At 33.1% G+C, this 59,532-nt stretch overlaps 1 protein-coding gene, 1 long non-coding RNA gene, 5 other non-coding genes and 1 pseudogene across 7 annotated transcripts; 6 read left to right on the top strand and 2 right to left on the bottom strand.

Annotated features, from left to right (window-relative positions):
* Nucleotides 1-11,525: 11,525 nt before the first annotated feature.
* Nucleotides 11,526-12,620, bottom strand: LOC124921789 (transcription factor TCP20-like). Its single transcript, XM_047462492.1, has one exon. The coding sequence runs from the start codon at nucleotides 12,455-12,457 to the stop codon at nucleotides 11,660-11,662; it is 798 nt and encodes a 265-aa protein (XP_047318448.1). The 5' UTR covers nucleotides 12,458-12,620; the 3' UTR covers nucleotides 11,526-11,659.
* A 2,326-nt stretch (nucleotides 12,621-14,946) lies between these two features.
* Nucleotides 14,947-15,020, top strand: TRNAI-AAU. The gene has a single exon. It is a non-coding gene; the product is annotated as a tRNA-Ile (tRNA).
* A 585-nt stretch (nucleotides 15,021-15,605) lies between these two features.
* Nucleotides 15,606-15,679, top strand: TRNAI-AAU. The gene has a single exon. It is a non-coding gene; the product is annotated as a tRNA-Ile (tRNA).
* An 834-nt stretch (nucleotides 15,680-16,513) lies between these two features.
* On the top strand, nucleotides 16,514-16,587 carry TRNAI-AAU. Its single transcript has one exon. It is a non-coding gene; the product is annotated as a tRNA-Ile (tRNA).
* Nucleotides 16,588-17,728: 1,141 nt separating this feature from the next.
* TRNAI-AAU lies at nucleotides 17,729-17,802 on the top strand. The gene has a single exon. It is a non-coding gene; the product is annotated as a tRNA-Ile (tRNA).
* Nucleotides 17,803-18,821: 1,019 nt separating this feature from the next.
* On the top strand, nucleotides 18,822-18,895 carry TRNAI-AAU. Its single transcript has one exon. It is a non-coding gene; the product is annotated as a tRNA-Ile (tRNA).
* A 21,760-nt stretch (nucleotides 18,896-40,655) lies between these two features.
* LOC124929816 lies at nucleotides 40,656-42,229 on the bottom strand (annotated as a pseudogene).
* A 2,917-nt stretch (nucleotides 42,230-45,146) lies between these two features.
* LOC124921378 lies at nucleotides 45,147-47,096 on the top strand. The gene is made up of 5 exons (XR_007097660.1): nucleotides 45,147-45,281; nucleotides 45,359-45,553; nucleotides 45,708-45,784; nucleotides 46,283-46,355; nucleotides 47,046-47,096. It is a non-coding gene; the product is annotated as an uncharacterized LOC124921378 (long non-coding RNA).
* The last annotated feature ends 12,436 nt before the right edge of the window (nucleotides 47,097-59,532 follow it).

Below are 59,532 nucleotides of genomic sequence, written 5' to 3'. Positions count from 1 at the left end.
ATGTGAGAGTAAATTGATAATTGGGTCGGATTGTGGGTTGACCCGCTCATAAACTTAAAACGGTTAAAAATAAAATGATATAGGTATGGTTCAAACTTACAACCTAACAAGACAAGTACAACATTTAACTAACTAGGATAATAACACTTTATATTTTAAATTCAACACCAAATTTGATGAACGCGGTGGTTCATCAATAGTTTTAATCAACCATAATTATCTTTTGACTTTGCGCTATAGATTTCACTATTATTAGTGAACAATAATGAAAGAATTCTGTCATATTTATAAAGATATGGGACATAATTCATATGGATATAGTAAATCTCGCCTTGGCTACTTTAATGACAGTCTTTACATTTTCCTTTTCACTCGTAGCATGGGGAAGAGGTGGACTCTAAAGGTCAAACTAATTGAGTTGATGAATCAAACTATATCAATTGCTTTAGAGATCGTTCTGCAATGTGAGAGTGAATGGATACTTGAGTCGGATTATGGGTTGACTCGCCCATAAACTTAAAACGGTTAAAAATAAAATAAAAAATGCTATCACTCGTAATATTTTTTCACAATTTTTTTATATTATTCATCGTGCAGCAAATGCACGTTATACTATCATTAAAATCAGGTAGATACTGACATTGATCACTCGCTTCATTTTTTATTCCATATTTATCTTCTAACATTGATCCACTAGCTTCATTTTTTATTCCATATTTATCTTCTATAATTTTCATAATCAGAGATATATTTGTTTGGATAAGACTTGACTAATAGATTTCAGAGTTATATATTCTTTTTAAAGAGTTTTTTTTTTTCTAATTTTCATTTTTACACTCCAACTGGTCGATTAATTTTTTTTTGTTTTTTTTTTTTTCTGTTTTTTCCATCCATGCACTTTCTTTTCTCAATAAAATGCTTATTTAACTTTAGGAATAATCCAGACAAAAGGGAATAATCCAGACAAAAAGGAATTTTTCCGGGCAGGCTCCATAGATAATGGGATGTAATAGCGGTTGGATGGTTATGTTCCCAATGTTTCGGGTTTGCTTAGATAAGGTTATGTTATGAATCTTATGTGTTTCTATGAAAACGAATTTGTCCATTTTTTTTTGTGGACTTCTACCGCTTGTTGGAAGTACCCCTAATCCCACTGCAATAAAAATTCTTTAGGTTTGTTATTTTGGAATTTGTTCAGAAATATTGTAGTCCCCTAACGTCGGGAGAATGGGTGCTCACTACAAACTGCGAGTCACATGTCATAAAGGCCCTATACAAGATCCTAACAACCTGCTCAATTCTTTCGGGCAGAAAAGGGAGGAAATCTATCCGTTCCTCACCACAAGGATCCTGAGTTAGAATGATATTTCAAATCCTTTTTGTGATATTTTGAGAAACGATTTTGATCTTTGTCTCTAAGAAGTGTATATTAGAATTTCAGCTCCTACCAAAACACCCAATTATTACTCCTAATGAATATGGAATAAAAAGTTTTTAACTTCCCAATCTTTGATTCTTTCTGAATCTGTCTGACTTGTTCTACGGAATCAATGTCGATAATATTGAAAAAATCAGTTATTCATAACCACTAATAAAGAATTCATCGATATAAACGTCTCTCATCTTACATCTTAATAGTGAAGAATGAAAGTGAAAGAAATGAAATTTAATCTCCTTCTTACAAACAAATTGCTTAATCTCGCACGTGAAGGGTTATTTATTGTTTCGTCGAGTCATTATTAACTTGATTTGAGTTTATCTTAGAGGACAATATAAACATTGTTCGAAAACATTTAATTATTTGCCCAAATAACATTCAATAATAAATAATGTATAAGTATATAAAAAATATAACTTCAATTTGTTGGAAAAAAAACGAAAGACATTGATATCTTTAATCTTTAAAAATAGAGATTATCAAATTAGTGAAAATTCTCCAACCACGATCCCTACAATCTAAAATTAATTTATTGAAAGTCTTATAATTTTCTCTCATAACAATGAACATAATTCTTCATCTATTTATATTGAACGAGATCTGAAAAAATATGTGTATATGATGTTAATATACGAGATTAGATTATATATATATATAAATATATAAAAATGAGGCCTTATCAACCAGATAGGTTGGAATATCTCCGGGTACAAAATTTGGAAGTGAAAATCGTGGGCTTAATAAGAAATGGTTTGATAAATTTAAGTTAAGTTGATTATATTGATTCATCTTGATTTGATAATATTTGTGTTTATCGTTACTATTGATGACTATTTTTAGCAATGAAAACTATGAAGACGTAACTTCGCAACAAAATAAATGATAATTTTCTTGCCTTTTACTTGACACTATATATTAAACAAGATTTAACTAAGAATTTTAACATAGATAATATAATAAATGAGTTTATGTTTTAAAATTGAATTTATTTGAATATTATAATATTTGGTCTCCTTTTGATATATATAAATATATGATAAAATTCAAAATTTTGAAAGGTTACAAATATGTGTTTTTTTACACTGGGTTCCGCATCTCTTTCGGGTTAAACACATAGCTCGCAAACCACTTAACCAAATAACCTAGTGAGCGGAATTTCTGTCTGACGGACTCAAACCCAGGAACTACAAAGAGGCTGAGATATTCATATTTTTTTATCGTTAGGCTAGACGAGGGGATAAATATGAGTATTTATATTTAATTTATTTAAAATCTACCTAGGCTAAAAATATTTTCACAAAAATTAATATAACACAATATTTTTTAAATAGTCCTTGATATATTAAAAAATATGAATTAATTAAGTATAACTAAACAAAGAATGTCATCAGAAAAATAAAAATAAAGAGAAAAATAAATATCTTAGATCAAAGATACAAAAAAAACATGTTATTTACTATCGAAGTTGAGATTTACAATTTTCTGAAATATAATCTATTAAATACTAAGAAAGTTATCTTCGAATCATTAATAATGTAAAAACGATTCAAAGAGATACAAATTACTATAAAATTGAAATTATACAACCATGATGAGAGAATAAATTTCAATCTAAGCCCGCATAATACAGTCCTCCGTTTTAGCCTTACACACATTATAGAGACCTAAGGGCCAGTGAAAAAAAATTAATATTTAAATTACGACCGTGACTATTATTGTTATGGACATATTTTTTAATTAAGCTAAATAAATTATATAACTTAATGGTAAATAACTATATTTAATTAGGGATGACTAAGTTATAGACTCTTTAATTAGAAATAAATAAATTATATATTATTGAGTAAGTTATTTATTTAGGAATAAATAATTTAGGATGTTATTTATGAACAAAAATATTATATAATATATTAGTAGTGTCTTGTTAGACTTTAAAAAAAATTAATTTATGAACAATTAAATTAAATCTAGGTGGTTTAATAAAATAAATATATTATATAATATATTGATTATATCTATATCTATCTGTTCCTCACCACAAGGATCTTAGTTAGTTAGAATGATATTTCAAATTCTTTGTGTGATATTTTGAGAAACGATTTTGATCTTTGTCTCTAAGAAGTGTATATTAGAATTTCAGCTCCTACCAAAAACACCCAATTATTACTTCTAATGAATATGGAATAAAAAGTTTTAAACTTCCCAATCTTTGATTCTTTCCGAATCTGTCTGACTTGTTCTACGGAATTAATATCTTGAAAAAATCAGTTATTCATAATCACTAATAAAGAATTCATCGATATAAACGTCTCTCTTCTTACATCTTAATAGTGAAGAATGAAAGTGAAAGAAATGAAATTTAATCTCCTTCTTCTTACGAACAATTTGCTTAATCTCGCACGTGAAGGGTTATTTATTATTTTGTCGAGTCATTATTAACTTGATTTGAGTTTATCTTAGAGGACAATATAAACATTGTTCAAAAACATTTAATTATTTGCCCAAATAACATTCTATAATAAATAATGTATAGGTATATAAAAAATATAACTTCAATTTGTTAGAAAAAAATGAAAGACATTGATATCTTTAATCTTTAAAAATAGAGATTGTCAAATTAGTGAAAATTCTCCAACCACGATCCCTACAATCTAAAATTAATTTATTGAAAGTCTTATAATTTTCTCTCATAACAATGAACATAATTCTTCATTTATTTATATTGAACGAGATCTAAAAAAAAATATGTGAATATGATGTTAATATACGAGATTAGATCATATATATATATATAAATATATAAAAATGAGGCCTTATCAACCAGATAGGTTGGAATATCTCCGGGTACAAAATTTGGAAGTGAAAATTGTGGGCTTAATAAGAAATGGTTTGATCAATTTAAGTTAAGTTGATTATATTGATTCATCTTGATTTGATAATATTTGTTTCTATCGTTACTATTGACGACTATTTTTAGCAATGAAAAATATGAAGACGTAACTTCGCAACAAAATAAATGATAATTTTCTTGCCTTTTACTTGACACTATATATAAACAAGATTTAACTAAGAATTTAAACATAGATAATATAATAAATGAGTTTATGTTTTAAAATTGAATTTATTTGAATATTATAATATTTGGTCTCCTTTTGATATATATATATATATATATATATATATATATATATATATATATATATATATATATATATATATATATATATATATATATATATATATATATATATATATATATATATATATATATCAAAAGGAGACCAAATATTATAATATTCAAATAAATTCAATTTTAAAACATAAACTCATTTATTATATTATCTATGTTTAAATTCTTAGTTAAATCTTGTTTATATATATATATATATATATATATATATATATATATATATATATATATATATATATATATATATATATATATATATATATATATATATATATATATATATATATATATATATATATATGATAAATTTCAAAACTTTTGAAAGGTTACAAATATGTGTTTTTTTACACTGGGTTCCGCATCTCTTTCGGGTTAAACACTTAGCTCACAAACCATTTAACCAAATAACCTAGTGAGCGGAATTTTTCGTCTGACGGACTCAAACCCAGGAACTACAAAGAGGCTGAGATATTCATATTTTTTTTATCGTTAGGCTAGACGAGGGGATAAATATGAGTATTTATATTTAATTTATTTAAAAAAATATAAATGATAGGGATGAATTTTATTGTTTTTGGGATGAAGTATGCAAATTATTTTCTAGAGCATTAACCCAATATTACAGTATAATAATTTTGACACAAGGTTATATTCTTTTACCCTTGTGCTTGGAGTCTACACTACACTGTTATAATAAAAAATTCTTAGTGCAGCCCTTATTAACAAGTAGTGCCATTTTGAAATTCAAATTCCCTAAACCTCAATCACCCTTCTTCTTTATTTTGCCTAATTTGTCCTAAGACAACTTTTAAATTTATAGGAATCTGGAAATATGAAACATCTAATGATCTAAAAGTGTGACTGAATGAGATGTAGAAACAAATGTATGTCCCAATGTTATTTTATTGATAATATGAAGTTCATGTTCACAAGTCTTTAAAGAACATGGCAGGAATAAAAGAAAAACAAGTTAGTTAAAATATGTCCCATTTGTACTCAATCTCATGTTGTTAACTTAATTCTCTATCTATCTTATTAATGCTAGAAATTAAATCAGTGATCTTCTATCACTACTATTTGTGTATCATATTGAGGAGAAGAAAACCAACAAACCGTTATTTATTGGGTAAAAGATTGCTAAAAATGATAATATTATTAGTAAAGGCTATAGATTTAAATAATTTTCTTAGTTTAAAAGGCTCAAAATATAACTACCCACTAATCATCTAATACCACTAACATGCAAAAATGTGGACATTAAACTAAAACTAAGACTCAATCTAAATTTATTTAAAACATAATTAAATCCAACAAAATTCTGCCTTAAACTAGACTGTATTTTATCTAGTTTATCTTCAACAATTCCATAGTATTTCTCAGTTTTTCAAAACTTTCAATCTATAGGATTCTGGATTACAATCAATCAAACCAAACCAAAACACTTCAATTGCATACTTTCTCTCAGTGATAAAGAATCATTCTTTTTTCTGTTTTACTTCTAACTCCCAAAAAGAATTTAATGAGACCGAGATCACCTATCTCAAATTTAGTCTTTATAATTTTTTAAAATTGTTTAATCATTCTTTCATTTCATTGTTACCGGTAAGAATCAAGTTGTCTATGTACAAGCTAACAATTAAAATTTTACTTTCAGATTTATAACTAACTAACAATGTACATAGGCTCCATTGGATATTCGACTGTTTAAGGAATTAATTATCAATATAATTATATATATATATATATCCCTAGGAACATGTTTCAATCCATACAAGGCTTTCTCAAGGAAAAATTTGACGAATGACCCTACAAAGTGACTAAAATGAACCAGTGACTAGCGCATCGTAACCTCTTCATACTTTTTTGACGAAATTGTCCCGTTGTGAGACGCAATCGGATGACATGTGAAAAGTCCACAATCGCAATTTTTTTTATTTGTAAAAAAATAATTTGTGTCTCGCGATTGCCAGTTCCTTCTCGCAACCGGGGTTGCGTCTTGCGATTGTGGACTTTTCACATGACATTCGGTTGCGTCTCGCGACAATGACAATTTCGTAAAAAAAAATATGAAATGGTCACCAACGCATTTAAAATTATACGTTGGTCACCCGCTCATTTACCCCTCTTTTGAGGGTTTTGAGGGTCATTTCGTCAATTTTGCCTTCTCAAGTTTATAGACCTTACTTTCTTCTTATTTTTTTTACAAAAGCCTCTAGAATGTTCAACAAACACACCTTCATTCAACTTATCATGAAAAAATGCACATTTTACATTAATCTAAAATAGGTTTATTTCTTTTGAGCAGCCACTACAGTTACCTTCTAATTCTAATTGTATTCATCTCAAACTGGTGCATACAGATATACTTCATTATCATTAATATTATATTCTCGTATGCACCTTTGATAACTAACCTAACTTTATGTTTATCAACACTCCATTTTCATTGAGTTTTGTTTTATAAAATCAAATTGACTCTCATTTTAGCTCCTTAGGTAACTCCATTAAATTTCAGATTTCATTATTTTCTAGGGTAAATATTTCGTGTTTTTTTTGGAAAACAACTTAGCGCAATTTCATTTAAAAGTTCAAAAGTGGAAAAAATTGTCAAAATCAAAGCTAGACAGTCCCTAACTTTAATTAAAGGATGACAAACAACGACCCTATAATATCTGACCCTATAATATCTGATTGAAAACAAACAAAGATTACATTAACAAACAACAAAATTATACAAGACCTACAATTTTAAAATTATGATTCTATTGTGATTGGACTTCCTCTTTGACTACTCTTACTCTGATTTATAATCTCAATCTGCATTCCTCAAAACCCAATTTGCATTTTTCGAATCCTAATGATTATATTCACTTCGCATCCTCACTTGTTTGGCTATATATACTTTACTATTGGTGATTGAACTGTTGTATATGATGATGTCTGTTTGTGAGTTGTGTTTACATCAATCACTTGAGTTAGTTTTTCTTTAGTTGAACCGACACTTATTTGATAAAAAAAAGTTTGTATAAGTATTTCAGAAACTTCACATTTACCTGCGCATTCCTTGGCTTCAATCTTGCCTGAGTTGTTTCAATCTACTTTATAGTCTACTCTTCACTTTCCTCTATTATTTTCCTATCACTTTCATCTTCTAATTTTCCATTGTTTTCCTCCCTTGATTCTTCACTTTTTTCTTCTTCTAATTCTTCTTTCATTTTCATCCTAAAATTCATCTTCTTCTTTTCAAATTCTTCATCTTCTCATTCATTTGAATCTTTAACATTTTCATCATCTACTTCTCCATCTTTAGTTTCATCTACATGCCTTCTAATTTCCGATTCTTCAGTTTCATTTTCTTGGGCTTTCTCATTCCGCTTCTGAACTTTCAGACTTTTCTTCTACTCCTGAACTTTCAGACTTTTATGCTATTTTTCAATTACTTTTGCACATTTATTACTGTTATGTTCAAAAGTATTATAGAACACATCTGTTTATCATTCAATCATATTAAATATTCATGACTGTGGACTTACGTACCTTTTATCAATAACTGTCAATGACTGTTGATAGAGTACTTCTAGGATTCACTTCAATACTTATCCTAACACATATGATGTATTCACTTTCCTCCGTGATTGAGTCCATATACAATGCTTTTTCTAGAAGACTAGCAAATTGACTAGTGCTTCATTGTACATATGAGCCGAAATGTTTATTAGTTTGAACCAAATTTAAGATGTTTCTTTCGGTTTGCTAAGTAGATTCATCATTTAGACCATCTTTTCAGTTTCATGCAGTTTGACCCAACATAAGTATGCCCCAACTTCAGAATATTCTCTAGATTTGTTCTCTACTTAAACTTTAGAAAATAAAAATTATTGATATTTACAGATATTTTTTCCAATCTAATGTGCTCAATTGTTTTAGTAAGGCATCCTTAGTGACCGGTAAAGACACATAATTCTTTCCTATGTAGTTCCCAACAACTATATATTTCCACTCTTTAATGCATTTTTCTTCAACTTCCGAGGGTAATTTAAACTTAAAACGAGATTTGAGAATTTCAACCTTTGGTTTAAAATTCCCCAAGTAAATTTTGTCTTTGTATTGTACTTGAGTTTTAGTTTTTTGTTTAGTGTTTTTCTTCCGGACTTCATTTACTTTTCAATTGGAGTTACTTCTGATAGTGTAGGTCTTGGTTTAAGCATTTCATTAACTCTTGCATTATTTCTATGGACCAACTAACTATCTTATCATATTTTTCATTTTTGAGTTGACTATAGACTTTTGGGTTTTTTCCTTGCTAAGAACGATTTCTCACTTCTTCGCTTAAAAAACAATTTTGTAATTTGATTGTTTCATCTGTAAAGATTAGCCATTTCATTATATCAAACCCTCCATTTTCCATCATTGTTGACTTCTGCCTAAACATTTTATATCTTTTAAGTTTGATTCTGTGAATTTTCTCTGTTTCTTTCTGTTCTATTTCAACCTTCTAAGAACTCTGTTTCTACTATGTTTCAACCTTCACAAAACTCTGTTTTTGTTCTGTTTTAAGCATCGTTTTCTTGCTTGTATCAATTTCTCTAAAGTCTTTTACTTTTTTTTGTCTTATTTTTGTTTCTTTCTCTCTATCTATTGTAAATCTTAAAAATTTCCTTTTACTTCTAGCAAATCTGCAGTAACAGAATTACAGTTTTCCAGCAATACTGCAGCAACATATAAAATCTGACGAGTAGGTTCTGAATTTGCGGAGGTTCTGTATTTCCGAAGAAGAACGACGAACACACAGCGGAACGATAAACACGTGACACGACGAACACATAGGTGCACGACGAACACCCAACCACACGACGAACACATAGGTGCACGATGAACACACAGTGGCACGACAATACGACGAACACACAACGACACGAAGAACACATAATGGCACGACGAACACCAACCAAAGAGGCGGACCACAATGCGCACAGAGAACACAATTTGCACAGATCGCACTGTGATTTTCCACAGGGTTTAAGGTTTCCACAGGGTTTGAATTGTTTTAAAAATTTAAATATTTCATGTTTTATGGCCTCCTTCCAGGTTTCATTTAAGAAGCCTGCTCAAAATAAATCGGATCAACAGTGGCATATAGAGCTATATCACTTAATTCTTCTTATTCTTAAATTATTTCGTTTCCCATATGATAGTCTTTGTGCCAAATGACGGCTCTCCTAACTCTTTTTCCCATGTGAGTTGTAGTCAATTGTCTCTTTATTCCATTTTCATTACAAAAGACATCGAACTTTTGTGAGGTAAACTCCCCCCTCCTTTATCTATACCAAGACAAACTAGAGACTCTCAACTTTCTTTCTCAACAAACAGTTTAAAGTTTTTAAAATATCCAATTACTTCAGACTTTTCACGTAAAAAATACAACCAAAATTTCTACTAAAATCATCTATAAAAGTCAGAACGTACCTTTTTTTTCCAATAGAAGCTACTAGTGTGATTGTACCACATAGAACCGAATTAATGAGTAAACCCTTTTTGAAACTCTCAACTTTCTACGTTTGGACTGCCTCTGTCTGGTCTATTTGCCAATCAAATACTTTTGACACTCATCATCTGGAATATTTATTATTGGTAACCTATCCATCAACTTCTTTAATTGCATAGTTTAAAGGCTTTTGTAGTTGATATGTACCAACCTACAATACCACAATTGTGATTCTTCATCAGTAGAGGTTTGAAAATACTGATCAACAAAAGCTTTTTTTCTTATCAGATAACTTCACTACATTCACCTTGAATAATCTGTTATGACTCATTTTTGCAGTCATCAAAAGCCCTTCTACATAGTTTATCTTACTTTCTTAAATAGGAAATTCATAAGCATAGTGTCCCATTTTGTAACATTTATAACATTCAAATTTTGATTATCAATTACTCTTCCTCTTTTCATTGCTCTTCCTCTCCCTCTAACTTATGGAGTACTAAATACTTTGAGAACTTGATCTTCTTTTTTCTCAGTCCTTTTGAACTTTTGCTCATGTACATAAAGTGAGTTTTGAAGTTCATCTATAGACATCAACCTAGCATCCTTTGTTTTCTTATAGATACCACAGCATAGTGAACATCTCGGTTAAGATTTAAAAAATTTCTCTACTATGGTGGTGTCCAATTGGTTCTCATTTGATTTGCCACATCTGTCACTATAGCGAAATAGTCTTTGATGGTTTCACCATTTTTCATCTCTAACACTTCAAATTCCCTTATTAAAGTGTTTAGCATGCAACTTTTCACCTTTTCAATACAGCCATATTTACTTTTCAAAAAGTTCCACACAATTGTAGAAGTTTTTACCATTAAGAATCTGCTCGAATATATATAGTTCTATTGATGGCTAGATAGAAGTTGAATCTGTTGAACTCGGTTAGAATTTTTCCATCCATTGATTCTTCAAACCCTCTCTCAATTAGATCCCAAAGCCCTTTAGACCTCAACATATTTTCCATAAGTTCACTCTAGTGATCAACACAACAGATGGTTCTCGCCTTGATCTTCTGTTACTTTTATACTTCAAGGTTATGGCTTGATATTTCCCACTTTGCAATCTACTCTTCCACAGTCGAATTTAATGTTCAACTTTCGCTGCCTCACACTCGCGATCTCTCACAGTCGAATTTTAGGGTTCGACTTTTTTTCCTCTCACCAATTGTAAATAACTGGTAAAAGAATACTAAAAAACAGATAATGTTATTAGTAAAGGCTATAGACTTAGCTCAAAATATAATTACTCAACTAATACACTAACTAATAATTAGTCAAATAACAAACTAATAATTAAGAAGCACGTTAAAAACAAGTGTACAATAAACTAAGTCTAAATTTGTTTAAAACAAGTGTTCCTTCAAAATCAAGCAAAAAGATTCTCAAACTTCATAATAATGTTACAACAACAAAAAATGCATCATTCTATGGATAAAGACATGATTATCTGTAATATACCCTACTTTCTCCTAATTCAACATTATTATTGTTTCTCATCCTTGAGAATCATCTTCAGGAGATGATGATGATGGATGTAATATTCTGGACTGACCACCCATTTGCTGGTAAATCTGATTTAAGTTCGACTGAGGATGATGATTCAGAGCTTCCATATGATCATCATCTTGTGAGAGGCCAAGCTTCAAACCAGCTGGTAACTGCTGCTGCTGCTGCTGATGGACGTTGCTAACTCCACACATAATTGAGTTGAAATAATTCATTGGCAAATCAAATCCAGAAAACCCAATTTTCTGCAAATAATTATTCCCACTCTCATTTTCTATATTTGCTACTACTGCTTCTGAGGAAGAAGAAGATGATGATTGAAACCCATATTCAGTACTAGGCCATAACCCACCTGTGGTAAAATGGTTCTTCCTGCCCCAATCGCCCACTATCGGCCATAAAATCTCGTCCATTTTCTGATTTGCGATTGAAGTTGAGATCTCTTGATTTGAAACAGCACCGGCGACAGCTAAGGATGAAGCTGGAATCGTTCCTGTTCCGGTGGCGGCGATAATAGATGGCTCCGATTGACGGAGGAGCCACTGGATGGTCTCCCCGTCGGATTTGTGACCCAGTTCTCGGGTTAACTGGAATATTCTGGCTGCACAGAGGGCGGGCATCCTTATCCTTCTACCTCTACCTTCGACCTTGGTGTGTCGGTCCTTGTTGGTGCTTCTCTTTGGTGCTAACTTTTGTTCTTGCGGCTTACTGGCTGCCGCCTCCGCCGACTCACCTTGGTCGGCAACCGTAATCTGGAAACCCTTGATTTCTTTAGTCTTACCCATGATGTTGCTGTTGTTGTTTGGTGGCTGAGGGAGGTTATGGAAACTTGGGATTTGGATCCTTGAACGACAGGGACTGATCGAAGATGATGATGATGGTAATGAATTTGATGAGGCTCACCTCCTTCTCCTCTGTTTTACTCTTTTTTTGGAACTGTTTAAATCCAAATGCAATAAATTCTCACCCTCTCTATCTCTATGGGCTTGTTTGATTTGCATTAAATTCAATTATCATAAATGTATTTTATATTTGATCAAATTTTATTTTATTCTTTTATTTATTTTGGAACCCACATAGTCATCTTACTCGGACTTTAACTTTAACATATTTAAATTGGAAATAGTTGTCTAGTCTCTTATATATGACTTTCATTTTTAAGAAGTTTATTTTTGAAAAAACGATATAATGTCATTTTATTAATTTTTTTTTTAAAAGAAACGCATTACAACCACATAAAAAAACATTAAATTAAAATCAAATGGACATCAAACAAACGAAATGAAATTTATTGTGACTTGAACGAAGAAGCTTGTGTAAATTTATAATATGCAATACTCCACGACCAATTATATTCATTCAAGAGAATTCGCGTTCATGTGTAAGTGAGTGTGTTACTATCAAAGATGGTCTTTCTTCAAACCTGCTTCACTCCACTCCACTTCACTTCACACTCTCGTAAAACTTTGTAACTTTTGTATTTTTAAAAAGTTTTAATATCAATAAATTGTTTTATGGTAAATTTATTTTTTCAAATAATCTACAATCCAAACAAACCCTTGTTTTATTTATAATAATTTTAAATTTAAAAATTAAATATATTCTACAGATTTATTCAAATAACTTTAATAATCTATTTTTGCATAGTAAAACATGTATTAATAATAAAAGGCATATTTAATTGGTGATAGATTGGATAGCTTAAAAATAATTTGCTTATTTTGATGGAGTAACACAAATACTTTACAGAATATTTTAATATTTAATTCATAATTTAAATGTTGAATTCTTTAGGTTTAGTTCAATTATTTAAATAATTCACACAAACCAAACGAGAGACTATAGAGTTGTCTAGGTATTTTGACTCTTTTAAGTGACAGAGCATGTTGCAGTGCCTTTTACCCCTTTTAGGATCCAATTGTGAGAAGAGTTCTATCCCTTATTTGCCCAAACAAAAAAAGTGAATTTTAATTAGTCTTTTTTAAATTATTATTTTAGAACATTCATAATATTGATTATAGCTAGGTATATTTAATGGGAATGTTTTCTTTACTACTCTAACATTGGAGAATCTCTATATAAATCAGAATTCTATTATCAAAAAAATAAAAATATTTGTTTAAATATATTGTTTATTATGGTTCCAAATTCAAACCTTGAAATAATTTGAAAAAAATGTTAAAATAATATTAAACATCAAGTCTAAAATATGAAAAGTACTGTCGATCCAAAATTCCCGAAACAGAATTGGACAAAAATGGTAGCAGAACTTGTGAAATCCCTGTCACAAGCAAAGATTATTATTTGAAATAATCCTAAATCAAACAATCCACTCATGTGGGTTTTTGGTGCATGTTATTATTGCAACAGCAATGAGAGGGTATGATCCTAATCATGTCTTATATTATAAGGGACTCAAAACTGTCCACTTGGCAGACCACCAATCGTCAATTGTGCATGTGGGTGGTCGTTTAGTTCCTAGGTTAATTTAAATAAATCTTTGATGTTGGAGTGTTCAAATTTCAAGCATGGTCGATTAAAGTCATTCATTGGTTCCACTTATGGCCTGCATTTAGAAATAATTAATTATCTAGCTTATCAAAGTAATTTATGAGTAGTCAAATTTACTCTAATGCACATGAGGCATGGTTGATACAAAATATATATATAAATATATATATATTATGAAGGCAATAATTATGAAACTCTAATCATGTACTGATGAATAAAACTCTAATTTCATGAATTAACCCATTTGAGCATAGCAAACCGGAGACACTACTAAACCTACCATCACAAAGAGCACTGACTCATCACACTAATGTTATGCTTAGATTTCTTTAAAAAAAATAAGCACCACTCTTAAAAATAGAGAAAAACAAATTCTAACATATCATTTTGTACAAAGTAACATCATATAACTTATCATTACTACTTTTTTTAGATTAATTAGTTTCGACATCATTTCTAAATTCCTATTAAAAACGGAAGGATTATGTGGAGTAGTCTAAGGTTACCTTTGTCAATGTGTTGCACTCATTAATATCAAGAGAATTGTTAATCACATTAACCTACATAAAGTCAAGCTCATGTGAACCAAAACAAAAGTGAGTATCAAACCTCTCATCTTTAATAGCACATTGATTAAATTAAGGTTGTTTGTTTTGATTGTGAAATAATGGTTAACTTACTTCATGAAACATACAATCTCCAATCTTCTTTCACTTTTAAAAATTATAGATAATAATAAAATGATATAGAAAAATAATGTATAGGCCTATTAGCTCAGTTGGTTAGAGCGTCGTGCTAATAACGCGAAGGTCGCAGGTTTGAGACCTGCATAGGCCAAAATGAAATAAGTTGGTTTCTTTATTTTTTATCTCTAACAATGGGGCATGGGTTGCTTTTGTTTTTCTTTAACAATGATGTCTATTAACTTAGTTGGTTAGTGTGTCGTGTTAATAATGAGTTAGTTGTTTTCTTTATTTTTTCCCCTAACAATGGGGCATGGGTTGCTTTTGTTTTTCTTTAACAATGATGTCTATTAACTGAGTTGGTTAGTGTGTCGTGTTAATAATGCGAATGTCTCAAGTTTGTGACCTGCATAGGCTAAGAGGAAATGAGTTAATTGTTTTCTTTCTTTTTTTTCTCTCGCGTTACTTTTTTTTTCTCTAACAACGTGGCATAGGTTACTTGTTTTTTTTTCTCTAACAATGGGGTATGGGTTACATGTTTTTTTCTCTAACAGTAGGGCCTATTAGCTCAGTGGGGTCTATTAGCTCAGTTGGATAGAGCGTCGTGCTAATAACGTGAAGGTCGCAGGTTTGAAGCGTGCATAACCAAGAGGAAATAAGTTACTTGTATATTTTATTTTTTTCTATAACAATGGGGCATGTGTTACATGTTTATTTCTTTAACAATGGGGCCTGCATAGGCCTATTAGCTCAGTTGGTTAGAGCGTCGTGCTAATAACGCGAAGGTCGCAAGTTCGAGACCTGCATAGGCCAAAATGAAATAAGTTACTTGTTCTCTTTATTTTTTTCTCTAACAATGGGGCATATGTTGCTTTTGTTTTTCTTTAACAATGATGTCTATTAACTCAGTTGGTTAGAGCGTCGTGTTAATAATGCGAAGGTCTCAAGTTTGTGACTTGCATAGGCCAAGAGGAAATGAGTTAATTGTTTTCTTTCTTTTTTCTCTAACAATGGGGCATGAGTTACTTGTTTTTTTTTTCTTTTTTTCTCTAACAATGGGGCATGGGTTACTTATTTTCTTTTTTTCTCTAACAATAGGGCATGGGTTACTTGTTTTTTTTTTTCTTTTTTTTCTCTAACAATGGGTCATGGGCTACTTATTTTCTTTTTTTCTCTAACAATAGGGCATGAGTTACTTGTTTTTTCTCTAACAGTAAGGATTATTAGCTTAGTGGGGTCTATTAGCTAAGTTAGTTAGAGCGTCGTGCTAATAACTCGAAGGTCGCAGGTCCGAAACCTGCATAGGCCAAAATGAAATAAGTTACTTGTTTTCTTTATTTTTTTCTCCAACAATGGGGCATATGTTGCTTTTGTTTTTCTTTAACAATGATGTCTATTAACTCAGTTGGTTAGAGCGTCGTGTTAATAATGCGAAGGTCTCAAGTTTGTGACTTGCATAGGCCAAGAGGAAATGAGTTAATTGTTTTCTTTCTTTTCTTCTCTAACAATGGGGCATGGGTTACTTGTTTTTTTTTTCTTTTTTTTCCCTAACAATCGGGCATGGGTTACTTATTTTCTTTTTTCTCTAACAATAGGGCATGGATTACTTGTTTTTTTCTCTAACAGTAAGGCCTATTAGCTTTGTGGGGTCTATTAGCTAAGTTAGTTAGAGCGTCGTGCTAATAATGCGAAGGTCGCAGGTTCAAGACCTGCATAGGCCAAAATCAATTAAGTTACTTGTTTTCTTTATTTTTTTCTCTAACAATGGGGTATATGTTGCTTTTGTTTTTCTTTAACAATGATGTCTATTAACTCAGTTGGTTAGAGCGTCATGTTAATAATGCGAAGGTCTCAAGTTTGTGACTTACATAGGCCAAGAGGAAATGAGTTAATTGTTTTCTTTCTTTTTTTCTCTAACAATGGGGCATGGGTTACTTGTTTTTTTTTTCTCTAACAATGTGGCATGGGTTACTTGTTTTTTTCTTTTTTTTCTCTAACAATGGGGCATGAGTTACTTATTTTCTTTTTTTCTCTAACAATAGGGCAAGGGTTACTTGTTTTTTTCTCTAACACTAAGGCCTATTAGCTTAGTGGGGTCTATTAGCTAAGTTAGTTAGAGCCTCGTGCTAATAATGCAAATGTAGTAGGTTTGAAACGTGCATAGGCCAAGAGGAAATGAGTTACTTGTAAAAAAAAAAAATCTTTAATAATGCGGCATGTGTTACTTGATTTTTCTTTAACAGTGGGGCCTGTATAGGCCTATTAGCTCAGCTGGTTAGAGCGTCGTGCTAATAACGCAAAGGTCGGTTCGAGACCTGCATAGGCCAAAATGAAATAAGTTATTTATTTTCTTTATTTTTTCTCTAACAATGGGGCATAGGTTGCTTTTGTTTTTCTTAAACAATGATGTCTATTAACTCAGTTGGTTAGAGCATCGTATTAATAATGCAAGAAAATGAGTAAATTATTTTCTTTCTTTTTTTTCTCTAACAATGGGGCATGGGTTACTTGTTTTTTTCTCTTAGAATGGGGCATGAGTTACTTGTTTTTTCTCTAACAGTAGGGTCTATTAGCTTAGTGGGTCTATTAGTTAAGTTGGTTAGAGCGTCGTGCTAATAACGAAAATGTAGTAGGTTTGAAGCGTGCATAGGCCAAGAGGAAATGAGTTATTTGTATATTTTTTGTTCTCTAACAATGGGGCATGTGTTACATGTTTTTTTCTTTAACAGTGGGGCATATTATCTCAGTTGGTTAGAGCGTCGTGCTAATAACGCGAATGTCGGTAAAAAAGTTACTTGTTAGTTTTCTTTTTTTTTTCTAATAATTGGGCATGAGTTACTTGAATTTTTCCTCAAATAATGAGGCCTATTAGCTCAGTTGGTTAGAGCGTCGTGTTAATAGCGCGAAGATTGTAGGTTAGAGACCTGCATAGGCTAAGAAGAAATGAGTTAATTGTTTTCTTTTTTTTCTCTAACAATGGGGCATGTGTTACTTGTTTTTTTTACTTGTTTTTTTTACTTTAACAATGCAGCATGGGTTACTTGTTTTTTCTCTAACAATGATGCCTATTAGCTCAGTTGGTTAGAGCGTCGTGCCAAGAGAAAATGAGTTAATTGTTTTCTCTTTTTTCTCTAGCAATGGGGCATGGTTACTTGTTTTTTTCTTTTTTTCTCTAACAATGGGTCATGAGTTACTTGTTTTATTTTTTCTAACAGTGGGGTCTATTAGCTCAGTGAGGCCTATTAACTTAGTTGGTTACAGCGTCGTGCTAATAACGTGAATATCGCATGCTTAAAACGTGCATAGGCTAAGAGGAAATGAGTTACTTGTTTTTTTCTCTAACAATGGGACATGTGTTACTTTTTTTTTCTCTAACAATGGGGAATGGGTTAATTTTTTTTAATAGTGGGGCTTATTAGCTCACTTGGTTAGAGCATCATGCTAATAACTTGAAGGTCGTAGGTTTAAGACATGCATAGGCCAAGCGGAAAAGAGTTACTTGTTTTCTTTCTTTTTTTTCTTTAACAATGTGGCATGGGTTACTTAATTTCTTTCTTTTTTCTCTAACAATGGAGAATGGGTTACTTGTTTTTTTCTCTAACAGTGGGGCCTATTAGCTCGGTTGGTTAAAGCATTGTGCTAATAACACGAAGGTTACAAGTTTGAGACATGCATAGGCCAAGCAGAAAAGAGTTACTTGTTTCTTTCTTTTATTCTCTAACAATGGAGCATGGGTTACTTGTTTTCTTTATTTTTTTCTCTAACAATGGGGCATGGGTTATTTTTTTTCTTTCTTTTTTCTCTAACAATGGGGAATTGGTTACTTTTTTTTCTCCAACAACGGAGTTTATTAGCTCAGTTGGTTAGAGCGTCGTGCTAATAAAGCGGAAAAGAGTTACTTGTTTTTTTCTAACAATGGGGCTTGGGTTACTTGTTTTGTTTTCACTAACATTGGGGCCTACTAGCTCAGTTGGTTAGAGCGTCCTGCTAATAACGCGATGGTCGCAGGTTTGAGACCTGCATAGGCTAGGTGGAAAAGAGTTGCTTGTTTTTTTCTAACAATGGGGCATGAGTTTACTTGTTTTTTCTCTAACAGTGGAGATTATTATCTCTTTTGGTTAAAGCGTCGTGCTAATAATGCGAATGTCGTAGGTTTGAAACATGCATAGGCAAAGAGGAAATATGTTACTTTTCTTTCTTTCTTTTTTTTCACTAACAATGTGGCCTATTAGCTCAAGTGGTTAGAGTGTCCTGCTAATAACGCGAAGGTAGCAAGTGTTACCAGTTTTTTTTTCTTTTTTCTCTAACAATGGGGCATGAGTTACTTGTTTTATTTATTTTTTCTCTAACAATGGGTCATGGGTTACTTTTTTCTATAATAATGAGATAATTGGTTAGAGCATCGTGTTAATAATGCGAAGGTCACAGGCTTGAAACCTGCATAGGCCAAGAGAAATATGTTATTTGTTTTCTTTATTTTTTTCCGCTAACATCGAGGTCTATTAGTTTAGTTGGTTAGAATGTCCTATTGATAACGCGAAGGTATTAGGTTTGAGACAAACAATAAGGCCTATTAGCTTAGTTGGTTATACCGTCGTGTTAATAACCTGAAGATCTCAGGTTTGAGTCATTCATAAGCCTAGCGGAAATGAGTTACATGTTTTTTTCTTTTTTTTTTCTCTCTAACAATGGGGTATGTATTACTTATTTTCTTTCTTTTTTCCTCTAACAATGGGACATGGGATACTTGTTTTTTTTTTCTAACAATGGGGCATGGGTTACTTGTTTTTTTTTTCAATGGGGCCTATTATCTCAATTAGTTAGAGCATCATGCTAATAATGCGAAGGTTGCATTTTTGAAATCTATATATTCTAAGATGAAATATGTTACTTGTTTTTATTTTTTTGCTAAGATCAAAGCCTATTAGCTTATTTGGTTAAGGTGTCATACTAATATCACGGATGTAGTAGGTTTGAGACCTATATAACAATTGGAAATGAGTTACTTGTTTTCTTTTTTTTCTCTAACAACGGGACTTATTAGCTTAGTTGGTTAGAGCGTCGTGTTAATAATATGAAGGTTGCAGGTTTGAGACTTGCATAGGCCAAGAGGAAAATGTGTTACCTGATTTTTTTCTCTAACAATGGGGCATGCGTTACTTGTTTTCTTTTATTTTTTTTAACAATGTGTCCTATTAGCTCAGTTTGTTAGAGCGTTGCGCTAATAACGCGATAATCGCAGGTTTAAGACCTGCATAGGCCAGATGGAAAATAGTTACTTGTTTTTTTTCTAACAATGGGGCATGGGTTTACTTGTTTTATCTCTAATAGTGGGGCCTATTAGCTCTGTTGGTTAAAGCGTCGTGCTAATAATGCGAATGTCGTAGGTTTGAAACATGCATAGGAAAAAAGGAAATATGTTACTTTTTTCTTTCTTTTTTTCACTAACAATGTGGCCTACTAGCTCAATTGGTTAGAGTGTCCTACTAATAACGCAAAGGTAGCAAGTGTTACCAATTTTTTTTTCTTTTTTCTCTAACAATGGGGCATGAGTTACTTGTTTTATTTATTTTTTTCTCTAACAATGGGTCATGAGTTACTTTTTTTCTATAACAATGAGCTAATTGGTTAGAGCATCGTGTTAATAACGCGAAGATCACAGGCTTGAAACCTGCATAGGCCTAGAGAAATATGTTATTGTTTTCTTTATTTTTTCCCACTAACATCGAGGCCTATTAGCTTAGTTGGTTAGAGTGTTCTACTGATAACGCAAGTGTTACCAATTTTTTTTTCTTTTTTCTCTAACAATGGGGCATGAGTTACTTGTTTTATTTATTTTTTTCTCTAACAATGGGTCATGAGTTACTTTTTTTCTATAACAATGAGCTAATTGGTTAGAGCATCGTGTTAATAACGCGAAGATCACAGGCTTGAAACCTGCATAGGCCTAGAGAAATATGTTATTGTTTTCTTTATTTTTTCCCACTAACATCGAGGCCTATTAGCTTAGTTGGTTAGAGTGTTCTACTGATAACGCAAAGATATTAAGTTCGAGACTAACAATGAGGTCTATTAGCTCGGTTGATTATATCGTCGTGTTAATAACCTAAAGATCTCATGTTTGAGTCATTCATAAGCCTAGCATAAATGAGTTACATGTTTTTTCTTTTTTTCTCTCTCTAACAATGGGGTATATGTTACTTATTTTCTTTTTTTTCTCTAACAATGGGACATGTGATACTTGTTTTTTTTTTCTTTTTTTTTTCTTCTAACAATGGGGCATGGGTTACTTGTTTTTTTTTTATATAACAATGGGGCCTATTAGCTCAATTAGTTAGAGCATCATGCTAATAACGCGAAGGTCGCATGTTTGAAACCTGTATAGTCCAAGATGAAATATGTTACTTGTTTTTATTTTTTTGCTAAGATCAAAGTCTATTAGCTTATTTGGTTAAAGTGTCATACTAACATCGCAGATGTAGTAGGTTTGAGACCTATTTAACAATTGGAAATGAGTTACTTGTTTTCTTTCTTTTTTTCTTTAACAACGAGGCTTATTAGCTCAGTTGGTTAGAGCGTCGTGTTAATAATGTGAAAGTTGCAAGTTTGAGACTTGCATAGGCCAAGAGGAAATGTGTTACCTGGTTTTTTTTCTCTAACAATGGGGCATGAGTTACTTGTTTTCTTTTATTTTTCTTTAACAATGTGTCCTATTAGCTCAGTTTGTTATAGTATTGCGCTAATAACGCGAAAGTCGCAGGTTTGAGACTTGCATAGGCCAGATGGATAATAGTTACTTGTTTTTTTTCTAACAATGGGGCATGGGCTTACTTGTTTTTTCTCTAATAGTGGGGCTTATTAGCTCTGTTGGTTAAAACGTCGTGCTAATAATGCGAATGTCGTAGGCTTGAAACATGCATAGGAAAAAAAGGAAATATGTTACTTTTATTTCTTCTTTTTTTCACTAACAATGTGGCCTATTAGCTCAATTGGTTAGAGTGTCCTGCTAATAACGCGAAGGTAGCAAGTGTTACCAATTTTTTTTCTTTTTTCTCTAACAATGGGGCATGAGTTACTTGTTTTATTTATTTTTTTCTCTAACAATGAGTCATGGGTTACTTTTTTTTATAACAATGAGCTAATTGGTTAGAGCATCGTGTTAATAACCCGAAGGTCACAGGCTTGAAACCTGCATAGGCCAAGAGAAATATGTTATTGTTTTCTTTATTTTTTCCCGCTAACATCGAGGCCTATTATCTTAGTTGGTTAGAGTGTTCTACTGATAACGCGAATGTATTAAGTTCGAGACTAACAGTGAGGTCTATTAGCTCGGTTGGTTATATCGTCGTGTTAATAACCTGAAGATCTCATGTTTGAGTCATTCATAATCCTAGCATAAATGAGTTACATGTTTTTTCTTTTTTTCTCTCTCTAACAATGGGTATATATTACTTATTTTCTTTCTTTTTTCTCTAACAATGGGACATGGGATACTTGTTTTTTTTCTTTTTTTTTCTAACAATGGGGCATGGATCACTTGTTTTTTTATAACAATGGGGCCTATTAGCTCAATTAGTTAGAGCATCATGCTAATAACGCGAAGGTCGCATGTTTGAAACCTGTATATATAGTCCAAGATGAAATATGTTACTTGTTTTTATTTTTTTCCTAAGATCAAAGCCTATTAGCTTATTTGGTTAAAGTGTCATACTAATATCGCAGATGTAGTAGGTTTGAGACCTATTTAACAATTGGAAATGAGTTACTTGTTTTCTTTCTTTTTTTCTTTAACAACGAGGCTTATTAGCTCAGTTGGTTAGAGCGTCGTGTTAATAATGTGAAAGTTGCAAGTTTGAGACTTGCATAGGCCAAGAGGAAATGTGTTACCTGGTTTTTTTTCTCTAACAATGGGGCATGAGTTACTTGTTTTCTTTTCTTTTTCTTAAACAATGTGTCCTATTAGCTCAGTTTGTTATAGTATTGCGCTAATAACGCGAAAGTCGCAGGTTTGAGACTTGCATAGGCCAGATGGATAATAGTTACTTGTTTTTTTTTTCTAACAATGGGGCACGGGCTTACTTGTTTTTTCTCTAATAGTGGGGCTTATTAGCTCTGTTGGTTATATCGTCGTGCTAATAATGCGAATGTCGTAGGTTTGAGTCATTCATAATCCTAGCATAAATGAGTTACATGTTTTTTCTTTTTTCTCTCCTAACAATGGGTATATGTTACTTATTTTCTTTCTTTTTTCTCTAACAATGGGACATGGGATACTTGTTTTTTTTATTTTTTTTTCTAACAATGGGGCATGGATCACTTGTTTTTTTATAACAATGGGGCCTATTAGCTCAATTAGTTAGAGCATCATGCTAATAACGCGAAGGTCGCATGTTTGAAACCTGTATATATAGTCCAAGATGAAATATGTTACTTGTTTTTATTTTTTTCCTAAGATCAAAGCCTATTAGCTTATTTGGTTAAAGTGTCATACTAATATCGCAGATGTAGTAGGTTTGAGACCTATTTAACAATTGGAAATGAGTTACTTGTTTTCTTTCTTTTTTTCTTTAACAACGAGGCTTATTAGCTCAGTTGGTTAGAGCGTCGTGTTAATAATGTGAAAGTTGCAAGTTTGAGACTTGCATAGGCCAAGAGGAAATGTGTTACCTGGTTTTTTTTCTCTAACAATGGGGCATGAGTTACTTGTTTTCTTTTCTTTTTCTTTAACAATGTGTCCTATTAGCTCAGTTTGTTATAGTATTGCGCTAATAACGCGAAAGTCGCAGGTTTGAGACTTGCATAGGCCAGATGGATAATAGTTACTTGTTTTTTTTTCTAACAATGGGGCATGGGCTTACTTGTTTTTTCTCTAATAGTGGGGCTTATTAGCTCTGTTGGTTAAAGCGTCGTGCTAATAATGCGAATGTCGTAGGTTTGAAACATGCATAGGAAAAAAAGGAAATATGTTACTTTTATTTCTTCTTTTTTTCACTAACAATGTGGCCTATTAGCTCAATTGGTTAGAGTGTCCTGCTAATAACGCGAAGGTAGCAAGTGTTACCAGTTTTTTTTTCTTTTTTCTCTAACAATGGGGCATGAGTTACTTGTTTTATTTATTTTTTTCTCTAACAATTGGTCATGGGTTACTTTTTTTCTATAACAATGAGCTAATTGGTTAGAGCATCGTGTTAATAACGTGAATGTCACAGCTTGAAACCTGCATAGGCCAAGAGAAATATGTTATTTGTTTTCTTTATTTTTTTTCCCGCTAACATCGAGGCCTATTAGCTTAGTTGGTTAGAGTGTCCTACTGATAACGCGAAGGTATTAAGTTCGAGACTAACAATGAGGTCTATTAGCTCAGTTGGTTATACCGTCGTGTTAATAACCAGAAGATCTCAGGTTTGAGTCCTACATAGGCCTAGAGGAAATAAGTTACTTGTTTTTTCTTTCTTTTTCTCTAACAATGGGGTATGTTTTACTTATTTTTTTTCTCTAACAATGGGACATGGGATACTTGTTTTTTTATTCTTTTTTTCTCTAACAATGGGGCATGGGTTACTTGTTTTTTTTTCTAACAATGGGGCATATTAGCTCAATTATTTAGAGCGTCATGTTAATAACGTGAAGGTCGCATGTTTAAAACCTGTATAGTCCAAAATGAAATATGTTACATGTTTTTTTTATTTTTTTTTGCTAAGATCAGGACTTATTAGCTTATTTGGTTAAAGTGTCATACTAATATCGCGGATGTAGTAGGTTTGAGACCTAATTAACAATTTGAAATGAGTTACTTGTTTTCTTTCTTTTATTCTCTAACAATGGGGCTTATTAGCTCAGTCGGTTAGAGCATCTTGTTAATAATGTGAAGGTTGCAGGTTTGAGACTTGCATAGGCCAATAGGAAATGGGTTACCTGTTTTTTTTCTATAACAATGGGGCATGAGTTATTTATTTTCTTTCTTTTTGTCTAACAATGGAGCATGCGTTATTTGTTTTCTTTCCTATTTTATTTCTCTTTAACATGAAGGTCACACTGGGCTTAAAGAAATTGCAAATACAAGGAATATAGTGTGTTTCTTGAGCCTAAAGAGTATTGTCATATTGTGTTTTTGAGCTCATCCTCTTAGTTGTGTGTGATATTTTTCTGTAGTATAATATTTATGTTTTAGAGGTTCAAAAACTTCATTGTGTTAACAAGTCAATTGTATGTTATTGTATATGTTACATATATTTGAGCATTCTTCTAGAATAATATAATGTGGGAAGAATGTCAATTTTATTTACAAAGTCGCAAAATTTTATTTTGCATTAAAGTTGTCAAAAATAAATAAGATAACGAAAATCATCTAACGGGGTTAGAATTTTATCCACGTGAAATCCACGTATTTATTTTATATAATTTTTAAAGTTTTTTTTTTATTTCAAACGAACCTAACTTAGTAAATAAATGATTAAAATTATACCTTGTCTTTTTTTTTATAGACCTAACACACCTCCATTCTTAACTTCACCAGTAGTCGTCGTCGACCTTATCACCCGCAATTGTTGTCGCCGCCCTCTTCACCAGTAGTCGTTGTCTCTGCCCTCTTCACCAGCAATCGTCGTCGCCGCCCTCTTCACCCTCTTCACCAGTAGTCGTCGTCATAACGATTCTCTTGACCGCAAAAATAGTTGCATCATCACGACCTTTGCCGCAACCCTAATATGGATGGACGTGAAGAAATGTTGGTTTTATCATACCTAGTTACATAAACCTGAATCTTAGGCAAGCAATTTTTGTTCAGGGTCGTTCTCTTAATTCTTGTTGTTTACTGTCAAGATTCGAATTCTTTCTTAAACTTTTACAGTTCTTCCTTTTGGGGATGTTCTGAATGGTAGTTGCGATGATTAATAATAACATGATGAATGTCTTTTTTAGACTTGATGTTATTTTAAGGGATTTCATGCTCTTGTTGAAAGAGAGACTGGAAAGAAGATCAAGTGCATTCGTAGTGATAATGGTGGTGAGTATTGTGGTCTATATGATGCATACTGCAAACAATATGGGATCAAACACCAGAAGACACCTCCAAAGACTCCTGAATTGAATGGCCTTGCAGAAAGGATGAACATGACAATTGTTGAGAGGATTAGGTGCTTGCTTTCAGAAACAAAGTTGTCCCCAACATTTTAAGGTGAAGCATTGCACACGGTGGTACATGTTATTAATTTGAGTCATACAGTCGCTTTGAACGATGAAGTCCAAATAAGGTATGGATAAATAAACATGTTTCTTATGATCACCTACGAGTATTTGGATGCAGGTGCTTTGTTCACATTCCAAAGGATGAAAGATCAAAGTTGGATGTGAAAATCCGTGAGTGCATCTTCTTGGGTTATGGCCAAGATGAGTTCGACTACAGAATGTATGATCCAGTTGCAAAGAAGTTTGTCAGAAGTCGTGACGTTATCTTCTTTGAAGTTGAGACTACTGAGAAAAGTGATCAGGCTAAAGACGATGAGTTGAAGGGAAAATGTGAGTCGATAAATTTAGATAAAGTTCATTTATCTGATTCACTTATTTCAACAGAAAATCGGGTGCAAGAGGATGATGTTGAGGGTGAACATGACATTCACATGGAGAATGATAGTAGCGAGCAAGGTGAATTACCTACAATTCCACTTAGACGATCTGTGAGAGATCGACAGCCTTCAACGAGATATTTTCCTTATGAATATACGTTGTTGACGGATGGGGGGAGCCAAAGTCATATGAAGAGGCTAAAGATAGTAAAGAATGGGTTGATGCTATGAAAGATGAGATGAAATCCTTACATGACAATCATACATTTGAGTTGGTAGAATTACCAAAAGGAAAGAAAAGCTTTGAAAAATAGGTGGGTGTATAGACTGAAGCAAGATGAGCTTACTTCAGCTCCACGACGCAAAGCTCGTTTGGTTGTCAAAGGGTTTAGTCAAAGAAAGAGTATTGATTTTGATGAAAATTTTTCTCCTTTTGTTAAAATGACTTCAATAAGAGTTGTCTTGAGTTTGGCAGCTAGTCTTGATTTGGAAGTTGAACAAATGGACGTGAAGACGACTTTTCTTCACGGTGAATTAGAAGAAGAGATTTACATGAATCAACCTGATGGATTTAAGGTCAAAGTTAAAGAGAATTATGTTTGCAGATTGAAGAAAAGCTTGTATGGCTTGAAACAAGCTCCTCGACAATGGTACAAGAAGTTTGAGTTGTTCATGAAGGAACACGACTATAAGAAGACTACTTCCGATCATTGGGTGTTTGTGCAAAAAATCTCTCCTAATGACTTTGTTATTCTCTTACTTTATGTTGATGACATGCTTATTGTTGGTCAAAGTGTTGTGAGAATTAATAGGTTGAAACAAGACTTAGGGGAGTCCTTTGCGATGAAGGATCTTGGACCAGCGAACCAGATTCTTGGAATTAGAATCAGTCGTGATAGAAAGACAAAGAAATTATGGTTGTCTCAAGAACAATATATTGAAAAAGTGTTGTAGAGATTCAATATGGAGAAGGCCAATAGTGTTTACACACCTCTTGCAGCACATTTTAAATTGAGTTCGGAACTTTATCCTTCTAACGATGATGAGAAAGAAGATATGAAGAATATTCCTTATGGTTCTGCTGTTGGAAGTCTTATGTATGCCATGGTTAGCACAAGATCAGATATTGCTCATGTCGTTGGCACTGTGAGTAGGTTCCTTTCCAATCCAGGAAAAGAACATTGGGAAGCTGTCAAATGGATATTGAGATATCTTCGAGGTACATCAAGTTTGAGACTTTGCCTTGGGAATGAGAGTTTGGATTTAGTTGGTTATACCGACTCTGATATGGCAGGTGATGTTGATTCGAGAAAATCTACTTCCGGTTATTTGATTAATTTTGCAGAGGGAGTTGTTGCCTAGCAATCCAGACTTCAAAAATGTGTTGCGTTGTCAACCGCTGAAGCTGAACTTATTGCAGCAATTGAAGCTTGTAAAGAATTAATTTGAGTTAAGAAATTATTATCTAAACTTGGTTTTGTGCAGGATAAATATGTGCTTTATTGTGATAGTCAAAGTGTGATTTACCTTGCTAAAAACTCAACATTTCACTCTAGATCGAAGCAAATTGATGTGAGGTATCATTGGATACGTGATGTTCTAGATGAAAAGTTGTTGGTTTTAGAGAAAGTGCATATAGATGATAATGGCGCTGATATGCTGACCAAAGCACTACCAAAAGGCAAGTTCGAGTTTTGTTGTTCAACTGCGGGTTTGACAACAACTCTTCCATAGTTGTGATGGGGGAGTTTGTTGAGTTATTTATATTGGACTCCCAACTATGAAATAAAAATCCCAGTACGTTTAAGAAGTCCAGAAGCTAGAAGTCTAGAAGTTTAGAAACCCAGAAGCCTAAAAGTCCAGAAGCTCAAGAGTCCTTTTGTATTAAATAGAGGCAGGGTTGTCTTATTGGAAAAAGACTTTTGAGTTGTTCATGTTCTACTATAAAAAGTTGGGGAAGTGGCTTATCAAAACATATCTGAAAGTCGTCTAGCATACACTTGTAGAGAGATAGTGAGATCTCTTCTTTGTTTAACTCTTATCTTCATTTGTTTCGTGTTTAATATTTGATTATAGTGAAGCTTCTTTTGAACAAAAGTCCCGTGTTTTTTACTCCTTAATTTGAGGAGGTTTTCCACGTTAAATTCTTGGTGTTCTTGTTTCATTTATATTTTCTTTTATGTTTGTTGTTTCTCGCTCCTAAAGATCCAATCAAGTAAGGAATAGTTTATTATCACAAGTTTGGTGATTATTCCGCTTTATTCCCAACACAATGTACAAAATCATTCCCCTTATTCAAAAGTTAATTAAATATAATGAAAATGAACATTTTGTTAATGTATATGATGTTTTTAAATGTGATTTTATCTAAATCAACGTTAGAAATATGACACAAATGTATAATCATGCACTTCTCATTCATGTTGCGATAAAAAATGTAAATGGAAGAACTAAGGCTGTCCAAGAATTCTAATGACTTGACAATGCTCAATTCGAGCCCATGAGATTATAAGAGGGACCATCTGAATGATGGCCGAGAAGAATGATATGAAACACGTTTTTGTTTTCAAATAAGTAAATAACAGATAAAAAGAGAGCTTTTATGATATTTTCATATATTCTCCTTATGAATCTTAATAGGTGAAATCATAATTGATGTCAAACTTCATCTCTTTTTTTTCCTTTTTCTTTTTTTTTGAATAAAGAAGAGCTAGTATGACACCTCCACAGTTATGACTCCCGCTTAAACTCAAAATCATCTCTACAATTTGACTATTCATCATTTCAATTACTATCAACATATTTAGGAGCGTAAACATATCTAATTAAGATATATTCTAATAAAAAAAGACAAAAGTCTATTTGAATTTTAATATTTAACCATGAGTTATAGTTTAATATTATGCACATCAATTATATATATATATTTAGGAATGTAATTAAAAACTTTTTTAATCGAATTATTCAAACATAATTCATTTTTTTTATACTTGCATGAGTTTGATTACCCACAAATTCATTAGATTATATATCTTAATTGAATGGTAACAAAATTTCAAACCTCAATATAATGGGCCCATTTGGAAATTGGTATATTCAACATCACGTGCTAAAGATGGGCTCGTGAAGTGCTCAAATTTGAAAAGCTACTAATTATATGCACGGGAGACTAAGGCCCGTTTAATTCAAAACATTCATTTTCATGATCATTAATTACCAAAATGCAACTCAAACAAAAATGTCTTAACTAAAATTGTTTAATTTAGTTTGAATTGAATTATTGGGTTGAGTTCGAGTAAACGTTATTTGCTCACAACAAGAAACATTTTGAATTTCCCTCCTTCGTTTGACATCAAAATCCAACCATTCTCATTAGTATTTTCGAGTTTTAAAATAGATGGGTAGCTCATACTTTTTTAGAATAATTTTTTAAAAATTAAACCGACTCTCCATAGTTATGAACTTTCGTTTCTGACTTTCATTCAAAATGTTTCTGGTGGAAATCGAAATCGTGACCTTTTATTTTCTTAAATCAACTATTTTTATTAAGTTAATTTTATTAGGGTTATTTTAGAATAAACTAAATTCATATTTCAAAATAAACATTCCTATTTTATTTTTATTTTTATTTTTGGCGAATTAAAAAAATTGAAGCTCCTTGTGTTAGAATAAACTAGATTCATCTTTCAAAATAAACATGTATTCCTATTTTTCTTTGGCCGGTTAACAAGTAAGAGCTTCTTAATGAGGCCAATTTGAATTTGGAACATTTTTTTTTCAAATTTCATAATATAGGGCAGCTTATTATTTTAAAGTTATACAAAATGAAGTTTGTCTTAATGTTTTTAAACGGCGTTATTTTATTATTTACGTAACATTTATCAATCAATAAAATATTCATGTTATTAATTTTATTATCGAATTTAAGTGAACGGAGGATTTTAACGATTGATTCATTAAAATTTGGTAGTCAAAATTCTTAATTCACTGAAATTTAATAATTAAATTAGTAATATAAATATTTTATTTATTTATAAATGTCACGTATATAATAAGTTAACCGCGTTTGAAATCATAAAGTCAAAATATCATTTTGTATAACTTTAACAATAACTTTAATTAAAAGAATTAATTAAGTTAACCCAATTTTAAGGGTCGGTCATCTCCAACAACAAACAATAAATAATTGGGAGAGAAAATTTGGGATAGAGAATTTTAGAGGTAATAACATGGCACAATCTGAATCAGAAAAAATAACAAATTTTCTCTCTCCTCTCCCTTTATACTTTTTTCATTAGTGATGTTGGTGACACGTCATTCTTCTCTATTCTCTCTCAAATTCTCTCCTTAATTGAACAATATCCAAATTAATTTCATAATCATTATTGTTATTATTTTTAATATTAATGATTGTATTAATTATTTTATTATAATGTGATCATTTTTAATAATATACATATATATATTTTCATGAAAAAAAAAATCAAGTTCACGGAATCTTTTTTATAGACGAAAAAATAATTCTTTTATCTATATAATTTTGTTTGACAAAATTAATTTTGTAATATAAAAAGTTTAATAAATTAAATATTTATTTTTATTTCTAATATTTTTATTTTAATATAATAAAAATAAAATATAAGTATATCTTAGTGACATTATAAATATAAGTTAAAATTATACGGGTGAAATTGTGTCTTTTATAAACTATTATTTTGTGACTATGATTATCATAATCATATGACTTTTGAAATTTGTTAAAAAAAATGAAAATAATTTTTATTTTTATTAGGTACAAATGATGCAATTTAATTAGATAATTTTTTTGAGTAAAAGTTAGACTAAGAAAGTAATTTTTTTCATAAATTTGTAGATAATGATGTCTAAAAAAATATATTACTTAGCAAATATTTATCAACACCAATCTTTTAAATAATAACATTATTTTATAGGATTAGTAAAATAAATTATATTTACTTTTGTTTTTATTTGAATTTTTAATTTTAACTCCATCCGTGTGTTTTTAAGTGTTGGAGGCCAAAATGAGATGAAGACTACAAATACAATTATTTCCATTCTAATTAGGTTGTCTGAAATTATTATTTATTTATTTTTAAGTTTTGGATAAATTTGTATTTGATTTATTTTTTTTAGAATTAATATTTTAAGATTTATTAACAATTTTATCCTTAGATAGATGAAATAAAACATATTAAATAAAATATATTTTAGTATTTTATTAAATAAAATGAGTGATAAATAAAATGATGGACCCGATTCCATTCAAAATGCTTATGGCGAACTCGGAACATTTGGAATTGACTCTTTTCATAAGTCACTCCATAGGTTGAGAAAGTTTTCTTTTCATAGGCCTTGTTCTCTTTGAGTTTTTTAAAAAACTCATCCAAAATCAATTTTCACATCCATCACTTCTCAACAATCACATCACTCATTTCATTAACCATAATACTAAAATACTCTCTATTTTAAATTATTATTTTTTATTTTATTCACATATATCAATACCCTTTAAGTCTTTTTACTAAAAATAATCACCATCTTCTCAAAATCATCACCAATCATTACTTTTTTCCCTCTCTAGGTTTTTTCAAAAATCCCAATCCGAACAAGACTATAATTTAATTAATTTAGAATTTAGTTCATAAGACACCGTTTTTAAATTAATTACTTATTATCAAATACTACTAAAGGAGAGGACTAGGAGTGACATATTATTCTTGTTTGAAATAGAGTATAAGTTATAATTAATAATATTTCACTCATCTAATTTGTGTTTTTTTTTTTATAAAAATAACATAATATTTCGTTTTAAAATAGAATAGAACTAAAAATACAAATAATAAACGAATTCACCAAAATAAAATTTAAATATATTTGTTTAACACCTTAAAATAGTTTGATAGTCTTTCTTTTGTTAAAACTTATTATAAGTGACTATTTTTCGAATATAGTAAATATATTTAATGTTAATATATTACAAATATTAAAAAAAATCGTATACTTATTAAACAAATTTAATTAACAATTTTAATAAAATTTAAATAAAGTGAATAATAATAACGGAGTATTTGAAAGAGTTCATATAAATAAAAGTTAAATATATATGATTAATTAAAATGATAAATAATAAAATAAATAATTATATATATAAAAAATCAAACAAGCTACATAAGGCCAAGAATAATATAATTACACATAAAATGACTGTTTTAATATAAGAATCTTATATTTTACATCACTTCGTCTATTAATTAAAATACTAAAATATATTTATTTTATTATTATATTTTAATACACTTTAATTTTTTTAATATTTTTTTTTACATTTATTCAAAATTACAACTTATCATTATTTTCAAATAATTGATTTTTTTGTTTATCTTAATTAATTTATTTATTTTTATTAAATTTAATTTATATGTCTTCTGTTTATGTTATTAATAGAATAATTTATTAGGAAATAAATTTTAATATCAAATATAATTAAATATAAATTTATTGATATATATTTTTTTTTATTGAAAACACAACTTTCATTACAAATATATATATATATATATATATATATATATATATATATATATATATATATATATATATATATATATATATATATATGTTGAATTAAGACTAAAAAATACAGTAATAATAAAACTAAAAATAAAAGTGAAATTAAGACTAAACAAACATGACCTTATATTCATTGACTTGACCAAGTCAAATGCTCCTCAAAACAAGGTAACACTTTTTTAATGGGCTGAAGCAATGAGTAAAGATTTCGGGTTCTATTTATAGGAGCAATTGTTTTTTATTTTTATTATATTTTATTTGGGAGTATGGACGGTATCTGAATCAGAATGTATCTGAATAAGAAGGAAATGACTATTTAGTGGATTGGAAGGCAGACGGGCAGGTTGTGCTTCTTATGTTAGTTTTTTTTTTTGAAAAAAAATCTCTTTATCAGATTTTAAGTTAGGTCAATTTTGATTCATCCCTTTAACCCAGTTGACTAAATAAAAATGAGTGTATATGAGGAAAAATCCAAAAAATTACTTATCAAACTAGCTCTAAGGGAATGGGGAATGGGTGACACATTATTATTATTGTTACTCGTTTAATTTGTGTTTTTGTAAGAATAACATAATGTTTCGTTTTCAATTTCCTGTGATTTTTATAAGGGTTGTTTATCGCTTTGTTTTAGTGTTATCCGAGTTCCTCAGTTAGTTTTTTTTTTTTAAGTCAATTCAAAAATTCAATCAAATTCAAATAAATTCTCTTCAAATTGAACCAAATTCTCGAATTCAATTTTTCGGTTTGAATTTGAATACTTCAAACCAAATTCAATATTTTTTTTTAATTTGATTTTCAAATAAATTTTAAATTCGAATTATTTAAATTCAAACTATAATCATATAAAACGAAGAAGAAGCCTACTTTTGTAACCAAAATCATATTAATTATTCGAATTCAAACCATAATCTTATATCGATTTTTTATAATATATTGCAACTTAACTTTAATTATACAGAGTTGCACTTTGAGTGCATGAGCATCGGATGCTAATTAGAGCACTTTCAGAGAGTGACCTCTGCCCGTATCGAACAGCGTGGAAAAGGAGTGTTTTGCACTGTAGGTAAAAGCAAAAGGAGGATAGTGCGCAGTGCCCTCTATGCCGTCATGCCCTCTGACATTAAATATTAGTTATATATTTAATTATACTATTTTTTTCTTTTTAAGTAAGATTATAATAACATTAAATAAATATATATTCTAAAATTTTACTATAATATAGGAATATTACTTATATATTAAATTAATAAATATATATTTTAAATAAATTAATATATTTTTTTTATTAATTATATTAACACGTTACGTTTTAAGAGTTTAAATTCTAAAATTTTCGTATAATATAGAAATATTAGTTATAATAGTATAAATTAGTTATTTATTTAAAATAATATAAATAAAATTTACATTTAAATTATTTAGATAAGAGGGCGGGTCGAATCATTGGAGTGTTTTGCTCAAGTACAACATGTGTCCGCTTTCTGCTGAGGTGAAATATTGATTTGACAAAATAAGAGTGCAGAGGTCTTTTGCGCTGATGATGCTCTTAATATTATGGAGCATGGGAATATGTCATTACATCAGGATGAGTCATATTTACATTCCCCAGGTGTTAGAGATATTAATCATTTAACACGAAAGAAGATACCTATAAAATATGGAAAGTCATCATTTTCATCTTGGTAGCCCCATTTTTTGTTTCTCTAATATATTTACCAATTCATTTAAATATTTACTTCTAACTAATATTGATTAAACTAAATTGTATCTAAATCAAGATTCTAAATTTTGCTTGAGCTTCCTGATCTCTTATAGCAGTCCAGCCCACCACTTCTACAAACACATCCTCAATGAGTGTAGAAGACTTGTTTCACCATTCTTTAAAAAAAAATCAAAATACCTTTTAGTTAGGATAGGATTCTAAAGTATAAGTAACATTAGAAACAAAAAAAATAATATTGAGATAAGTATTAGTATTAAGTTTATATTTTAATAATACTAATTATATTTATCTATTTTGCAGATAGTTATATTTGTTTTAGAATTAGTTATTTCATTATTATAAGTTAGATGTAGATTTTAAACATTATAAGATAGTTTAAGGGCTAAAGTGATATTTGTATATCAAACTTTGTCTATGAGGTAAATCACCCTTGTAACCTCTTTGTTTTGTTGTTAAGCATCAATAATACAAAGTCAGTTTTTCTTCTTTTTATTGAGTTCTTGGCGATTCTATTCACTTTTCTAAGGACATCTGTACAGCTAAACAAGGTAATTTTGATCTTGAAGATTACTATTCTAAAGTTAGATTGTTTTGGGAGGAGCAGTTACATTTATAGCCACACCGAAGATGTACTTGTGATAGGAGTCAACAAGATTGTGTAGGTTGTAAACTAGAAAAGGAAGTTATAATGGATTATGAGAAGAGCAATCTGCTCCTTTTCCTTATGGGTTTAAATGATTTTTATGAGAATTTAATAGATTCAATATTGGCCAAGGAATCAAAACCAACTATGTACAAGGCATTCACAATGTTTCTTAATGTTGAGAAGAAGAGAAACATTAATATGGAACAGGACATATATACTTCAACAATGTTTGTGAAAGAAAATTCTACAGCAATTCTAGAAGAAATCGAAATGAAGATGTGAGGAAAAGAAATAAAACGCAGATATGTACACATTGCAACATGAATGATCATCTTAAGAAAGGATGCTACAAGATCGTGGACTACCCTGAATGGTGAACAAACAAGAGAAGGAAGAAGGCAGGTTCATATACAGCTAATGCAACACATTTTGATGAATAAAATGATTCAATACAGATTTCAAAATCTCAATACAAGGAAATTCAGAACTTTATGAAGGCTGTCAAGGAGGGAAATGACAAAGCAGCAAGTACATCTAAAGGAAAAGGAAGCTACATTGATCTTGACTTCGCTGCAGGTAAGTCTTCGAACTCAAAGTTTTTCATATCAACTATTTATGAATTAAGCATGAGTTTAAATGATCTTGAAAACAAAAGGCATGTATGGTTAATTGATTCAGGGGCAAGTAGTCATATATGTAACAATAGGAACCTTCTAACTGAAATTAGACAAACTGAAAAAGAAATTTTTTTTTATCTAGCGAATGGTTCAAATAAGATTATAAGGATGTACTATATTTACCTGATTTAAATACAATTTATTATCTCTTGCTAAACTAATTAGAGATGAGAAATTGAATTGTATTCTTTCTGAAAATAATTGTGTGATGCATGACCTTAATCAAAACATCTCGTTTGAACTTGTAAAAAGGATTGAGAATCTATTTTTTGTTTTCCTGCAAATGAATTTGATATAAAAGAAATAGTTTCTAGTACTTTTAATTCCTTTTATGTTAATGATTGTTACAAGATGCACCTAAGATGTGGGCATCCTTCAAATTAAGTACTCAATTTAATTTGTTCAAATTCTGCAAATAAAGTTCCTCATTGTGAGACATGTTTACTTTCAAAATCTCATCGCTTATCTTTCCCTACTAGCACAACTATGACAAAAGATGTTTTTGATTTAATTCATATAGATCTTTGGGGTCCCCACAAAAAGGAATATTTCACAAAAACACATTATATGTTAACTATTGTTGATGATTATTCAAGATGCACTTGGATTTTTCTTCTAACTGATAAAACTCTTGTCTTCAATAAAATTCAAAATTTCTTTTTTCTAGTCAAAAATCAGTACAACAAAAACATTAAGAAAGTTAGAAGTGATAATGAAACTAAGTTTGTAAATTTGAAATGCAAAACTTTTTTTGAACAAATGGGAACAATTCATCAAACAACATGTGCTTATACACCACAAAAAAATAGTGTTGTTGAACGAAAACATAAACATTTTCTTGAAGTAGCTAGATCATTAATGAGTTATTCTGGTTTGCCTAAAGTTTTGGCCCTTTTCACTTTTAACAGCTGCTTATTTGATAAATAGAATGCCCACATCAACATTGAATTGGAAGACACCTTTTTATGTGCTACATGAAACTGAAATTGATTACACTATGTTGAAATTTTTTGGATGTCTATGCTATGTGACTAATACATTTCCATACAAATCAAAGTTTGAAAATAGAGGGATTAAGTGTGTTTTTATTGGATACCCTTCAAACAAAAAGGGTTATGTTTTATATAACTTTGATTTAAATGAAATAGTTACATCTAAAAAATTTTTCTATGAAGAGATATTTCCTTTTAAAGAAGGCACAACCATCACAAATCAATACACAAACTATGATCACATTACTTTGTTTTCTGATCCCAATAATATTTTTAATGATGAAATATCACAAACAATTGATAAATCTACTTGTGATGTGTTCAATTTAGAAAACTCTAAATTCATAGACATTGAGAATAACAAAGTCAAACCTAACTCTATTGGAACAAATATATTTCCAAATGAGAATAGTACAGATGATATTGATTTAAAAAATATTTGTAGAAAAGGTTCTAGGATCAGATCTACTACAACTTGGATGCAAAACTATGTTGCAAACCAAGTTGAAACTGAAAACAAACAAAGGAAATACACTCCTAAAACTTTTCCTTTTCACATCTCTAACATAGATGAAGAATACATAATTTTTTTTATCAAACATTGATCTTCACAAAACTCCTTCAAACTACAACAATGCATCTAAAGATCCAAAGTGGATCAAAACAATGAATGATGAATTAGATGCTTTGAATTTAAATCAAACTTGGGAAATAACTGATTTACCAAAAGATAAAAAGGCAATTGGCTGTAAATGGGTATACAAAACAAAATTGAATGTTGATGGTACTTTAAACAAATGCAAGGCGCGACTAGTTTCAAAAGGATACAATCAGAAAGATGGAATAGATTTTCATCATTGTTTTGCTCCCGTAGCCAAAATTGTTACTGTCAGATTATTTATTGCTTTAACAACATCTAAAAAATGGCATTTACACCATATAGATGTAAATAATGTGTTCTTTCATGGAAATCTTGAGGAAAACATTTATATGAAACTGCCACCGGGTTTATACGAAATCCAAAACATGAAAAACAAAGTTTGCAAATTGAGAAAAAGCCTTTATGGTTTAAAACAAGTTTCTCGACAATGGTATACCGAATTATCTGTATTTCTTATAGAATCCGGTTTCAATAGATCTGAACATGATCATTGTTTGTATTTCAAATGAAATGATTATAGTGTAACATGTCTATTAATATATGTTGATGATATCTTAATTTCAGGAGATAATCTTGAAGAGATTTCAAACATAAATAAACTTATTGATTCTAAATTTCCAATTAAAGATTTAGGAAATGCAAAATTCTTTCTTGGGCTGAAATCAGTCAAGACAAAAATGGTATATATATAAATCAAAGGAAATACATTCTGGATTTAATAGATGATACAAGAATGATGGGATGAAAATCTGCTAAAACACCAATGGTAAAGGGTACCAAATTTGAGAATGAATCTCAAACTCCTTTAGAGGATCTATCTCAATATCGAAGACTAATTGGTAAGTTTTGTATTTAAACTACACACGTCCAGATATTTCATATGTAGTACAACAACTTTCTTAATATATGCATAAACCACTTATGTGTCATTGGAATTCTGTTCTTTACTTGGTAAGATATCTAAAAGGAACTGTTTCAATTGGAATTTTTTATCCTTTTCAAAACAAGATATATCTTGAAACATTTTCATATTCAGATTGGGCTTCTTGTATAGAAACTAGAAGATCTATTACAGGTTTTTGTATTTATCTTGGTAATTCTATTATATCATGGAAAACTAAGAAACAAACAACAGTTTCTAGATCTTCCGCTGAATCAGAATATAGAAGTTTAGCTACAACTGTTTGTGAATTATAATAAATATCTTACATTTTGAAAGATTTGAAATATGAAATTTCTTTACCTATTTCATTATATTGTGATAACCAAGTTGCTATACATATTTCAGAAAATCCTGTTTTTTCATGAAAGAACAAAACATTTAGATATTAACTGTCATGTAATTAGAAATCAATATATATATGGTTTTATAAATCTGCAACATGTGAATACTAAAAGACAGGTGGCTTATATTTTTACAAAAGCACTTGATTTCCCATAATTTGATATCTTGAGGACTCGACTACTTATGCAAGATATTCATCTTGAGGGGGAATATTGAGATAAGTATTAGTATTAAGTTTTATATTTTAATAATACTAATTATAGTTATCTATTTTGCAGATAGTTATATTTGTTTTAGAATTAGTTATTTCATTATTATAAGTTTGATGTGGATTTTAAACATTATAAGTTAGTTTAAGGGCTAAAGTGATATTTGTATATCAAACTTTGCCTATCGGGTATATCACCCTTGTAACCTCTTTGTTTTGCTGTTAAGCATCAATAATACAAAGTCAGTTTTTCTTCTTGTTCTTGAGTTCTTGGCGATTCTATTCACTTTTCTAAGAGATCTTATATGAAAGTACCAGATCTCTATAAACAAGGCATTGATCAAAAGCTAAAAATGTGAGATTTACCTGATTTGTCTGAAAACAATGAATTCAAAAACAAACTATAACATAAACAACCAACCTCAAAAAAATGATATATTTTTTACATTTCACTCTTTCAAAGTGTTCACCAAATTCTTTTTTTTTTTTTTTGAGTGTCTACGATTTCCTTAGAAATTGAAAATAGTCCAAATAAACTGAAACAAAAAAATTCTCCTTCAGAGCTATCTACCTCAGACAAATATAAAGATTTTCTTGAATCCATGATCAACATTAACAGCACTAGGCAAAATCTAACTTATTTGTCCGCGCCTTTCTTGTTAATAAAGAATATTTTTCAGAAATTCATTATATTTGTAATTATCTGTACATAAAATAAAGCCTAACAGTTGGCTAAAAATCTAATAATAAAAAAACTTAACTACAAAATCTAACAAATAATAAAAAGAACGCTGGGATGATGATCATCAACAACATCCTCCTCAACCACCAGATAGTTCATGCTCGAAATGATGATATGATCACCATTTCGACTCCACTCTGTATTCATGATCATTATTCGCCTCCGTTCTGTGTCGATGATCACAATCAGCCTCCACTTCGTATCCATGATTGATATCACCGTTAAAGATATTTTTCTCGTCATAGTCGTGTCAAGATCGACCCTTTATATGTCTAGTGTCACAAATATCTATAGTGTAATGGAGCTCGATACCTAAAACACCATGGCTACCACCTCGGGGATTCCGATACCAATATCGGCTTGACATACCCAAATAAATGATCATATTCATAGTCTTTATAACTACTACCAATAAAGATAATATGTGTAAATAGTTATTTTAAGATAATCATTTCCTACAAGTTTTAATTAGTCCACGTTGATGCATAAAAATACCACTTCACTCAAATAAACAAGATAAATCTAATGACTTCACACGCTCACTCTTTAGACATTTTTGATGGAATATTTTAATTTGGCCAATTACTCTCGTAAGTCTGAACTCGATGGAATACGAAGATCGGATTCAAATTTTTCGAAAAGGAGAAGAGTTTGAATCGATTCTAGAAGAATTTTTTTTAAATCTTCATTCTTCCTTCAGCTAACGAGTGATCGACCACATTTCATCTTTATTAATTCCAATAACGCTTTCAGTAATTTCTTCATCAGTCAACAACTGTGCAACTACATTTTCTTCTGTGTAAGTCAGAACATCTTCGACATTCATTACATTGCGATAACCCAACTCTTTGATCAAATTCTGGAATTTTTTAGTGCTTTCACCACCTTCATCTGAGTTCTCAAAAGTCACGTTATCTGTTGATCAAAGTTTACAATGACGAAAGAAGTTTGCAATTGTATTTGCACGAACATCCATAGTCCATGTTGAAATTGCAAGATTCATTGTATTTAACACATTTATTTTTGCTGGATTTGGAACCCCTAATTCATAACCCTCCAAAAGACTTCTATAAAATCGACGACGATAAAGCATCTTAAAAGCTCGTATGATCCCCGCGTCACAAGGTTGAATTTTTGAAGTTGTGTTTGGTGGCAAAAAAAATAATTCAACATTTCGTAATCCTTCAATAATTTTTGGATGAGTAGGGCAATTATCCACAATCAAGAGAATTTTTCTTCCAACCATTTTTTTTATCAAGTTGGCGAACATATTCTTCAAATGACATACCAGTCATCCAAGCTCGTTTGTTAGCATGGTATTCACAGTTTAGACTATTCAAGTTTATATTCTTCAAACACCTTGGTTTGGCATATTTCCCAATAATCCATAAAGGAAGTTTTTCCAAACCGTCCTCATTACAACAAATAACAACAGTTAGTCTTTCCTTGTCTTTTTTTTTCCCTTCAAGCTGCATTGTTGCAAGGGAATGATCCGATTGAAGTCTAAAAAACAAACTTGTTTAAGATCAAAACATGTAAATAATTACACCTAAAGTACAAAATATAAAATAAAATACAGGGCTGATTTCGTTAATAAAAAAGCAAACTTGTTTCATCCATATTAAAGATATCTTTCATTTCAAAATGATCAACTTTGTCTCTTATGGATTTTAATTTGCCCTCCATGCCCTCCATTTCAACAGATCCACTCTCTCCAAAATGCCGAAATTTTTAATTCCATATCTTGCTTTGAACTTTCCAAGCCAACCAATAGAAAAAGTAAAGTTTGGAGCATCCACTAGATACATTTCTTTCATGAACTTTTTCGTCTTCTCGATGATTAGTTCACCTGTCATATTCACATGTTCTTGATATTGAAGAATCCATTCATAGAGAGATTTTTCTAGGTCAGGAAATTTTGTCGGTTTGTGTCGCTTAACATCGCCTCTTTCGAAAGCAAGTGAGAGATACTCTAAAGACCGCTTAACTGTATTCGATATTGTCACTTGACTCACCTGCAAACCATAGTTACTATGAACCCATTCTTGCAATTGCTTTTGAGTGAGACTTGGATTATCCTTGTTGTGCTTGCATAATGCTCTTCGAATCTCGTTTGTCATTGTTGTTTTTTTCACACCTTTAAGATGTGAAGCCATGTTGTGTGTATGATTTGTTTGTGTTAACCTACAGTATTTTGATCTTGTTTATATAGAAAATATTTTTAATGTCCATAAAGTGATACATTGAACACAAGAAGTATAATAAGGTGGGAGATTGAATGTTTCTTTCAAATTAGGTCATTCATTTGATATACAGTACATGCATTGTATACAATAATTAAGTGGAAGCTTAAAGGTGTTTGTAAAATAAGTATTTTACTATAAATTAATAAAATATTAATTAATATATAAATTAATAATTATTAATTTATCGATTAATTAATAACTCTTTTAATTAATCAATTTTGATCGTCCCAAGTGTATTATTTTATAGAGTTTCTAATATATATATATATATTATATATATATATATATATATATATATATATATATATATATATATATATATATATATATATATATATATATATATAATGATGCTTAATTTTTCCAAGTATTCGGATTACCGTTGTGGGTTGACCTACTCATAAATTTAAAATGGTTAAAAATAAAAATAAAAATGTTATAGGTATGTTATGAAATTGCAACCTAACAACACAAGTACAACTCTTTAACGAACAAAGCTAATATGACTTTGTATTTTAAATTCAACACCAAATTTAATGAACGCGAGACAATCTTAACAATATAAGTTCAATTTTTTTACTAACTAATATATATATATATATATATATATATATATATATATATATATATATATATATATATATATATATATATAATGATGCTTAATTTTCAAAGTCGAAAGTTGTGGTTAATTTGAATATATATGTGACAATAAATAGATACTTATGGGTTGATCCGTCCATCAACTTAAATATGGTTAAAAAATATAAATCAAATATAATTAATTAAGAACCATTTGATTTGAAGGACAATAAAAAGTATTAAGTTATATATATTATAATGGTCTCTCTAGTACAAAGGATAAGGCTCGTTTTGAGGAACATTGTTTATTGGGTTTTTATTGGATTGTTTTAAAAATAAAAATCCAAGTTAATTAAAACTATAAAAGAATTGTTTTTCTTTTTACAAAATTACACTTTCTCTATATTTTAATTTAAAAATTAATTTATATTAATAAATAAAAATATTAAGATATTGAAATGATATATTAAGTTTAGAATAAAATTAAATAATATAAAAAAAAAACCACCTACGAGGACAAAAGAGCAAAGTATGAATAAAATATCATTGTTTGTTTTATTAATAATTGAATAAACTCTTTTACAATTTTTTTATAATTTAATTTATTAATTTGGATTTTAAATTAAATTTATAATGAGATAAAAGAAATTATAGTTAAATTAACTTGACTATTTATTATAACTTTATATAATTTTTTTATTATTTTATTATTTTTCACATTTATATTATTTAATAATTAACTAACTACGCCATTTAAAATAATATTATAAAAGGATTATAGTAAAGTTCCTTGGAAACTATTAATGCTAAATTTACATTCAAATGATAATAAAATGAACTATAGTAAAATGTTGTATAAATATTGTCTCTTAATTTATTAATGGTATATTATAGAGATATTGAATAATACAAATAAAATTATAATAATAGTTAAGAAAGAGTAATAAAAAAAATTAGTGTATACATATATTTAAATTAATTATCAATTTTTAAAATTATCTATATTTTTAAAATTATCTCTATTTTTAAAATCATGTCAAATATATGTAACCAAATATAACAAAAAAATATATATATTGAGAAATTATTTTTCTATTTAGTAGTCAAATCAAACTTAGCTCAAAAGACTTTTGAACGGCACATAATAAAATTAACTAAAAATTATAATTAGTAAAACTAAATTATTTATTATATTACCAAGGAGATAATTAGAAGTATTTATATCAACTAAGAAGATTTTATTTATGAGTTATTGGAAATCACAATTTTGTTTCTTTGTTTAGAATATAGTATAGATTTGAGATATAATACATTGTAAATTTTAAATTCTATTTAATTTATTATTGATTCATAAATAAAATATATTTATGTATATATATATATATATATTTGTGCATGATATATTTATCTTCACAAAATAAGTCAATATTATTTGAAAAATAAATCTCGAATCTTTGACAAAATTTTCTATAGTTTAATACATATGAAAGTAGTATAATAACTATTTTTTAAAGAAAATAAATCTTAAAAAATGTGATATTTTTTTTATTTATAACATTTAATTATTAAAATATCTATGATGTTAGGGGTTTAATAAAAAAAAAATAGACTTGTTCATTCTTAAATTATATAATTTATACTTTATTCTAATTTATTATAAATATAGAAAAGATGAGAAAGAAAAATACAACTAAAATGTCTCTTATTCACAACTATGTAGAAAATAAAGTAAATATAAATAAAAGACCATTATGTAAATTTTAAAATTATAAGCTAATTTATTAAAGTCTTTACTTTAATATTCAGGTGATTAGCAAAAAAAAAAATAATAAAAAAAATAAATAAATAAATAGTATAAATCAATTATTAGGCATAATGAATAATGATGTTAACCATAATAAAGTTTATATGTTTATAATTTGTAATTAATTTTTGTCCCATCGATTTGTGCATTTAATTTGTTTAAGTTGTTCATTTCAAATTAATCGGAGATCATCTATGTCATACAATTTTAGTTCTTTCCTATTATTGCTATCATTTTCATGTTACATTTCTAGTTCATAAATTAATTAATATTTATTTTGTATGTATATTTATTTAATAAATTTTGATCACTTTCTCATCATTCAACAAAGTTATAATTTTTAACATTACACAAATCAGAAAATAATAATAAATAATGATTAAAAATCTTTAAGAAAATATGAATAATATAAAAATATAGATACCATTTTATTTTAGTGAGGTGTAAAGAAGGACCACTTTCCAAAAGAATTGAATTATTTTAAAAAGTAAATTTGGACTGCACTTAAAAATGGGAAAGTGTGACCCTAACCTAACCTACCCTATTCTACACCTAACCAACTATAGTCATTTAATGTGTGGTTGGGAAATGGGAAATGGGAAATGGGAAATGGGAAAGTCCATTTTTCTTCTTCTTCTTTCTTCTTAGCCAGGGCTCCATTTTCTTTTTCCAACTCTCTACTACTTACTATCAGGTATGTATATGATTCTTCTCTTCTTCTTCGTGTTAATTCTCTCCGTTCTTTTTCTTCACAGAGAAGTTTCTGGACAGATCTGAAAAGAAGGAACCTTGCGACAAGAAAGAGTTGGAACCTCGGGTTTCTTCCTGCACCTTTTGTTTATGTATGTATGTATATATATATATATATAGTGTTAGGGTTTGACGGGGTCTCTTCCATAAACCTTTGATAAGAGTTGCTGCCTACCACCACCTGCTTGTCCATTGCTGTTTGTTTGGGTTCATCAAGTAAGCAAGCCTGCATAGAATTTGATTTAGTTGTTGAAATCATTTTCATCATTCATTTAATTTGTAGATCTTTAAGGAATAAATAAAATCGCAGATTTGAGTTAAGATTTCTTCTATAATATTTTCAATAAATAATGATGATTTTTCTCTGCAGGCTTTGCTTTGAGGGTGCTCAGGCCGGGGATTTTTCTGTTTTCACCGGTTACTTTCTGTACGCGTCGTCTTGCATCCGTGAGTAAAAACCATTGACTTCTCGTATCTTTTGCTCCCATTTCTGTTGTTGCTATGTCTGTCTGTGATTGAGTTTTACTTGTTTGTTCTGAGATGCATGATTAAGGTTTCCTTTCCTTGAATCTATCTTTTTATTTTTAGACTCTTCAACTAGTATTTACTGGTACATTAATTTGAGAATTCCAATCTGTTTGAAACTAGCTAGCTTAGTAGATATAATATAAAACTAATTGTTTATACTAACTTATTATCAAATGAAATATTGCTTAATTAACTTATCAGTATTTAAAATCGTTCCATTTTGTTTATATGCAAGGCTTGTGATCTCTTTAATTTGAACTTTTTTTTACTATTTCGGCTTATACGTTGGAATTTGTTTGTAATACTTTTGCAATTCGTTTGATCATCGATGTTTACTAAATTTCCACTTATAAATTGTTGATACTTTTCCAATAAAACCAAAGAGGATTTTTTTATGTCTGTGATGTTTGGCTGCAGAAAGATATTACTCCACACAATGAGAGCAATCAAGGATTGTTAGTACTATCTTTCTTTGGAGTAAATTTACAAGGTATGTTATCCTTTTCTATCCTATATATCATGAATTAAATTAATGTACAGATATTTATCTATATTATTTTTTCTTTTCTTTCTTATTTTTCACTAGATATAGCCACAAATCAAATACCTATTTATGAATGAATTTTTTTTTTTTTTCCATTAGACTAATTTGATGAAAGAAAGATACGAATGAAACAAATCAAAGAAACCTATGTTCAATCATCGGTTTGGAATTCATCCACAATCTGGATGCTCTCATTTTGTTGTTATTGTCCTTATTGATTTCGCCTTCTTTGGTGGCTGGCTTGATCGATCAATCAATTTGCGTTGGAAATCCTTTGACAAACTCTTCCACAATTCAAATCTACCTTCTAATCAACACCTTCTCAACAAAACAACCTCTCTTTAAATAAAGATAAAGTGAGAATTAGCCCTATATTAATATAAAATATAGCTTATAAATTGTCAAAGGCCAAACCTTCCCCCATATGTGCTTACTAATTGTCCATTAAGCCACATGACGAATCCTCTCTGTTAGGATCTAGATCGCCGCTGGTGGACCGGGGGTTGGACCGGTTAGCGGTTCTTACTCGTAGGGTGGTGATTAATCCGGTTAGAGATTAACACCGGGGTTTCAATACTACACAACCTGTCACAAACCCTTGAACTAGGTTCAAGCGCGGAAGAGGTTTGCTTTCAGGTTGAAGCGGCACGCTTGTGTGATAGGCGGAATCGGTTTCGGATGATGGAGATTTGGAAATGGTGGGTCGGTTTCGGTAATCTGGATATTCGGTATGGTTAGTATAAAGTCGGTTTGGAGCGGTGTGGTTAAGTTAGTCGGTTAGATGGAGAAGCCAGCAGAAAGTAAATAACAAGACAGATTTTATGGATGTTCGGAGATAAAACTCCTACGTCACCCCTTCCTCTCGAAGCCGCGAGAAGGATATTCACTAAGGAATACAGGTACAATCCGATCGAGACTTATTTCCTGCTCGATAATACTCTTACAATTCACACCGAAATTGTAACACACACTTAGAATTTAGCACTTAGGCTTTCTTAGAATAACACAGTTTTATCACTTGTAGTAAATGCTCTCAACGCTTCACTTGTCTAGCTTGATGTCCCGCTTAAGTCACTGCATTTACTCTTCTTCAGCTACCCCTTTTATAGGTGAAATATGCCAACGGTCATATTTCACTGCCTTGAATCTTATTGGCTGATCAGAAGTGCAGTGATTCAGTGTTTCAGAGGTTCAGACCTGCGGTCGTTTCCTCAGACCTGATGGTCAAGCTCAGACCTGGCATTGTCTCAGACCTGCCGGTCTGTTCTTCCGGTTTGTAAGACAAACCTGCCGGGTTTGTCTTTTACTTGATATAGGCACTGTCTGTTTGGACAGTTGTCTGTACTTGGAAGATTTCCTTTCTGGCTTATCCCGAAGTAGAAGGATCCGGTAGTACTGTTTTCTGCAGCCTACAGTCTTTCCTCAGACTTGCATGGATATGGAAGTATTCAGTCTGCTCCTTTGGTATCATTCTCAACAGATACCCAAATTGTCTTCTTGTACTGGTCGGTTATTTGACTTGGCCGAATGTCTTTTGGTAGTGATGTAATCGGACTTCTTCCGGTTATTCTTGTCTTGTGAATGATCGGCTGTTTGATGATTCCGGTTTTGAGTTTTGGACGATCCTTTCTTTGTGCGGTCACGTTCCGAATACTCTTGATCGGTTTAGTAGCTTGACCGGTTAGGTTTCTTCAGTCGGTTCTCTTGTTCATCCGGTCCGGTTCCTTGTTCATGCATGGAAAGTTTATTTAAGTTAGGTTTATTTGAACCGGTCTGAATTTATCTAACAATTTCTCCTTTTTTGATTATTTTATTTAAAATTATCAAAATCATGTAAGTTTGCAACCGTAGGCCGGTTGTTTTATTTAAGTTAGATTTTTAACTTGGGAGAATTTTTCGAAAAGTGTTTGAGAAAAATTTTGGAAAAGGTCTTTATATGAGTCTCTATCTTTTATCTTATCAATTTCTCCCTTTTTGATTATTTTATTTAAAATTATCAAAACTAAGTAGAAATGCAAAATAAGGCCGGATTCAAAAATAATTTTATATATTTATATGTAGATGACCGGAAAAGACAAAATATATAGAAATACTAAGGCCAGTAAGAAAAGAAGGATAGTCCCTATTCAGAGTCCGTGAAGTCATAGGCGCTCTTCTTTTTCTTCGGTTGCTTTTGCCTGGTCTGTTCGGAAGAACGTCGCCTTTTAGACCGGGACCGCAGTTGTTCTTCGACTTCGTCCTCGACTTGGTCGGCTTGCTGCGAAGTACCCGTAATGACCGGTTCAGAGATCTCTTTGAGCATCTCGGCTATCTGAACTTTCTTAGGGGCCTCCCTCTGTCTCTTCTTCGGTGCTGAAGCGGAGGCGGCCGCCTTCTTCTTCTTGTTTACTTCGGAGAATTCGTCCAGCTTCCGTTTTTGCCTTTCCAATCGTGCGGCATCCTCCGCAGCTCGGGTGGCTACTTTCTCAGCAAACCCTGGGAATAAGGCCTCTCCTCTTTTAATTCGTGCGGCTTCCACTTCCGCCTCGGTCAGCTGAGTTGGGCGCGGTGCCTCTTTATCTTTGCTAACTTCGGCGTCCAGCGCATCCTGGACCCTCTTAGCTACTTGAGCATCAGCCGCTATAGCCGCGGCCTCCGCGTCCACCTTAGCCCTTAGAACTTCGGCCATTTGTTCGGAGAGCGCCTTCACTTCGGCCACGAGACTCTCGTTTGTCTTCTCGAGTTCGGAGACCCGGTTAAGTGTCGTGTCGACCCGTTCGAGGTCTTTCTTTAAGTCGGAGGTCACAGTCTCTAGAGTTGCGGTTCGCTGAGCCCATTTGTCGCGCTCACCGGCCTCTTCCCACAGTCCGGTGCCGAGTTCTGAGAGTCGTTCTTGATGTTTTTCCAGAAGTAGCTTTGTCACGTCGGTGAACTTCAGGGCCGAATCAACTATGCTGTTGGATCTATCCTTGAATGGTTGAAGCTTGGACACGTCGTGTTCTTGTATGCGGTCATCGATCCGTTCCGATATGGATGCTTCAAGCTTTTGAAGACGGTCCTCAACCCATTCTTTAGCAGCCCATTCTTTAGGAGGTTCTGAAGCGGTGACTTCCGGTGGTGGGGGAGGTGATTGCTCGGTGGGATCTGGATCGGCTCTGTCATTGGATTCTATCGGTTCCGCATGCTCTTTTGGAAGTTCTAATGTTGCCGCAATATCCAAGATCTGTGCCGCATCCTCCAAAATCGGTTCCGCATCCTCCAATATCGGTGCCGCATTCTCCATTGGAGGTGTTGGACAGTTAACTGGAAACTTATCGATTACGGGAGCAGTATAGACCGGTATTTTCATTCGGCTGCATATCGTTTCCAGCCGCTCAATTTCTTGAAGTATTTCCCTTTTGCCTTTTTCAAGCCTTGTTAACACCCGCGGCGCTACGGTGTCCACCGATCCCGTCTCGTTGTGCTCTTCCTTAATTCTCCGGATGCGCTTTCTTAGTTTCCGAAGTTGGATCCTCGGTAACAGGAGACAGGTTCGGCTTTGTACTTCTTGAATTGTGTTGGATTTTGTGAGGCTCAACATCAGGTCCTCTACTTCCTCCAACCTGTCGATGCATTCCTTTTCCGTGTAGCCTGGTAGGGTATTTCTATATGTTGTACCGAACCGGTGCTCATGCCACTCCAAGTATAACTCTTCAACGTCTTCTGCTCGCTTGTTGACGCCCTGAAGGATTTTCTGGGCTAATCTATCGGCCTCTGCCTCTTCGGCCTCCTCCCTCTCCGTGTTGTAGCCTTCATCATTGGCTTCTTTATCAACCCCTTCTTCACCCTCGGTGGTCTCAGGGTTGGTGTTTTGTTCGGCATCGTTTGGACTCCGAGCCGAATGATCGTTGACCGTTCTATCATCGGTCCTCTCCGTGTCGGTTTCCGCAGAGGCCCACTCCTCATCTTCTGTTTGTTGAGGTGGGTCGGAGAAGATTATCTTTTCTTTGCCTTTTCCTCCGGTCTTTGCTTCGGCCGGGGCATCTTTCTTTGCGGCTTTCTTCTTTCGGCCACCTGTGGAGCTGGGGGCCGACTGTGTCCTTTTAAGGAATTGCCTTGATCTGATGAGGCAGCGTTTTGCTACCGCAACGCCGGGACCGATGTTGAGATTCAAGTGGAGGAAGATCTTCCCGAGGGGCACGGCGTATCCCCACGACCGGGTTGAGTCCGGTTTCACCATATCCATGAGGTTGCTGAACACCGATCTTGCCCAGTTGACCTCTTTACCCTCCATCAGACCGATGAGCATCTTGATTTTGTCCCTGGTGAGGTTGTTGAGGTTTCCTCCCCTTGCCAGGATCGCCCTTGTGAAAATGTCACATATCGGGATATACTCCGGCCTTAGCATTTGCTTGCTCCCGGATGTTTTGACCGGCTCTTTAGATGCCGACAGAATGTAGCAGGCCGATTCAAAGGTGTCCTGGTCTATTTCTGCCGTTGCATCCTGGCCGGAAGTTGGAAGACGCAGGCTTTCGGCCACCAATCCTTCTGTGAGCTCTATTCGGGTACCGCATACAGTCGCGGTGATCTTGTCGTAGGCGATAGTTGCGGTTTTGAAGAACTCTTCGACCGCATCTTTGTAAATGACATGAGGACCGCCTAGGAAATATTCCAGACCGGTTTTAATCAGCCGGTCAATAACTGCTTTCGCCTCGGTCGTACCATTCAGCCGGATTTCCTCGAAATCCACCTGAGAGTAGAGTTTAAACAATGCCGCATCACGACCCATGTTAAAGAGTTTGAGAAAGTGAGAGGGAGAGCCGCTTCAAAAGAGTTAGAAAGCTTAGAGAGAGAAAGTAGATTCGCGTGAGAATGAAATGAAATGACCGAAGGCCCCTTTTATAGATGCGGTTTGGAAGCCCAACCGTCCCATCAATAATGGGCGGGAATTTTCCCTCCAAAATGAAAAGGCGCCAAACTATGGGCGGTAAAACAAGAAGAGGTGGGCGGCAAATTTGAGCGGGAGATTTCCCTCCAAAATCCTTTGCTCATGTCATTGATGACGCAATAGTTCCTTTGAAACCGATTGATTTACCGGTTTCTAAGTCTAACCGGACATTTTGAGTGAACATTTTAAGCAGATTTCAAGTGGCCGGATGAGAACGCGGTTATAGTTTGAAGATGTTAACCGGTTACTTAGATAAATGTTCAAAGAATTGAGAAGACACGGTCATTTAAACTGAAATGATATTAAAAGTCAAAAGATAGCAGATAAAGGAAACCGATTATAAGATTCGGTACAGAGATAGGCATACAGAAACAATGTAAAGTATAGCCTATTCAAAAGACATTCTCCAGAGTCGTTCTCTTGCCGAATCACTATCGAGGATGTTTGAAGAGGAGGCCGGTGTGCCCGGTCCGAACTCTGGTCGGTACCCAAGAATCAGCTTGCTGATATGCGGTGCATACCCGAGACCTTTCTTGGTCAGCACCATATTCTTTAAGTTTTCCCATATGACCGATGACCAGTTGATGGCCGATTTGCAAAGAATGTGGGTCATGATGTTGTAGGTATTCCTGGAATACCGTTGATTAGGTGATTGACACAGAATTGACCGGGTCACGATTTCGAGCAGTAGCTGACCGTGACTAGCAAGTTGGGTTTTTGGCCCAAAGTGTTCCACCGGAGAGGGGTTGGCCGACAGATATTGCGCGGTTTCAAATCCCGCAAGGTCCTGAATAGTCGGAAAGTCAGAGAAACCTTCAGTGGGTAGACCGAATAGTGAGGCAAATTCATCCTCGTCGATCCAGAACGTGTGGTCTCTGACAGTAGAGACGATATACTTCTCCCTGATGCAGGCGCTTCGAAAGAAGGCCTTGACATCGTCTAGAAGAATAGGACCGGCCTCTTCAAGAAACGGTTGAAGACCGGTTTCAGCAAGAGAGTCATACATGAATTTCTCCTTAGTAGTGCAATCCCTTATGTCCGTGCAAGAGTTGAAATCGATGCAAAGAAAGTTTCCCAGAGTTCTGCTCGGCATGATTTCGGTATTTGAGAGAGAGACGGGATTCAAGAGTATCAGATGTGATCTTGTGCTTTTGGATGTGATGAAATGAGTGGAGTATGGCTCCTTATATAGGATCGGTTTTGGAGGGAAAATCTGAGCATTGATGGTCAGTTTTGTTTTATTAAGGAAAGGAATCTTTACCTTTTCAAAGCGCATGGGGAAGCGGCAAATTGCAAAGCCCTAGGTAAATGTTAGTTGGGAAGTAACCAGATTAGTTGGATTTTAAATGTTCGGGTGGTTGGGGGTTATCTCATTGATTGGGATTATCTCATTAAATGCACTCAACACATAACCGATATTAATTAGATAGAAACTGAAAATAGTAGAGACAATGCCGAAAAATGACATACATGAACGATGAAGAGAACATGAAATCAAGAAAGACACAAATAAAGCCGAAATAGACATGGATGAAGCCGATATGATCAAACTTGAGTTGGTTAAGAATACATCCGGTACATGCTGCAAAACGACCGGATGCAGGAAGGAGTAACTTAGCGGGCGCGGGGATTGAATTCTTGAGGGAGGTTGAAGTTCCTCCTCCTCCATTCTCTCTCAAACCGATCATAGAATGAATCGGTCGTCTCTCTGGTTAGCACCTGGGCCTGGTTCAAACCCTCGCCAGGACAGGTTGGAACACCAAGTTCCACCAGAAGGCTGCTTATTTGGGGAATAAGACCGACCGACCGGATGTTGACCATCCAGATGAGGGTGTCGAATAGCACCCGGGACCAGTTGACCGGCGTGCTGGTGATGATGGCCGCCATCATGTTGAAATTCGCCGCGCAATAGGTGTTGGTGACATCTCTTCCAAAGATGCCCCTTCCTATTACATCGTTGAGGAGCTGATACTCAGCCCTCAAGAGAGACTTAGAGCCATGATCATCAACAGGCTCATCCGACCGGGCAAGGGAGAGGGAGACCTCTGCCTTAATATCGGCCGGAGGGTTGAGGTCTGTGATCCCTTGCTTAGGCAGACCGAAGCACCGAGCGAAGTCCTGCTCGGTGAAATCGAAGATTATACCCCCAACCTTTGATTGGATGTGGGTATCAAAGTGGGGTGTGCCCCGGAATACCCTGGCATTATAGTAAAATTCCAAGACGGATTCAGGGTAGATAGTTTGCTTGTCATCCAGAAAATACTGGAGGCCAGTATCCTCCAGTTTCTTGATCATCCGATACACCTCATAGTGTTCGGTACTAGAGCAGGATTCAAAATCGACTTGGAGGATGTTTGGGAAGTGAGACATGATTGGTTTGCCTTAGTGAGAGGATGTTCTTGTGACTTGTGAGTGTTGTGGTGAGCGTTTGCTTCACTTAAATACTAGATTAGGGACTATCCTATTGTCCAGGCATTAAATGGGATGACATGTATTAACTGCAGGATAAGAGATTTTGCATGAAATAGGCAAGTTTGCAGTCTAGGTGTCGGTCATAGGCCTGAACCGTGAAAGATATCAAAAGATCTTCACGTCTTTTTAGGCGCGACCTGTTTTACTTTGAAAGGGTAATGTTGCAGAGCAGATATCCTTAACCTCTGATAACTATTCCTCTTCTGTTTGAAATTCAAATAATCTAGGGTAGCCTGCTTCCGAACCGGTCAGGTATCAGTTGTTCATCCCGATGCGGTTATTTGGTGCATGCACCAAGTAGCCGGTCGGTTTACTCTATCTGATGAGCTGGGCGGTTCTTCCACAGACACCCCGAAGATTCGAAGTTCGACAGCTCAGGAAGAGTTACCGGTTTGTCTGTCTGAACCGGTTTCCCTTTAAGCATCCTTTGGAAGGATTTGGCTAATGTCGGTTAAGCCGAGAGTAAGCCTGAATTGAGAAAACTTAGCTTCCTGCAGCGGCTTCGTGAAGATATCGGCTACTTGTTGATCGGTCGATACGTATTCCAGCCGGATATGCTTCAGCGTGACGTGCTCCCGGATGAAATGATGCCTTATGTCGATGTGCTTGGTTCTGGAGTGGAGAACCGGATTGTAGGTGATCGCTATGGCACTCGTGTTGTCACAGAAAATCGGGGACTCTTCGGCTATGATACCGAAGTCTTTCAGCTGCTGTTGGATCCAGAGGAGTTGAGAGCAGCAGCTTCCGGCCGCCAAGTATTCAGCCTCCGCGGTTGATGTAGCCACCGATGTCTGTTTCTTGCTGTGCCATGACACCAGTCGGTCACCTAGGAACTGACATGTTCCACTGGTGCTTTTCTTGTCGATCTTGCACCCTGCATAATCTGCGTCTGAGTAGCTTGTTAGATTAAAGGATGAGTCCTTTGGGTACCACAGACCGACATCAGGAGTGCCTTTCAGATACTTCAGTATCCTTTTTGCGGCTGTGTAGTGGGATTGCTTTAGATTTGCTTGGAATCTCCCACACACACCAACTGCAAACAGGATGTCCGGTCTACTTGCTGTCAGGTACAGTAGGGAACCGATCATGCCTCGGTATGCAATTTGGTCTACCGATTGACCATCATCGTCCCTGTCCAGCTTAACTGATGAGCTCATTGGAGTAGCCGCCGAGGAGCAGGTGTCCATACCGAATTTCTTTAGCAGCTCCTTGGTATATTTAGGTTGACTGATGAATGTTCCTTCTTTAAGTTGTTTAACCTGAAGACCTAGGAAGAAACTTAATTCTCCCATCATACTCATTTCAAACTTGTCAGTCATCATTTTTGAGAATTTGTCACAAAGCTTGGGGTCAGTGGAACCGAAAATAATATCATCTACATAAATCTGAACAAGTAGGATATGTTCCTTCTTTTCAAACTTAAACAAAGTTTTATCCACCGAACCGATGGTGAAATCATGCTTTAATAGAAACGCGGTTAGTGTATCATACCAGGCTCTAGGTGCTTGCTTTAGACCGTATAAAGCTTTGTTTAGCCGGTATACATGGTTTGGAAATGCAGCATTTTTGAAACCGGGTGGTTGTTCAACGTACACTTCTTCACGTAGATCACCGTTCAGAAATGCACTTTTAACATCCATTTGAAAAATCTTAAAGTTTTTGAAAGCCGCAAAAGCTAGAAAAATCCTAATGGCTTCAATTCTGGCTACATGAGCAAATGATTCTTCAAAATCAATGCCTTCTTCCTGTTTGTAACCTTGAGCCACCAATCTGGCTTTGTTCCTCGTGACCAAACCGTCCTCATTGAGTTTGTTTCTGAATATCCATCTTGTTCCTATGACCGATTGATCTTTCGGTCTGGGGACTAGGTACCAGACTTTACTACTCTCGAACTGGTTTAGCTCTTCTTGCATTCCCAAGATCCAATTCGGATCTGACAATGCTTCATCTATTCTTTTCGGTTCAATCTGGGATATGAAAGTAGAGTTAAAATATCCTTCCAGAAGTTGACTCCTAGTTCGAACAGGTTCTAAAGGGTCACCTATAATTTGCTCAGGAGGATGTTTACTGTTTCTTCTGAGATTCAGTTCAGGGATGTCTACCAAATTACCGGTAACTTGACCAAGGCTAGACATGTCGGTAGGCTGAACGAGATTGTTAGACCGACCGACTCCCTCGGATTGGACCGAAGTGTCAGCTTCTTGTTGTGGAACAGCTTGATCCGGCTGGGTATCAATATTACCCATTTGGTCATGGACAAACCGCCTGAAGACCGGAGTCTCATCTTCACTATCAGAATGAATATCGTTATTTTCCAATCTGTTGTGTAGATCAAAGCATGAAGCAGTATTGCTTTCAACCGATTCATCGAAAACAACGTGAATTGTTTCCTCCATGGTTGCAGTTCTATTATTATATACTCTATATGCTTTACTTACTGCCGAGTACCCTAACATGATGCCGGTATCGGTTTTTGCATCAAAAGCGGTGAGTTGGGTTTTACCATTTATATGAATATAACATTTACAACCGAAAATCCTGAGGTACTTGAGTTTAGGAACTCTGTTAAAATAAACCTCATACGGTGTTTTGTTGTGAAATCTATTTATTAAAGACCGGTTTTGTGTATAGCATGCAGTGTTGATAGCCTCAGCCCAGAATTTCTGAGCAATGCCGGAGTCGGCTATCATGGACCGTGCGGCTACTTGAGAGTCCGGTTTCTTCTCTCGGCCAGGCCATTTTGTTGAGGAGTCCTAGCACTAGACAACTCGTGTCTAATGCCGGATTCATCAAGATATGCAGTTAATGTACTATTGGTAAATTCGGTACCTCGATCACTTCGAATGCTATTAATACGAGTTGATTTTTCATTTTGCAAACGTTTAAGAAGTGTGATCAGGTTTGATACAGTTTCACGTTTAGATGGTAGAAATATTACCCATGTATATCTAGAATAATCATCAATAACTACCATGGTGTAGAGCATACCTCCTAGGCTGATGACCTGAATTGGTCCAAATAAATCCATATGAAGGAGGTCTAAGCATAGGCTAGATTGAATGTTTCCTTTACTTTTAAAAGATGACCTAGTTTGTTTACCCATTTGGCATGCTGAACAGACCTTATCCTGGTTAAATATTATATCGGGAATACCTTCAACTAGCTTTTTACCACGAATGTAGTTTAAGGTTTTCATGTTTAAATGGTTTAGTCTCTTGTGCCATAGCCAGGTTTGATCAGTCTTAGCTATCATGCATATAGGATATTCTACTCTAGTTTTCCAGTCTACCTTATAGATGTTACCTATCCTATTTCCGGTTAGTAGTACGATACATTGAGAATTCTTAACTAAGCATGCATGTTTAAGGAATTCTACCGTGTATCCAGCATCACACATCTGACTAATGCTAAGTAGATTAAAACGTTGGTTTTCAACTAGAAGTACATTATCAATGGTTAGGTTACCATGGACAATCTTACCCTTGCCCACAGTTTTACCTTTTGAGTTGTCACCGAAGGTAATTAGAGCACCGGTTACTGATCTGATGTCGGTTAGCAAATTGTTATTTCCGGTCATGTGCCTGGAGCAACCGCTGTCCAAGAACCATTCGGAGTTTCCTAGCCGTTTCTTTGGATCCTGCAAAATGTACATATTTACAACTGTTTGGTACCCACATTTACTTGGGTCCACATGCGATTAGTCCCTTAGGTACCCAAACTTTGATAAACCGGACGGTCTTCTTTGCTAGGGTTTTAACTGTCCTTTTGACACTTGGTCTGGTGTATTTCGGTTTTCCTTCAAATGTCCTAAATGGTGATGGTCTTTGGTTCGGTGATCTATGGTTTGACCTACGCGGTTTAGGGAAGTTTTTCTTATATCTGAGGATTTCGGCTTTTCTTTTCTCAAGGTCAAGCCATGAGTCGGTTGGACCAACATAATCGTATTTTAGCTTCTCTTACCTATAATATGCGGTCTCCTCTTCTTCAGCTGTACATGTGCTCTTAAGAAATTTTATAAAGGGAAGGTTTCCTTTTGTAAGCCTTGCTTTCTCTATGGGTTTTCAGTCTTTAGAGCTATTTTCTGTGTATCCTAGGCCACGCTTACAACGAGGATGCCTGTAGTGTTTATTCATATTCTTTACTATATCGCTAGATCTCTTATAGGCGGCCATCTTATATTGAAGTCTGGCATTTTCTTCCTTGGTTAGTTCCCTAGTAGGTTCACTAGATTGTTCGGTCTTAGGATCTAACTCGGTTTCTAGAGTAGGAGTATCATCAGGTTGTATGGCTTCCGGTTCGGTTATGATAAGTACCTCTGGTTCTGTCGGAGTGGGTATTATGGGATCAGTTCTAATGTTGAGGTGCTTAGGTAGCATGGTCAGTAGGTTCTTATATTCTTCTACCATGTCGTTCAATGCATTGTATAACTCATCTTTAGTAAATTCGTCACAAGGAGAGTCAAATACCTGTTCCTCATTGGCCATGAGACATGTGAGTTCATCGTCACTATCACTGCGATCCCATAGACTTCCTCCATCGTCGGCTATCAGTGCTTTCGGTACCTCACTTCCTTCACCGGTTTGTTGATAATTGTTTGTCATTTTGATATTCCGGTTTCTGGGTATCCCTCCTTGGTTTCCTGCATTCCCACTTAAAATGTCCCAAACAGTTACAGTTATAGCATCTTACATTGGATTTGTCACCATAGTAGTTGTTTGTCGGTTGGCTCCTTTTCATGAACCTCCCAAACTTCTGTGCAAGCATTGCCATGGCATCCTCAGTAAACTGTTCGGCTGTTCTGATAGGTACGGGTGCAGGAGCCGGTATCGGTGCAGGTGTAGGAGTAGGTGCGGCCGGTTCTGTAGATGTGATTAGTGTTCTAGTTGATGTTGAGGCCGAGACTTCCTCTTCAGTCCTAGATCTCATCTCGAATTCGTATGCCTTTAGATCTTCGAATACGTCATATAGTTTCATCTTACGTAGGCTCTTTGATTCCCTCATGACCATCGTTTTTATGTCCCAAGCACTTGGAAGAGATCTCAAAGCCTTCATAATGACCTCTTTGTTGTCATACTTCTTGCCTAGAGTTGCTAGTTCATCTAACACACCAGTGAACCGGTCACTGTATTCCTTCATAGTTTCTCCTGGTTTCATTTTGATGCTTTCAAACTTCTGTGTGGCCATCATTATTTTGTTCTCCCTTGTTCTTTCATTTCCTTCAAAGATCTGGATAACCGTGTTCCATGTCTCCTTCGCGGTTTTGCAATCTCTGATCTTGCAATATGTGTTTCTGTCTACGCTGTTGGAGATCCGGTTTCTTGCATGGTTGTCCAGATTGTTCATTCTCCTATCTTCAGCCGTCCATTCTTTTCTATCTTTATCAATGAATATCGGTCATTCGGTCAGAATGGATTCCATTTCATCATCCAAGGTGTCTAGGTGCAGGTGCATGCGTGCCTTCCAGTTGGCAAAGTCATCACCTTCTAGCATTGGAGGCCTATCCTGATACATGTTTGCTTGAGTATTGAAACTAACTGCTCTGATACCAATTGTTAGGATCTAGATCGCCGCTGGTGGACCGGGGGTTGGACCGGTTAGCGGTTCTTACTCGTAGGGTGGTGATTAATCCGGTTAGAGATTAACACCGGGGTTTCAATACTACACAACCTGTCACAAACCCTTGAACTAGGTTCAAGCGCGGAAGAGGTTTGCTTTCAGGTTGAAGCGGCACACTTGTGTGATAGG

This window comes from Impatiens glandulifera, chromosome 1, assembly GCF_907164915.1.
Source record: "Impatiens glandulifera chromosome 1, dImpGla2.1, whole genome shotgun sequence".
Classification (NCBI taxonomy): domain Eukaryota; kingdom Viridiplantae; phylum Streptophyta; class Magnoliopsida; order Ericales; family Balsaminaceae; genus Impatiens; species Impatiens glandulifera.
The sequence above is the reverse complement of the archived record's forward strand: the minus strand, read 5'-3'. Positions and strand labels throughout refer to the sequence as shown.

What these genes read in the sequence shown, in the direction of transcription:
- LOC124921789 (XM_047462492.1), bottom strand. Translation starts at nt 12,457, where the DNA reads ATGGGTAAGACTAAAGAAATCAAGGGTTTCCAGATTACGGTTGCCGAC.